We start from the raw sequence: 72,089 nt of genomic DNA on the forward strand, positions 1-72,089 counted from the left end.
AATATTTACATGGGTGTTTATTCATCTGTTATTTTCTTCTTACTTTGCCCTCCACCTATCCTGTAGTGCACGTGTACGAGTAGATCATCTCCTTTGTTTTTTTTTTTTTTTTGCTTGATTTTAAAATAAATTCTCTAGTATTTTTTTTTTTGTTTGTTTCAGAATAGATTTAGACTTGAAAACATATATTATTTTTTTATTAATTTAAAATCTGAATATTATATATTTGAATTAATCTTAATTTATCGACAAAAAAAATTATTAATCGCATAAGAGGAAACAACATAAACCTCTCTTGATGGAGTTTCGATGATGTCCCTCCTTCCGATCTATTACTTTTCTCTTCTTAGATCCTCTCACTCTTGTCTCCTATATGCATTCTACCTCTAAATTTGTATTTTCATAGACCAACACTTTGATTGTGACGATGAAGAACTATATAGGAAGAGGAATGAAAGTAACTGCATTTGTAGAAAATAGGAATGAGACAAAAGTGGAAACAAAGTATAGATTTTAGCTCATTTTGATTAAAAGGTATTTGTACTTTTTTCTCTTTTGACCATATGTATATGTATATTATTACACCCTATTTAAAACATGATCCAATGCTTAAAATTTTGAAAAAAAATTGGGACGAGACAAAAGTGGAAACAAAGTATAGATTTTAGCTTATTTTGATTGAAAGGTGTTTGTATTTTTTCTCTTTTGACTATAGGTATTTGTATATTATTACACTGTATTTGAAACATAATCCAATGCTTAAAATTTCATATTTCAAATTAATTTTTTTAATTTTAAATTTTGATTAATAAAATATCAGCTTTAACTTTTTTATTCATGAATTTTCATTGGAAAATTTTCTATTAAAATCTTGAATTAAAAGATATGGAAAAATTAAAGTTAATGTTCACATTTAGACCGTCATAGTTTCCTTTTTCGAGTATGGAGTATATGTTGTCAAAGTTATATCGAACGTTGATTTTTTTTAAGTATGGGATATATGACCATACTTTAAACGATATGGCATATGTGTGTGTATTTTTTAATTCTTTATCATATGAAATTATATAGTATTTGGAAGATAAATTATTATGGGACTAAACAATTTGACTATGGATTTTTTTTTTTTTTTACTCAAGATATAATATATAATTGAAGGGTTAATGCTTTAGAATTTTTCATGTGGGATTTCATGTGCCTAGCAGTGTGGTTTTAGAAAGTATATCGTGGGTTTATCATTTTTTCCTAGAGGGTAGGAATTCAGGAAATTCATACAAATGACCTATTTTTTGGTCTAAAATGTCAAATGATCCATTTTTTGAAAATAATGTCAATTGATCCTTTGTTGACATCATCGTCATACCAGATTACATAAATTGTCCTCACAAGTGCTTCACGCTATAAGTCTCACTCTCAGCTAGTCAAACAATCTTGCTCTCGCTTTTAAATTCCCTATTTGATGTGATTGCTCATCAATGTATGAATGATTTGATAATTTTCACGACTGAAGCCTCAAATCAATAATATCAAAACACAATGGTGATTTCTTTAAGCTCTAAACTTCATTACAACGATGATTTCGAACAGGAATTTCCAAGACAGGGCTTTTTCAGAACGAAACAGGTTTTCCAGAATGGTGTTTCATTGTTTAGGTGTATGTTTCATTATTTTTGTTATGTTATTTCTGGAAAGGTAGGAATGTAAAAGCGAGAGATCATTGGGGTTTAGAGTTTTGAGAGATTTAAATCAAAGACAGGAGCAAAAATAGAGAGAGCGAGAGATAGAACGAGAGTGAGAGAGAGCGAGAGTAAGAGAGAGCAAGAGTAAGAGAGTAAGCGAGAGTACACTTCAATTGCTTGTACAACTTAATGACAAATATTCTCCTGCTTTGTAGGATGACAGAAAAGTGTCTACTTATTCAATATGGAGGTAATTGGGATAAGAATGAAAGTTCGTATGTTGGAGGCGGGCTGACAAGAATCATTGTGCCTATTACATTGAAGTATGAAGAACTTAAATCTCACATTTACAGGGTTATAAATGTCATTTCTTCAGAGTTTGATTTTATAATGAGAGTTAAATATAAGCTTAAATACGAAGCCCATTCACAATACATAAGAAACGATGATGATGTTCACTTCCTTTTTTTTTCTAGGAAAAGCTTAGTAGACTTCAGTTATCTGTAACGCTAAAATCGAATCATGACGAAAATATTAGAGTGGGATTAAAAGAATGTGAGTTATGATGATATGACTGTGGACAGTCAATATGATACGAATGTGGACAGTCAATATGAGAAATCATATGAGTTTCGTCGGGAAAAGGATGATATTCCATTGTCTACCACCACTACACCATCAACATTATCACTAGACAACGACCACACTAATCAGTAAGATGGAATTCAATGAATGTGTTGGGTTTTATGTCCTAAAACTCGTGGTATGTAAACAATAGAGCTTATTCTGATAATTTCAATAAATGTTATTAAACAAATCTATTGCTTGAATAGAAATCTAATAAATCTAAAAGTCCCTTGACTATTGGATGAGTACTTGAACTTTATGTGGAGACATAAAGATAGATCAGGTTCGAGTAAATAGTCAAAATGATCTATAGTATATGGATAAGATTGGGTACCTTATTCTGGTAACACTATTGGATACGACCTGCTCTATAGTTGTTACAAGGAGTTGTAAAGTGCTACAAACGAAGTGATCCTAATTCGTTCATGTTGGACATGAGAAGTGGGAGTGTCCTTGTGCAAAAGAGTTTGTATAAGATCGGACCATGAAATAAACCACTCTTACTTTATAACGCTGTTTATTATTTAAGACTGACTATTTCAAAGCGATGACTTAGGTAACTTGACCTTAATCCTGAGCTAACTATGAACTCCTGTTTATCTGGGATTGCTCTCAGATTTGCATAGGTGAGAGTTGACTCAACAGCGCCGGCTTAATAAGACTGCCATTTCAGGGTAAGACTGGATAGATAGCTGGGGACATAGGGTGCAAGAGGAAATTCACTCCTACCCACTTTAGGAATAGTAGAGAGGTTGTTCCCTTAAGTGCTGATTCTGGGGCTTGAACAAGGAATCCCGCCCTCTCATTTGACATGAGAGGGACTCGTTTTGTGATTGGATCACAAAACAATTGTTCATTAGGGGATCAGTGGGGACTTAAAGAACAAAAGGTAATTTCAGGGGTAAAATAAAGATTTGACTCAGTCGTTATTACGAACAACCTGTGAAGGGTTAACTTACTAATCATAGTTATATCGAGTGAACATAATATATCTACAATGAGGGGAGTTCAACTATGGGCTTTGGTGGAGTGACCCATTAGTTAACGAATAAAGGTTAAATCGGTCTAATGAGTTTAGCCGATTAATCTCAGATCGTTAGAGCTCATGATCTGTAGGTCCACGAGGTCCCCCTACTAGCTCGAAAATGGATTAGCTCTAGAGTAGCGTGATAAGTTAATTTGAAACGTTCAAATTAGAATCAAACGAAATTAGAGAAAATATATTTAAATATATGAAGATGAATTTATGTAAAAATTAATTTAATATTGGATATTAAATTAATTAGAATTATTTAAATTGTTTAAATAATTATTTATTACTTTTATTAGAAAATTACTTAATGAAATTGATTTGTAAAATTAATAAATTTTGATTTTGGAAATAAAATATGATTTTAAAATCAAAATAGATTTTGGAAATTGAAAAATCACACAAAATTGAAAATGGGGTTTTCATGTTCATCTTCAACTAGCTTACAAGAAACTAGGGGTGTACATAGTCCAGGTTGGGCCGAGTTGGAAGATTTTTGTGGACCAACCTAAAAATTTGGGTTGGCTAATAATGAACCCTTTTAGTTCTTTTTTGGAGGGTCAACCCAACCCAAAATTTTCGGGTTAGGCCGGGTTGGGTCACCGGTTCTTTTTTTTTTTTTAATTTGATTGTTTTTTCTGTTACTTATATATATATATATTCGAGTCGGGTCAGGTCGACCTTGAAATGGGGTAACCCTTGATCCAACCCGAATGTAATATTTCTTAACATTTTTAACCCAACCTAACCCAAAATAAAATCTAATGCGGTTTAGGTTGGGTAGTTCGGGTTGGTCGGGTTACTGGGTTTTTTGAACACCTTTACAAGGAACCCACCTCTTCCTTTGGTTTACTCCAAGCATGAGCTGCATCCCATGCAACACATCTCTTTGCATGATAGTCTGCAATATATTAAGGAGATTGGAGTGAAGAAAATGATGATGAAGCGATCAAATTTTTGTTGAAAAATTCAGATGAAGAAGGTGTTCTTCAATGGGTTGGTTCAGTGAGCTTTCTCCATATTCCCTTTGATTCCAGCTTATTTTGAGTCCCACAACTCAATCTAGAACACCAAGAGGATAGTAGGGAAGATCTTGTGGTGGTCTACATAAGTATTTAGAGGATTTAGCAGCTGGAAATAGAGATTTCGATGGTTCGGCTAAGGTATGTTCTTGAAACCCATTATACTCTGTTTTAGCATGTTTCTTTTCAACCAAAATTAATGAATTAGAATGCTTATGGATCATGTTCCCTTCCGTTTGCGTGCTAGTGTTGATCCAACATTATGGTGATATAGAATTAGGCGGTATTTTAGTTATTGGTAATGAGAGATCATCTAGAGTAGATTATATAGATTATGGTCATCCAGAACAATGTTAAGGTCCTTCAATGGATGGGAATGAGCAACCAACATGATTAAATGAAATAGATTATGATCATAGAGATGTGTGTTGTTCTACGACAACTTCAGTGGTTCCACCATCTGTATTTTCAAGTCATATGGGAAAGTTAATTATGTCTGGTACCTCGTCATCTGGAATAAACATTGAAGTTGGTCAACTATTTTTAAGTAAAAATGACTTGAAAATGCGATTATCTATTTTGTCCATCAACAAATTTTTGAATTTAGAGTCAAGAAGTCAACCAAACCTTTGTTCACTATCAAATATATTGGGGAGACTTGTAAGTGGAGCCTTCATGCAGTGAAAATGAAAGGGTGCGATATATTCAAGATCACAAAGTACTCACGTTCACACACATATTCCATCAGAATTATGAATCACGACCATAGATAAGCAACTACTACGATTGTTGGTCAGTTGATTAAAGATGAGTTTACAGTCATAGGACGTATTTATAAAACTCGTCATATCGTTGAGAATATGAGGAGAGATTACGACGTGAACATACGTTATGATAAAGCGTGGCATGCAAAGGAAATCGCATATGATCTCACTAGAGGTACTACAGAATACTTATACGCCATATTACATGCTTATAGGGAAGTGTTAAAAATAGAGACACCAGGTACAGTGTTTGAGATCAAACTTGAAGATGATATGCAATTCTATGTTTATGGTATTAGGGTCTTGTAATAGAGGTTTCGCAAGCTGTCGACCTGTGATAATTGTTGATGGGTTGCATTTGAAAGGAAAGTACAAAGGGACCATGTTGGTTGCAATTTCTATGGACGGGAACAATCAATTATACCCACTCGTATATGCAATAGTGGACAATCAAACTGATCGATCATGGAAATAGTTTATGTCGAATTTGAAATGCATTATCGAAGAACCTGATAATCTGGTATTTGTGTCCAATCAGATGGTATCTATAGGCAATGCTATTCGTGCATTTTTTCCCACGACATTTCATGGATTATGCACGTGGCACATAGAATAGAATCTTATACAAACTTTAAGGATGATACGATCGTTGGGATGTTTAAAAATATAGCAAGGGCATTTCACATGATAGAGTTCTAGACAAAATGGGATAAACTTTATAGTTTTCGAGATGGTGTTGTCACGAAATATCTGGAAGACATCGACCTTCAAAGGTGGACATGGGTTTATCAAATAGAACGAAGATATGACAACATGACGTCCAACAATGCAGAGTGTTTCAATTCGTTAACTAAAGAGTATCGACTATTGCCCATAGTATGCTTGATTGAACATGTTAGAGGAATGCTCCAATCGTGGTTTTACGAATAGAGGAATTATTGGACATCTTGAACGACGTTGCACTCCGACTACTGTGAAACCCAATTGGCAAGTGAGAAAGATAAGGGCAGACGACATCGATTGAGCCTATTGATTATTATCGGGTCCATGTGTGAGATAATCGATTGGACGATATTGTGAATCTTCACATGAAAGAATGCACGTGTAAGGAATTTGGCTCACTCGGTATCCCATGTTTACTTGCAATTGTGGTCGCCAGGGAATGAAACATCCCCATCAAGAGTCTTTGCAGTCAATTTTATACAGTGGACTCTCTAATGATTGCATATGGGAAACCTGTAAATCCACTTGAGCACATATTTGAATGGAAGAGGCCTCCTGGATATGTAGAAAAGACTATTTTTCCTCCAATGTTTGTGGCACAAGTCGAGCGACGAAGAGTGAGAAGAATACCATCCAAAGGAGAATTTTGCAAACAAATAAAATGTGGTAGGTGTGGGAATTATGAGCATAACCGACAAAACTGTAGCGAACCGCTCACAACTATGCGACATACTGAAAATGGAAAAACTGACTCAAATGTTGGTTAAGGTTGATTGTCTAAATATAAACCAAATTGGCACTTTTAATTATTTCAATGTACTGATTCTGTATGTTTCGATCTCTCAAAATGTCAATCATGCTTTTGTATAGAACAGAGTATGTATACTCTTAGAATGTCATTCATGCTTATGTATAAACCCTTATGAATGCCATCAGAATGTAAGTCTCGCTCTTTAAAGATATATAGTCAGAATAAGTAATAGAACCCAACGAAGTTTTAGATACATAAAAAATACATGTTTTGCATACATAAAAATCACATAAAAAATATAGATTTTATACACATAAAAAATACAGAGTATTTGTCTACAACTAACATGCTAACTGCATTCTATATTTACTCATTCTCTCCTGAGTGATTACGGAAGGATCAGCACCAGTCACCAATTGTTCTAATAATTTTACTGCAAAGATGCCACAATCAAGTGACCTGTGCTGCAAAGATGCCATCGCTCTAAATAGTGACGTAGGCATACCCGGGAGAGGATACTTAACCTTTTGACTTTTAGACGGAAAGTGTACCCGAATTTTGTCATCTTTTGATATTTTCTTCTTTAGTAGCTGGAGGTGTATATTTATCAACACCTTTCCTCTTACGATTAGTTCTTCGAGATTTTTACATAAACATATAATAAAAAATTACTCATAAAAAATATAAAAAATATATATAATTTCAAATCACAAAATATAAACAAAAATTACCGATCAATAAATTACTCACTAATATAATTCTTTGCATGGTCGTAATTGTTGGGTTTTATGCCCTCAAACTCGTAGATAGTGAATATAATTAAATGACTATCATTAAGAAATAGTTATTAATGTTTTTCTCAATAAGTGTTATTGATATTTTATTTAATTTTGTCTTATTATCCCCAAAATCTAATAAACTAACATCCTAGGTTGTCTTATGAGTCTTGAACTGTATGTAGAGATATATAGAGATTAATGTTCAAGATACAACCTAAAAGGTCTATAGTATAGGAGTAAGGTTAGGTACCTTATCCTGGTAACACTATGGATACGACCCACTTTGTATTTGATATAAATGCAGTGATCCAATGCGTTCGTGTAGGAGACACGCGAGTGGGGGTATCTTGAGCAATGAGTTTGCACAAGACCAGACCGTGAAATAGTAACCACTAGATGTAACTCCGTCGACTAATTAGGTTTCTATTTCAATAGGATGACCTAGACACTTAGTCTTACTCTTGAGTATATTATGAACTTCTGTTCACAAGGGATTGTCCTTTGATTTGTATGGGTGAGAGTGGCTAGTTCGCCGACTCAATATACCTACCATTTTGAGGATAAGACCGAGTGGGTAGTTGGGAACATAATTATACAAGATGGATTTTACTCCTTCCAACTTCAGAGTAAGTAGAGGAGTGTTTTCTTAAGTGGTGTCTCTAGAACTTGAAGGGTCCTACCCTCTCACTGGGCCTAAAGGGGTTTCTATTTAATGGTTGAACCATAAACAAGTTGTTCATTAGAGGAGCACTGGTACTTAAGGATGTAGAGGTAACCTAGGGGTAAAATGATAATTTAACACAGCTGGTCTTACGAATACTCATGAAGGACTAACTTGTTGTTATTGGTCTATATCTGTGGACACGAAAACATATCTATAGTGAGAACAGTGCAGTTGTGGTCTTTAGTGGAGTGTACCCAAAATTAACGAATATTGATTAATTTAGTTAATGAGTTTAGCCAATTATTCTCACATCGTTGGAGCTTCTGATCTACAAGTTCATTAGGTCCCCTTCCTAGCTTGTAAAGGGTATTGATGTAATTTGCCATTAAATTGAATTTGAAATGTTCAAATTCATAATTGGAAATTTTTTAATGTATATTGATACATTTTAATGTACATTTTAGTTTTAGACTTTATTATTAATTTTGGATACGATTCAAAATTAATAAATTAGAGAATAAAATATTTGAAAGGAATTCAAATATTGAATAAGATTCATATTGAAAACTATAGGTTAAAAATAATGTGCATTGGATGTACATTAAAACTATAGGTTAAATGAGACAAATATATTTGAATATGATTCAAATGAGAAATTTCAATTAAATATGTGATATTTAATTGGAGAATTAATTAATTATTTATTTTAATTGAATTTTGAATTTATTAATTGAATTTTTGAATTTAATTAAATTGATTAAATCAAAACTATAGATTAAAATTAATGCACATTAGATGCGCATTAAAATTATTGATTATGTGAGAGTGAATCATTTAAATATGATTTAAATGGTTATTGTTTTTATTTATTTAATTTAATTTAATTAATATTTTTAGTTAATTAAATTAAATTAAATGTAACTCCCCACGTAGGGAAGTTACTAGAGATGTGGGATGAATCCCACCTCTCTTCACTTTCACCTTCTCTCTCATTCTCTCTGTATCGAAACAAAAGAAAGAGAAAAAAAAATGCAGGGAAGATCAATTGAGCGATAATCAAAACTCTTTGTGTTTTTTGTCTTTTCTATTCCTCCCAATTTCAAAAGAAAAAAAAAAAAAAAAGATAATCCCACAATTCTCATATCCTCAATTTTCCTGCAAGAATAGGGAGGACTCCAAGTGGTGGTGCCCAATCCCAATTCCCAATAGAGAAATTTTACTGTAAAAAAGTTTGCAAGGTAAGTTCTCTTCCCCTGTATAATTATGTTTTTGAATTGCATGCTTAATCTAATTTTCTATTTTATTCCAATGCGAAATTGTTCTGTTCCAAATGCCAGTTTTAAATACATTTGGCTTATGTTTTGGCTTTCACTATGCCTTAGGATTTTCATCCCTTCAGTAACAATATTAGAAGTGTTGGCCTCTGGATGTGGGATGTCAGACGTGTCGGCCTCTGGATGTGGCATGGTGGGTAAGTCAGACGTGTCACCCTCTGGATGTGGGACGTCACTGGGTAAAGAAGATGTACTCGGACTCCTTGTTTATGGAAACATGGTGGGTGAGGTAGATGTAGGATTGTATCAGCAACAACGGAAGCACAAGGATAATTAAAGCACTCTAATTCATTAATTTTGACAAAATATAAAGCATGCTCTTACAGTAAACAAATGAATTTCAAGATATACTTCTTGTAGAACTTCTTCAAAGCTTGTTCTCTAGCTGCAATATTCTCCAAATCTTGTTGCAGACCACCTTAAGATCTTCCCCATTATTCTCTGGTGCTCTAGATTGAGTTGTGGGACTCAAATCAAGCTTGAATCAAGGGATATAGGAGAATAGCTCACAACAGCAATCTTGTTGAAGAACCCTTTCTTCAACCCGAATTTTCTCTAAAATTCTCTCTTGATTGCATGCCCGAATTTCACTCCAAACTCTTCAATATGTTGCTAATCAACATGCAAAGGAGATAGTTACATGAGTTGCAGCTCATGCTTGGAGAAAGACAAGTCCTGAATACTATTTGTGTGAGCAAGTGTAAAGATGGATAATGGAAAACATGACTTTTCCATACTGTGTTTTTGTTTTTCTATTTTCCAATTTTATCAAAAATCAAAACTTGGTTTCTTAAAATATATTTTGATTTAAAAACTGAAAAATATAATGAATTTCATAAATTAATTTTTTAAATAAATCTTAATTAATTTAATAACAAATATTAAATTAATTTTTACACACATCCATCTTTTTATATTTAAATCATATTTAAATATAAATTCTCCTGTTTCATTTAATTCTCAAATTAAATATGTAATTATATCTCATATAATTACTAATTCCCTTAATTATAATTTGAACATTTCAAATTAACTTATCACGCTATTCTAGAGCTAGTCCATTACGAGCTAGTAGGGGGACCTCACGGACCTACAAATCATGGGCTCCAACGATCTGAGATTAATTGACTAAACTCATTAGTCCAGATTAATCCCCATTCATTGACTAATGGGTCACTCCACTAAAACCCATAGTTGCACTCCCCTCACAATAGATATATTATGTCCACATGATTTAACCATAATCAACAAGTCGACTAGGTTGTTCGTAATAACGGCTGGGTCAAATATATATTTTACCCTCGAGATTACGTCTTACTCCTCAAGTTCCTACTGATCCTCTAATGAACGACTGGTTTGTGATCCAATCACTAAACCAAACTCTCTCAGCCAAGTGAGAGGGTGGGGCCCCTTGTTCAAGACCTGGATTCAGTACTTGAGAGAACAATCTTTCTCCTATCCCTAAATCGAGTAGGCGTGAACTCCGTCTTGCATCTTATGTCCCTAACTATCTATTCGGTCTTACCTCTAAAATGGGAGTCGTATTGAGCCAGTGCTGTTGAGCCAACCCTCACCTATGCAAATATAAAAGCAATCCCGAATAAACAGGAGTTCATAGTTAGCTCAGGATTAAGATTGAGTTACCTAGGTCATCTAGGTGAAATAGTTAGTCTTAGACAGTAAACAATGTTATAAAGTAAGAGTGACTTATTTCCTGGTCCAATCTTATACAAACTCATTGCATAGGACGCTCTCAGTCCTCATGTCATAACATGTACGAATTAGAATCACATCATATGTAGCACTTTACAACTTTTTGTAACAATTACAGAGTAGGCCGCATCCAATGGTGTTACTAGAATAAGGTACCCAGCCTTATTCATGTACCATAGATCATTTTGACTATTTACTCGAACTGATCCACTCTTATGTCTCCACATAAAGTTCAAGTACTCATACAATAGTCATGGGTCTTAGTTTATTGGATTTAGACTTTCATACAATTTATGAAATCAATAATAAGTTTATTGATTATAGAAAATGTTTATCATTTTACAAACTGCGAGTTTTAGGATATAAAACCCAACAATACTCCCACTTGGACTAAAACTCCAGTGGATAAATATATACAAATATATACAATGTTGAGTTTACACAGAGAGAATAAAATGTAAAAATACAATAAACTAGAACATTACAATACCCATAAATTCTCCTACTTGCCCTGGTGATACAAAACTTGTAGATCTAGTCATACTAGGTGACCTTCGAACACTTTAGCCAAGAGAGCCTTTGTAAATGGATCAGCTAAATTGTCTTGGGAAGCAATTTGGGTGACAATTACATCTCCCCGGTGTACAATCTCCTTGATGAGATGGTACTTCCGTTCGATATGCTTTCCTCTTTTATGGATTCGTGGTTCCTTTAAATTTGCAACTGCTCCACTATTGTCACAATAGAGAGTGACAGGCAGGTGCATATTAGGAAGTACTTCCAGATCTGTCAGAAACTTTCTGAGCCATACTGCTTCTTTTGCTCCTTCACTTGCAACTACATACTCAGCTTCCATTGTAGAGTCAGCAATACAACTCTGCTTGATGCTTCTCCACACAACTTCTCCTCCGTTTAGAGTGAATACTGACCCCGAAGTTGATTTCCTCGAATCAATATCAGTCTAAAAGTCAGAATCAGTGTATGCAGTAAGGATCAAATCCTTAGCACCATACACGATCATATAATCTCTCGTTCTCTAAAGATACTTGAGAATGTTTTTAACAGCAGTCTAATGATCATGACCAGGATTGGATTGAAATCTGCTGACAATTTCTACAACATAGCATATATCGGGATGAGTACACAACATTGCATACATTAAACTCCCTACTGCAGATGCATATGAAATTCGATTCATTTCCTCAACCTCTTGAGGTGTCTTAGGACTCTGCTCCTTAGATAGGTGAATTCCATGTCTGAAAGGTAAAAATCATTTCTTGGAATTTTGCATTTTATACCTAAACAACATCTTGTCTATATAAGATGCTTGAGATAATGCTAATGTTCAGTTCTTGTGATTCCAAACTATTTGGATTCTAAGAACATACTGTGCTTCTCCCAAATCTTTCATTTGGAATTGCGAAGCTAGATATTCTACCTCATTCCCATGAGTAGAATATCATCAACATACAACACTAGAAAAGCGATAGTTTTGTTAACGATTTTCTTGTATACACAGGGTTCATCAGCATTTTGTTCAAAGCCATAAGATTTGATTGCAGCGTCAAATCTCATATTCCAGGATCTAGAAGCTTGTTTTAATCCATAAATGGATTGATTAAGCTTGCAAATCTTTTGCTCTTGACCTGCTATATAAACCCTTCTGATTGAGACATATATATACTCTCTTCAAGACAGTCATTTAGAAAAGCTATCTTGACATCCATTTTCCATATTTCATAATCATAAAATGTGGTTGTGGACAAGAGTATTATACTAGACTTTATCACGACAACTGGAGAGAAGGTTTCTTCAAAATCTACCCCCTCTCTTTGGGTAAACCCTTTTGCCATAAGTCTAGCTTTGTAGGTCTGTACCTTACTAGTTTGGTCTCGTTTTGTCTTATAGATCCATTTGCAACTGATGGGTTTTACCCCTTCAGGTTGATCTACAAGATCTCAAACATAATTGAAATACATAGATTCTATTTCACGATCCATGGCTTTAATCCATTGGTAATCCATATCATTCATTGCTTGGTTAAAAGACAATGGATCCTCTAAACCATCATCTAGTATGATGACTTGAGTTTTAGTTAAACTCATGTACCGGTCAGGCTGTTGCACAACCCTCCTACTACAACGAGGCATTTTCAACTCTTGAGAAGGATGTGAAGTCTCAATTTCATCAACAACTCTTGTCGATGGACCTGCTTTATCAACAACTCTTGTTGATACATTTGTCGTTTCTCTAGACATTTCTTCTATTACTAGCTTACTGCAAGGTTGATGATTTTTTACATAGTCTTCCTCTAGGAAGGTTGCATTTTTCGACACAAATACCTTATCTTCCTGAGGATCATAAAAGAAACCACTTTTTGTTTCTTTTGGGTAGCATACAAATAAGCATACTTTTGAACAGTGTTCCGACATTTTAGGATTTTTCACCAACACATGTGCTGGACAACCCCAAATCCTAAAATGACATAAATTTCCTTTACGTTCTATCCAGAGCTCGTAAGGTGTTTGATAAACACTTTTCGAGGGAACTATGTTCAAAATATATACCGCAGTCTTAACTATGTGTCCCCAAAAAGAATTTGGTAACTGAGTGTAACTCATCATGGAATGAACCATGTCCAACAAGGTTCTGTTTCTCCTTTCTGCCATACCATTTTGCTGAGGTGTGTCAGGGGCTGTGAGTTGAGACTGAATTTCATGTTCTATCAAATAGTTCTAGAATTCCAAGTCCATATACTCACCACCTCAATCCGATTGAAGTGTTTTAATCTTTTTACCTAATTAGTTTTCAACCTCAGCCTTATACTCTTTGAACTTTTCAAAAGTTTCAGACTTTTGGCCTATTAGGCATGAGGAATGCACTGCTAAATGGTTACGCGTTGAGGTTGGCTAGCGCCCAGGAGGTAGTGTGATGAGGTTAAGTATGTGCTGGTTAAGGCTATGCGATATTCCAAGCTAGGCCACAACATAAAAGGATTGGGCATTGGACAAGATGGCATGCGGCTAAGAAGGGGTAGCATGTAGTGGTGAAGAAGATAGGCCTTGCGTTAATGAGTGCCATTGACAAGAGCCTTGCGTTGGTGACTAAGGGAAGACACTCGATTGAATCATGAATTTTTATGGCCAGCTATCATAATCAGGTGAGTTAATCCCACTTAAGGGATGAGGTGGTGGATTAAGATCTAAAGAAAGCATGCAGTCTGTGGTATAAAAAGGATGTCCAGTTTCAGAAGCTTAGTTTGAGCATTTCACTTGTGCTATCAGGGTGATTTTAGAGCCATTTGAAAGCTTTACGAGTCTAGATGATCTAGGCCTGTTGGAAGGAAACTTCATAGGAATCAAACTGAAATTTGAAGGTTTTGCAAGAAGGTCGAGCTCTTAGGTAAATTTGGGCTAGTGTTGAAGATTTAAAGTTTCTGGCCAAATCATGAGAAATTCTGAGTTCAAAATTAAAGGTAAGCATGTTAAGACAATTTTAAACAAGTTTGTAGAAAGAAATTTTCTGAGAAAAAGCTTGGAAAATGAGTTATTTGAATTATACTTTGAATTTAAAAATTTTGAATAAGCAGACGGCTACTTGAATTGAACAAACAGATAGCTTAAGGGCTAGCACGCGTGCAAGTGGACAGGCCATGCGATGAGTTGTACGGGGAGTGTGTAATGCGTTGTGTAGGCAGGTGTTGAAGGCTTGGACATATAGAAGACAATGCGCGTACAAAAGCCGATTGACGCAAGGCCTTGTGCAAGTAAAGAGGTTAGGCTGTATGCGAGGGGGGCTGAAGGTGTGCGTTAGGCTAAGTGGGCATGTGCACTGCGCATTGAGCGCATTGGCTGTGAAGCATTGCAAAGGCCAGCGGTTGGATAGACGTTTGGGCTATACGTTGGCATATGGTGTGGCCGTTGGTGTTGCTTGTTGGCCACCTAGTTAAGACATAAAATTCAAAGAAATTTCTAAGTGTTGAACGCCTAAGGTCTGCGTTGGGATGAAGGAATCCTAAATAAAGATTAAATATGAGCATAATTATGCAAGTTAATCTAAAAGGGAGACCATTACTAGTAACGAAAGCATGTAGTTATATCTGAAGAGTTGACACCAATAAGAGAAGCTTACCAACCTTAAATGGAGTTGCCAAAGCCGTGAGTGACTATGATTTTTTTCTAAATGTTTTTAGAAAACCATGTTTTAAATGGAAGCCTATTCTCATGCTAGTTATTTTACAAAACTTTCCAAGCAACACATTTTTTCTATGATGTGAACGCATGCTAAATGTTAAGTAAGAAGCCTGTTTAAATTAGTAAGTTTCAGTTACTCAAAGCATGCGTTAGATGTTTGTACCTAAGTGACTTGATGCTTATAACTTAGTTTACGTTATTATGTTTAAAGCCTATACGTTTCAGTAAACTCTATGTTGATTAAGTCAAGCTCGATATTGAAGGACTTAGAGAAGGTATCTGAGCAGTAGTACCTAAGGAATGACGATACTTAGTTATTACCTCATGCACTTAGGTAGATTCGACGTTGGTTGTGTTGAGATCATTCCACACTAGCTAAGACTTGATATTGAGGGATTATGCAAAAGAGTTCTCTCTCAACTAAGGATTAGCTCAATTATGTTTTCAATTATGAAAAGCTTATAGAACATTTATGTACATGTTGTTTGGCAAGTCTCAGATTTCAGTTTTTGATTTCTAGTTTAACTTTAAGCATGAGAAATATGTTTTATTAAGTCACTCACTGGGATAGTAACTCACCATGTTTCAAATGTTTTTCTTTCCATAGGTAGCATTAACTTCCCAAGAGGTAACTTTACTGCTGCTCTGCCACTCAAAGACTTTATCTCGGAAAGAATTTTAGGTGTTGGTTCTGTATATACTTGTACACATGTCTTGTACATATAGGGACTAGTTTAGTGGATCTTGTATTGTACATATGTTGTGTTTATGGGAAGTTGTGTGAAACCCTGTTATTATTTAAGTATATGAAGTGCTAGTTGAACTATTCTATATGTTCCTTAAATACGTTTGTTTTCCAGGGTTTCTAAGCAGGTTAAGTAAGTCAGTTAGGTAGTAAGTGCTACATAAGGGTGGTAATTGTTGCAGTCACATTCCCTTATAGATTAAAAGTGTAATCTGGGAGGGGGTGTAACAAGTTAGTATCAAAGCATAAGGTTTTGTGAGAAGGAGAGAGAGTTCATGCATTAGTCTAGGTCCTTAATGTGAGTCCCTAACATGTGCACTTCATAAATAAGTAAAGATGTAGAGAAGAAGTGGTAGGCTAAGCAAGCAGACAACAGATGGGGACCTTGACCCTACCGTTAGAGATCCCGAAGTTAGAAGGAATCCAGATTCCAATAGAAAATAGAGGTAAAAATCTAATAGTTTTGGAAACGACTTTAGAGAGTGAGTTGAGTACCTCGCAGGTGGGAACAGATCCTCAGCTAGAGGATAAAGTATTTTACAGGATCGCTCAGAGGTTGATGATGAGTGTGGGGTCAGTTTAGGCAGATCCATAGAAGAAGTACGACATTGAAAGGCTAAAAGCCTTAGGTGCAACGGTGTTTGAGGGTGCTACCAATTCGGAAGATGCTGAGATCTGGTTGCATTTGATCGAGAAATGCTTTAGTGTGATGAGATGTCTGGACGACCGTAAGGTTGGGTTAGTGGTGTTTCTGTTACAAAAAGGAGCCGAGAGATGGTGGAAAGTGGTAGACGCTAGAAGAAGTGGTTCGAGTGGTGTTTCTGTTACAAAAAGGCCATGTCTTGGCTAGAGTTTAAAAAGTTTTGAAGAAAAATATTATCCTAGCTTCTTTAGGGAAGCTAAAAGCTATGAGTTCCTCAGATTAGTTCAGGGATCGTTGACGGTCACTCTCGTGCTCTTCACTTCTCTCAACAACATATGATGGATAATTGGACTGTTGAGCATTATGTCAATGTCTACAAATCGCTCAAAAACTGTTCTCTTAAACACCTCTAACTTCCGTGGGATAAGTTTCTCCTTCACAGTAATAATGTGGGCCAAGCTCGTTACTTGATCGGGAAATCAATCGACTACAGGTATTCTGAAACGTGTTGACATCTTAAATCACTCATGCATAAAATAAAGATTCAATCAACAATTCCTTCAGAAAAAAATTGTAAACACAACATTCTGTTTAAGTCTCGCTAGAACCACTATCGCTAGACATTTTCTTGCTAGTCTCGTTTTCTCTGGTACTGCTCTCGCGAGTCTTGTTCTCTATAGTGTCGCTCTCGCTGGTGTCACTCTCTTTGGTGTCGCTCTCGCGAGTCTCTCTCTATCTAGTGTCGTTCTCGCTGGTATCGCTTTCTCTAGTGTCGCTCAGGCTAGTCTTGCTCTCACTAGTATCGCTCTTGCTGGTTTCACTCTCACTTGTCTCATTCAAATTCTCTCTTTCTACTCATCTTCAACCTCAGAACACATCGAAAACAAAAAAAGATCATAGGTTCATAGTATTTCTAAACCCCAGAACGACCCACCATATCCCTATTACCGATCAGTTTAAGACACAATCGACACAGATTGAAATCACTTACCAGTTAGATTCGATTTGTCGACAGTAGTGGAAGATTTTGCAAGCCCAAATAATGGATTTCAAATGCAGTGAAACCGTTTGGACTTTGAATACTTATGAGCGATACGAAACCGTTACTTTTGAAGAGTTTTAGTTTTGGTTTTCAGTAAAAGGGTAAGAAGACAAAGAGGTGGAGGCATTTACATAATATGGTATGACGATGATGTCAGCAGAGAGTCAATTGATATTATTTTCAAAAAATGGGTCATTTAACATTTTGGATCCAAAAAATGGATCATCCATACAATTTTCCTTAAAAGTTCTGTGTACATCTAGCAGTTATGCACCGTCACCATTATATAAAAGAGAACAACACTAACTAACTTGTAGATACCTTTGTATTTGTACTTATGATATGCTTTGTTATTTCTATATATATATATATTAAATCAATTCCGATTTTCCATGTCTCTTTCTTTTTTCTTTGCCCATAAAGATATTATTCATTCTCTTTGTTATTAGAAGAATTGATATTTACTTTATTTTATTTTTTTTGTAATCTAGAAACCTAGATTTGAAATTTATATATAATATATATGAATTTGTTTAGATTATGTAATCTACAAAACGTAAATTTAATTTTTGTTTTTGTTTGATTTGATTTTTATTAGTTTTTGTTCATAAATCCCTTTTAAGATTCAAGAGAGAGGGGTATAATTGTCCATTAAAAAATATTAATTTAATATTTAATGATTTTAGACATTTTAAAATGAAAAGTAGGTTTAGATATTTTCCAAAATCATATTAAAAAATTAGACATCTATTGAGTCGATTCAATAATTTTTTAATCATTGGACTGGCGAACTTCTTTGGCCAAATAAGAATAGTGTTGGAACTCAACTTCCCAACTTCTTATGCATGAGCCGTTGAGCTGCTTCGATCTGTGACATGGGTAAGCTTCTCATTGTATTTTATTTTCCATCCAAGAGCTTTTGGTAAACAAAATTAAATGAAAAGACACTGTCGAAATAAAATAAAAATTAATTAAAAATAAGAGAACATCCCTACATACGATACAATGTAATCTATTGTGTTCAATGGGCGCGTAGCTTTGCCACTTGAAAAGGATAAGATGATATTCTTTTTGGTTTGAAGGTATCAAGTTTTGCTGATACGCAAAATCTCAAGCTCAGAGCTTCATATTCCAATTCTCATGGAAATGAGAGTCCTCCACCACCATTCCGTCTTCCGCATTCATTCCTCTCCTCTCTTCCTCAAATCAACTCCTTTCTTCCAAATTCACCCTCCTCTTCTTAAGACCTCCCTTCGTCGGCACCACCGTTTCCCCATAAACTCAGTTTCACAGAACCCATTTCAATCCAGCGAATCGATTCCTAAAACCCCAGAAAAGCCAAAGCCTAGAACTCTTTTCCCAAGTGGGTTCAAGCGCCCGGAGATTAAAGTGCCCTGTGTGGTGCTCCAATTGGATGCAGCAGAGGTTTTGAGCGGTGGTGATGCTTTGGATTTGATCGACAGGGCGGTGTCCAAGTGGGTTGGTATCGTGGTGCTCAATAGCGGCGAAGGCGGTGGCGGTAAGCTCTACGAAGCCGCTTGTAAATTGAAGTCGGTGGTCGGAGACCGCGCTTATTTGTTGATAGCTGAGCGTGTCGACATTGCGACTGCCGTTAATGCCAATGGAGTTGTCCTCTCTGATCAAGGTTGTATTAAGTAAAATTTCTCTCATTCTAAGTTTTTCGTCGCATCGAATTTTCAATTGTATCTTTTGTTAAATGAATTAACTTTAGCGAAATTCCTTTTATAAAGGCTCCTGCCTGACGGGAGGCATTTAGTCTGGATTATGATGCATATGATATATGAATTTTATAACTTTAAATCAAAGGAGAAATGAACCTAATTTTGTTTGTTGACACTGGCGTATATTTGTGCTTCGAATACATTTCTTTTTAGACACCCATTTTCTTCGCAACTGTTGCTAGAAAGCTGTTGAATGGTGAGTAATATGTTTCCCCATTTGAATCAGGTCTTCCCCCTCTTGTGGCCAGGAACACCATGCTGGATTCGATGTCAGATTCCCTGTTTCTACCTCTGGTAGCAAGGAATGTAAAATCCTCAATTTCAGCCTTAAATGCGTCTAAATCCGAAGGAGCTGATTTTCTTTTGTACGATTTTGATGAAGAGAAGCTTGATATGACAACAGATTCTGTGTTTAAGAATGTAAAGATTCCAATATTTATACTATTTTCCTCATATGGAGAGAACATAACGTTTCATGAAGCGTTAAAATGGCTGGAATTTGGTGCAAGTGGCTTAGTAATCTCTTTGCAAGCCTTGAGGCTGCTGAGCACTGATGCTGTTGGTAAATTATTTGATTCCATATTTACAGAAAATGGAAGGAAGGAGGACGATGTTGAAAGTGCCAATTTGTCTGGTTTGTTGAACATGGGCAATGGTGCTTTTGGAACAACACAAGTAGCTGGATTTGCTAATTTGGAAGATAGAGAAAAACAAGTCATAGAAACAGAGAAATTAGTATTGCGTGAGGCTATAAATGTTATTCAGAAAGCTGCTCCACTGGTGATCATTTAATTAGTCAATTTGGTAGTTGGTTTACAAACTAAATTCCAAGTATTTTCCTTTCTTGCCGTTTTAGTTATTAGATATGATCTACATTTCTCAATCTTGGATGGTTTTGAATGGCAGATGGAGGAGGTTTCGCTGCTCAATGATTCAATTTCACAAATTGATGAGCCATTTATGCTGGCTATAGTGGTAATTGTGTGCTGAACTTCAACAAACTCTGGTTGCAGGATATACATTGGTATTAGCCCTAATTTCAAATAAATTCATTTTTTTTTCATTTGAAAGACTCTAGGAGTAAATCGGCTTTTGCCATTTCTTTTCCATTTTTTTTGGGTTTGATAATCATTGACAGAATGAATGAACTTTTTCCATTCCATAAAATTTTTCTCATTCTTACATGTGTGGGGCCAAATTTGAACCCTCTGTTCCATGCTAAGGTAATCTCTGAAGCATTTTGATTTGTATGCAGTATTTTATCTTGAGGGGGTGTGCAACGCAATTTTTATTTTTCATTCTATTAATGATTCATTAGTGTCCAATTTAATATAACTTTTTTCTTCTCGCCACCTCCTTATGGGATTCACTAGATGAAGAAAGTATTACCGGCAATTTTTTATGTTTTAAAGGCATGTTTAGAAATGATTTTGAAATAGTTAAAATAATTTTTTTTAGTTTAAAAAATTCTCCAAAACATGCTTTTTACCATTCAAAATCAATTTTAATGGTATAAAAATCGTGCTTAAAAGTGTTAAATTAAATATTGAATTGAATTTGATCGATTAAAGGTATGTTTAGTAGTGATTTTGAACATGACAAAAAAAAATCCCTTAATCTACCTTCCACTTTATTCAATTGTGGTAGTAGTTTGGAAAATGTTCATTTTGTCAAGGCATTGATCATTATTTTAACAAATTCAGATTTTAGTATACGTTATCTTTTTTTCTAACCAAGGGGGAAGAAAAGTTATTTGTTTAGCAAACCATCTTTTTGTTTTCCTATGTATCATCCTTTAAACATTATTTCGAGTCTTTAGCCAACTGAGGGAGTAATGGTTTCCCATGGTAATGCTATCTTACCTCTGTTTTTCTTCAGTACACTGTCTTTTAAGATTTTATGTTTTCTGCTTGTGACCAGGGTGAATTTAACTCTGGCAAGTCAACAGTTATTAATGCACTTCTTGGAAGGAGATATCTAAAAGATGGGGTTGTTCCTACGACTAATGAGATAACTTTCTTGAGGTTCTCTGAGTTAAATTCTAATGAACAACAACGTTGTGAACGACATCCAGATGGTCAATATATATGCTATCTTCCTGCTCCCATCCTTAATGAAGTGAGTTTCTACATAATTTCCTCAACTCGAGAAGGGGTCTCCTCCACCCTTCTGGTTCTTAAAGCTTATATTATTTTTGTGATAAATGGTCTCTTTCACACACACAAAAGGGGGGGGGGGAGGGAACTGTTATTTGTCTTATTCTCTTCTTTTTCTTGTTTCCTGTTCTTTTCCAACATGGGTGTGGGATTTGACTTACCTTTTTTTGGAAGTCTCATTCTTAAATGTCCTTGTTCTTGTCAAAATTTTTCCTCTTTCATGTGTTTGAAGTACATGAACACAACCATGATGTTTGTGTATTATCACAACCAGTACCAACACGTTTTTTTATTTCTCTATTATGAATTGTTGTGGCTGTATGTGCTTTATTCAATAAAAGATGCCCAGTGAAATTGATTATTTCCTATTTGCTTTATTCCTATTTGCTTTCATGTTATGTTGACATAAGTTTCTTCTCCTTGAACTATAGTTATTCACCTTGTAGGAAGTAGTCCATTGAAATTCACAAGATATTAGGTGATGTACACTAATTGAATACTACACTCGGTGCATGAGTTTGAAAGCTGCCCATTTTCATTTCACCACATCTTATTGATTACCCTGGTGTAATGTTCTAGTTTTTTCAAAAAATGTGAAAAGTAATAATGAATTTACATTTGTTACATATTAAAATTTCACTTATTTGCAAAACCCAATTTACAAGTTTTACAGAAGATTACTCTGTGAGTTTTATTTCTAGAATTTCATATTGAAAATCCCTTCTTTCTATGGTCAGCAACAGTGTTGAGACTACTCAGAACTATGTGTTTACTAGACATTGACAAGGAACTTAGAGTGATCTGAAGTGTTACACTATCTTCATCCACTAGGATGGCCGTGTGTGTGTTGAGTAGATATATACATGCATATGTATGTGTCTATGTGTGTCTGAAGTGTTGCATCTTTGAAAACCAACATATATTATTTGGTATCTAATTATAGTTTTTCTAATTCTTTATAATGCAGATGAACATTGTCGATACACCTGGTACCAATGTCATTCTGGAGAGGCAACAACGCCTAACAGAGGAATTTGTGCCTCGTGCAGATTTGCTGCTTTTTGTCATCTCTGCTGATCGCCCGCTGACTGAGAGTGAGGTACGATTCATTGAAGTAGTGTTTTTATTCATGTGACTTGCTACTTATGCCTTGCCGGGTTAACTACAAGGACCATTTAGTTATTTCCTATCACTCGTCGTTAGGGAAAAAATTATGGAGTAGGTGTTTTGAGGAGCCTGTACTTTTATACCTTTATAAGAAAAGGTTGTGGTTGGTCCTAGATTGTGAATGGCTTCTAGACATTTGAATAAAATCACCTATGCTTTTTACTTTCAGGTTAATTTTCTTCGTTACACGCAGCAGTGGAAGAAGAAAGTGGTGTTCGTGCTGAATAAATCTGACCTTTATCAAAATAGTCACGAGGTTTGTTTAATTCTTTTTTCTTGGTGTACTTAGACTTGCATAAAGTATATAAGCGTTAGATTCATTATGAGCTTTATTTTATCTTGTAATTTTTGTGCCTTGGTTGTAGCTGGAGGAAGCCCTATCCTTCGTCAAGGAAAATGCAGCAAAATTGTTGAATACTGAACATGTATTTGTATTTCCAGTATCTGCAAGATCTGCTCTGGATGAAAAACTTTCTGCATCTCTGGAGAGTGGAGAAGTCTTATCACCCTCTAATTCTTATTGGAGAAGCAGTAGCTTCCACGAACTTGAAAATTTCTTGTACAGCTTCTTAGATGGGTCAACAAGTAATGGAATGGAAAGAATGAAGCTTAAACTCCAAACACCTGTTTCAATTGCAGAACGGCTGCTTTCTGCAGCCGAAACTCTTGTGAGACAAGACATACATTTTGCCAAACAGGATTTGGCATCATTAAATGAATTAGTTGATGGTGTAAGAAATTATGGAACAAAGATGGAAAACGAAAGTATTACTTGGAGAAGACAAGCTTCGTCACTGGTATGTATCCCAATCAAAATTTCTACTTTCCAATTATTCTTTCGACAGAAATGCAAGTTTTTTACATCTCTATTTATCGTCCCTGTGGTTTTGTGTAAAAATGCAGATTGATTCTACCCAATCACGGATTATGAAGCTTGTAGAATCCACTCTACAACTATCAAATTTTGATATCGCTGCCTATTATGTCTTGAAAGGGGAAAAGACTACCACTCTATCAGCTACCTCGAAGATTCAAAACGACATCATTTCCCCAGCACTAGCTGATGCACAAGTAACGTTTTTTAGATGTCAGCTTTTCAGTGTTTCCAATTCTTTAATCTTTTCGTTGGTAATTGGTAGTGACAGTTTTTTAACTACCAATAGGCTTGGCATCTAATTACTTAATTTTCCCAAAAATTTATAGAGTTATGCATCCATCTTAGTATCAGGGTACAGTTTGAATCTCTTGTTGTTTTGCGTGAAGATTTTCTGAAGCTTTATTGTTCCATCCATGCTGTTTTCTTGTTATATCTTGACCCTATAACTTCTCTGATCTTGTATAATTTATGTGGCATCTAGAAACTTCTCCAAGACTATGAATCTTGGCTTCAATCAGGCAATGCTCATGAAGGAATAGTATACCAGGAATCCTTGCAGAAGCTGTGGCCATCTATTGTTTTTCCGGCTACTCAGATGCATTTTGAGACCTATGAGTTGTTGAAAAAAGTAGATGATCTAAGCCTGAAAGTAATCAAGAATTTCAGTCCAAGCGCTGCTTCCAAGCTGTTTGACCAAGAAATTCGTGAAGCGGTGAGAACTTTCTAAGCCATGCTGGTCATTTTTAAGTAGGAAATTGGAAATTTACATGATCATTTATTATGCTCTTTCCTGTTCTCCAGCTGTAAAGACATGGATATGGTACAATATTTAGAGCAGATATTTGGATACTGATTTTAGATGTGCCTGCATTTTCCCGGAGTAAAAAGCAACTCCCTTGCATAAAGTTTCCACATTAAGAACCGTTTTTAATTTATCAAAAATAAAAAAATAAATATAATAAAAGGAAAATGAATGGTTGTCTTTAAGGTTTAAAGTTCTTTTTTTTTTCCCTTTCCACGAGTTCGGCAAACTTAGGAATATGTAGTTATAACTGAAAAGATTTATCATCAAACCACATGGCATTTGATCTTTAATATATCGCTCTTTCCAATTTCAGTTTTTAGGAACTTTTGGTGGACTCGGGGCAGCGGGCTTATCCGCTTCGCTTCTAACTTCAGTACTTCCCACCACAACAGAAGATCTTCTTGCTCTTGGCCTTTGTTCTGCTGGCGGGTAATGTGCATCTTCCTTTGATGTATCTTCTGCCACTTCTTTGACTTTAAGTATGCGATTGTTGGAGCAATAACATAATTTTAATGAGAATTTCTGAACTAATGAAATTCTGACGAGGCATTTATTATCTTTGATAGATTTTTGGCAATTTCCAACTTTCCAAGTCGTAGGCAACAATTGGTAAGTAAGGTAAAAAGAACAGCAGATGGATTTGCCCGAGAGCTTGAAGCTGCTATGCAAGAGGACCTCAATGAAGCAGTTCGAAATTTGGAAACTTTTGTGAGTGTCATAAGCAAGCCGTATCGAGATGAAGCGCAAAATAGGTTAGACAAACTATTGGAGATTCAAGATGAATTGTCCAATGTTGGGAAAAAACTACAAAAACTACAAAATGAAATCCAAAATCTTCATGTATCGTGACTAAACAAGCCATGTTTTTGTTAGAATTTTACCATATTTAAAGGGTTTCCTCAGTCACATATGTTAAATGGAATGATGTCACAGTATAATGTTCATCTCCCTGTTCCATCTTTTCTGGATTCCTTGTTGGGCAATGTCTATAGCTCAAAGAGAGCTGAATATTTCTTTAATAACTTCCCTTTCACAGTTTATTTCAAATCTATAGTCGACAGTGTGGGATATTTCTCAATAAGACATCAGAACTTGAGCAAGGCTGGAGAGTTAGCCAAATTCGAAATGGAGGTTTCATTGCAGATTCATCAACTACTTTTCTACAAGGGTGCTTGGTATTTGGTGATAAGCCTTATCTTAATGGAATTTTTGAAGCACAACTTTTACAATTCATCATAGTGAAAAAAGAAAAAAAAAAAACCATAATGCAAGCAGGAATGCAATGAAATGATCTGTTGTGGATTTTCTATACAGAACCGTGTCTTATCTTTGCTGAACACCATCCAAGTAAAGTCTGGTAGGAACAAACGTCTACTTCTATGTGTTGGAATATTATTTACTTATTTTTGTTTGATTCAAAATTTATAGGAGAAAAGTGGAGGGACCAACATGGTCAAAAGGTTATGGACATGAATTTGATTCCTTCACCATTTTGGTTTGATTCCTTTACCTTTCTGGTTTAAGATCCGTTGAAAAATCTTTGGTAAATAAATATAGAGTTAATATAAGACAAATAATCATAGGCTTTAATGTTTCTTCGTCCGTTTTATCATTTGGGGGGCAAAGCTAGACAAAGATGTCTGAAAGTTACCCTTCATGTGTCTGGAGGGATTTTTTATTGAGTGAGGCTGGTCAATTTAAAATAAAACCAAACAAGTTGGACGGTCCTGATGATTTGGGGGCCAGATGCTCTTGCCTTTTGGAGAGACTCTTTCTTCCAATGGAAAGTTAGGATTTATAACACAAACATGACGGGATGGATATTCAGGATTTGCAAAGCACATTCACAAGCATCTGTCTTCGAAAAATCTGGAAAGTTAGTTGAAGGAGATCATCATTTAGTATGAAACATACTTATAGAAATGCAAAGCACAGTACACTTGTTCAGTTGTTCTTCTTCCATTGGCTAACTGTGATGATGGATGGCTTCATAATTAAGCCTAAAAGATGCAATTAGTGAAAAGAAAGAGTGGTAAGTCCCTGGTAGAGAATGGTTTCTTCTTTGGAAAAGCCTTTTCAGTCAACAACTCTAATGTTAAGAAAGGTTAGTTTCTTTCCTCTCATTTTTCCTGATAGGATAACGATCCTTCAATTATCTATTGTTCACTTTGAGCATATATTTTCACGGTTTTGCTTCTGGTTTCACCCCATAAGGCCTCCTCTCGTACCAATGGAGATAGTTGTCCTTACTTATATATCCAACTTATCTAATCAATGTGGGACTTTGGTCGCATTCCCAATATTTCCATCATGACGAATGCTTTGCATGTTTTTGTGAAAGTGAAACAACTCAAATGGCCTTCCTTACTCCATAGTCGTATAAATGATACGTGTAAGATCCAAAATGGCCTCTCCTTCACCCTCAAGTTCTACTCCTAAACTTAAATCAAATGTCTACAGATGAACTGTTGGTTAAGTGTTTTCTGGGGAGAAAATATCATCTTCCATAGAATTTAACTGTGGTCCTAGGAGTTCAAACACTACCCATGTTAAACGTTTAAAAACTGTCAGAAAGTGATACTGTAAGCTGTTGTTGCTTTCTTTAATAATATAATGGTGGGGCTTTAGGAGTACAATTGAGATGAAAAAGAAGAATTTTGAGGACAGGCCACGTATTCCAACTGGTTAATTTAAAGGTTATGTATTTTGCTGATGGCCGCTCAACTTTCCTATTTGGTCGGTTGAAATTGTTCAGTTCATCATAGGCCGAGAGACTGAGAGGGATGGCCATTGAAAGCAAAGTCGTTGATTTAGAAACTTTAGTTTAGATAACTCAATGATGAAGTTACTTTGGAGTGCGTGGAGGATGGTGATTTTCCAGGGGTTCACACTTCAAAAACTAGTAAAAAGGAAAGAAAGAAAATGAAGTCTCAAATTGATCTAACAAGAACTGTAAAGCCTGTTGAGGGTTTTGCAGAATTAATTAACCTCATAAGTCATAAATATAATTCTTTTTCTTTCTTGTCTTCAGCTTAATTAGATTATAGGCAGTACTCTCACTGATATTTTGAGATAATTACTATTTGAGCTAACAGTTTAACCTGACAAGTCAACCCAAGATAGTCAAAACAACAAAATATTACTTTTACATTTTCTAAAGGTGGTATCTAAACATTAATGAACAGTATATTTGAATGCATGGACAGATTTGAAAGAGGAGAATGGAGACAAAGGTTAGGAAGTCTAGAAATCTTATTTATCTGAGAGTCCATGATAGGGAAGAAAAAAGAATTGTATTGCTTTTGTTTTGATAGATAGGTTTGGTTTTCCTTTTAGAAGGAACAACTTTTGGTCTTCATTTTGTTTTTGTTTTGGGTAACTATAAAGATCCCCTCCCCTAAGAAGAGATTAACTGGGACTGATAAGGGAGGGAGCTGATTATCTTAGCTGATATATATGCTCTGTGGGCACCAAACTTCAGTTACATTGTGGGTTTAATTTCATATACACACGTTTGTCCCATTATTTCTTCAAAGATTGAGACTTGTACATTTCTAGTGGGCATAAAGTTGTCTCTCAGCTTTTCTAGAGTACTTGACCCTACACAGCTCCTCCACTTAGGGTTCTTCACAACTATAAATTTCATTCATTCCCTTGTCTTTCTACTCCACCCTTGCATGCTTCCTCATTTCTTTGTAATCTCTTCCCTCTCTAACAACCCCATCTCAAGTTTTCAACCAAACTTGAGTTGGGATTTCTCAAAAACATTATTATTTTTTACCAGATTTCTCAACTTTGGCTCACCCAAACATCACCCAACTTCAAGTTTCCATCTCTTTTATTGACTTGATACTTCCCTGTTTTGGTGTTTGCTACATAGTGAGATCTTGTTTAAGGATAAAACGAAATGATTTCCAGTGTGTGTCAAGACCTGCAGTCCCATGTTGAATCTCATGTTTTAAGTTTCCAGTTGTTTCCTCAGGAACCAAGTTACCCCACCAGCAAATTCTCCAACAGAAAATGTGAAGAAGAAGTAGAAGCAAATTCAAAACATGGTGAAAATGGTGAAGGGTGGAGTTTCCTTGAATCTCTCTCCAATGGACATCAAGAAAACAAGGTGTATGTCCATCACTCATCCACAAAGCTAAGCAAGAAAAGCTTAGAAATGTGCACTGAAAGCTTAGGCAGCGAAAGTGGGAGTGACATGGGTGAGAACGACATCTCTTTATTGACATTGGAAGTGGACGATTCTCGTCGATATTCGACATTATTGACTCAAAAGAAAGCCATTAGAAAGTACATCACATTTCCACCTCCATTAACATCAATAAGTGGCTCCACGGGCGTCCGAGTCAAGTCCTACAGAGAAGATGGGCGGCTGGTGTTGAAAGCCATGGTATGTTCTACTTCTCCCAGCAGCTACTTCCAAGCAGAACGTAGCCATGGGAGGCTTAAACTTCAGCTGGTGAAACACATTGAAAAGAGAGTTAAAGAAGAAGATGGAGAAGAAGTTGAAGAGGAACTGAACTTTGTTGATGATGATGGGGAAGAAATGGGAATGGAAAATTTTGGAAGGCTACGCAATTGCAGCAATGGCAGGTGCAAACAAGGCAGGCACAAGAGCAAAGAGTTGCTCAATTGGGAGCCGCTCTGGGTTTCTACCTAATTATTAATCAATATATTAAGACCTCTAATTATGATTTTTAAGTAAAATTATTTATTACCCCATTTCTCTTTCTAAAATCTCCCTTTCCCATTTTCCATTGTATCTTGAATCTTATTGACAATGTGAACTGGATTTTGAGGTTATTAATGCTAATTGTTCAACCTGCAGGCAGCAGCTTATGCAGTTAGTTATTATCGTTGTTCAACCCTTTCTCTCTCTCCAACAAAGATATTTTTTCTACTTTTTAATGATTAACCTATAATACTTAAATTTTTTTTAAACAACTTTCTTACCAAAAAATTATTAGATTTAAAGTGAATTTGGATCGATTTTCTAAATACTTAAAACCATTTTTTCACTTATAAACTATTTTTTAAGTCAATTCAAATAGGCTTAGTTAATACAAGTTGCATCTTATAAAATATTACTTATAAAATATGTTAGAATTAGAATGAACACAAAGTTAACTTTAATTTTTCTCCATATTTTTAGTCAAGGGTGTGATTTATTATAGTTTACCGAAATACTATCAATTCTACAAAAAAAAAAATAAAAAATAAAAAAAATCTACTGTTTCTTTATCACTTTATTACCACAGTGATTATGATTCCAAAACGTCTTTATATTGTCAAGATAAAAACGCGTTATTTTTCTTAGAAATCAAATTATATAATAAAATTTACACACATGAATTTGATACTCTTAAAAGGAGTCCATCTCCAATCCGATGGACTCGATGTGTGGTAGATTATGGAATCTGAAAGTATACAAATCATATAGACCTCTAAAGAATTATCATATAATAAATTATTTGATTTCAATCCAAAAGAAACCAACTTTTAGAGCCAGACGAAAGCCTTCTAGGATTGCCATGACTTTAGGAGTTGGATGAGAAGAATTGACATCCAGAAGAATTACTTTAGCAACTTTCGGAAGACCCAACGAAACGAGATAAATGACACTAATATCGATTGAGAAAAAGTTAGGGATACTAACAAGATCAAAATTGATTCTCAATTATTAATGATAGTATATATTTTTTTGAGTGAATTTAAAAGTAACACGAACTATTTAACTATTTCAAAATTCACTTTGAATTGTATCTTGATTATTTTATATGATGAGAATAAAGTTGTTAATAATTATTTTAAAAACTAACCACAGATGAAATCATAAATAAGAAGGATAAAGTTGAGAGTGGTCCATAAAATAAAAATTAAAAAAAAAAAATATATATATATAGAAAGTAATTTTAAAGTGGATCCAGGAGTAGACAGGAGTACGACTGGGCGGTTCTTATCAAAGGTGGGCCCAGCCCAAGAGACCAACATGGGACTGACATCATCATCATCATCATCCATGGATACCTCCATGTGCATTGCTTTTTCCCTTCTAGCCCTAACCGAAACTTCCTAGATGCTTCCTTCCTTTTTTTTTTTTTTTTTTTCAATATATATATATATATATATATATATATCAATCTACACTTATAAACTTTGAATTGTATCAATCTAGACTTTACATTTTTATAAATATATTAATTTACATCATCTATTACATTTTATTTGGATAAACATTATGTGAGACAATCACACTCTTAAACTTTCATAAGAGAATCAATTGAGACTCTTAATTAAGATTTCCTTAAAAAAAATTTCATCCATCAATTTTAATTGACCATTTTATTAATCCGATATTTGAAGAAGTCTGTACACTTAAAAAGAAATTGAATGCATGGACAATTTTCATATACAATCTTAATAAAAAAAAAAAAAAAGTCTAAATTGATTCACTTATAATACTTTAGAAGTTTAATTTGAAACAATTATATGTTTTGTATGATATTCTTTTACCAAGTATGAATGAGTTTGTAAATTTATATACTTGCAAAAGTTCAGTGTTTAAATTCATATGACAATTATTAGCGCAAGATTTAAATCGATATAATACCCAAAGTTTAGCGGAATAAATTGTATTTTTTGGAGATCAATATTAAAAAATTAAAGTAAATCTAACACATAAAACACAATATTATATCATGACTACTAACAAAGGAGTAACTCATTTATCTTATAAGAAATGTGATATTCTTTAAATTTTCTAGTGTGGGATCCTCAACCAGTAGAAATCTACTAATCAGGTACTAAATTTCAATAATATTCAATGCCTCTACATCTATGTGTAGTATTATTATCAAAATTGACTTCAACTATGAAGTTAATTAGGGTGTGATAGTAGCTATGAGTGGTGAGGTTGGAAGAATTTTTGCATGAGAATATTGAAAGGTGATACCTTAAATGACCATGTAGAAGAATAGTATTTAAAAAGACTATATATGTTAGGGATGATATCCCACAGATAGGCAATACCAAATATCATATATAGTATTGATATCATAAAGGTAAATTAGCATACACATATTGTCTTGTTTATAAATTATTTGAATCAAGTTATTGGTGAGAGAAGTAGAGACGTGTGTTTGGTCTAATTTATTGGATATATAGTTTAGTAGATTATAGATATCGAATATGGACGTGAATATAATATAATAGTCATTGGCATTATTATATTAGTGCTATTAACTTCTTTTCTTTTATATTAGATGGCGAGAAAGAGAAGATATACTATGATGGCTAAATGTAGTTATATTTTGATCATAGGGATAATGTATGATAAGTGAGAGAGAAGGAAAATATATGAAGCAAGAAACTAGAGAGGGTAGTATAAGAAAGTATTTATGCACATTCCACTCTAATCACAAAATAATAGCAATAATAATTATTATTATTCAATAAATAAGAGTAATCAAATAAAAAAATATTATCAAAATATCTTGAATCTATTGTTTGATGTTTTGAATGACCAAGTACGGGGTCTCGTTGGTAGGGACTTAGGGGCAACGACCCCAATATCTAATTTGTATTAGTTTATGTATTATTTACAATTTTAGGCGTAGGATTTAGAGAGATTATATATAAATCCTTCAACTTTATTGGTACCATAGAAATATTCTGCGTATTATCTAGTATTTCTCTCTAATAATAAAAACTGTTCTCTTCTTATGTTTGTAGACGTAGATAATATATTATTAGTAAACCACGTAAATTTCTGTGTCGATTGTTTTCTGGTTTTTTTTTATTTTCGATTTCATAACAAATATTTTTCTTTATAAAAAAATTAAAATAATTTGTCTGATGGTAAACTATGATTGAACAATTGAAAAAGATGTATAAAGATATATAAATGTAATCGGACGGCGATGTATGTATTTTTATTCGCATGAAAGAAGAGGAGAAAAATGTTGAATCGTGGAGTTGAGAAACCCATAAGTTAGAGTGGGGTAAGGCTTAGATTTAAAGGGAAGATGGAAAGGGAAAGGATTGTCAACAAGCACAACGTAGCACATGGAATTGGATTGAGTGTCCCAAACCCCAAGGATACATAATATGCATGGTCATGTGCTTCCCTTTCATAAAAGGAGAAAAAAAACTTATTCGGATATTTTTCTTGAAAATAATTCATTTTGGAAAAATGTGGGGTATTTGACTATCACTTAAAATAATTTTTGAAACACTTTCAAAATGTATTTCAAATCATTTTTATCAAAAAAAAAAAAAAATTAAATAAAAATGACTTTATTAAAAAACATTTTTTCCACCCCTCAATTCAAACCAATCTTTAATTTACTCATATTATCTAGGCTTTAACTTTCCAATATCCTATTATATTGTATTCACTTTGCCCCATGTGTGTAGCCTAATTCTTCAATATTTCTTACCCTCACGTCCATTCCAATTGCATGCAAACGCCTCTCTCCATTATCATGCAAATTGCAACCCAAAATTCGGTAGTTGTGTCCACTTGTACGTGTATATATCATATCTTTAATTACCTAACAGTAACAACATAGGTCCGTATGTACCTAAAATGTCTCTTATCAATAGGAATATTGTATTTTTCATTTATATATTTCTTGAAAATGTCTTAAATCTGCTGTGTCGGCTAGCTCCAAATACCCAAGAAAGAGGGTCTATATAGAGATTATCATTCAATTTTTTTAGCTTTATTTTAGGTCTATTTTATTTTGAATTTAAGAGAGATATCATATACAAATGCTCTAAACCTCATTTGCATATCTCTTTTTATTTTGTATTATATTGCTCATCAAGCAATTTCAAATTCTATAAAAAGAACGTGCAATTGAATTTAAGAAGGGTATTATGTTTCTCTCTACTCGCAGATATAATTAACATATTGCTAATGAACCACTTAAATTTGTTTGATTATTCATGTCATAATAATATCATGATTTTTTCCTTATTTAGCCTATATTAGACTTGTATTTTCAACAATATCCTCTATGAACGTGCTTTACTCATGTTTCAAAATCACTATATAACCCTCCATTTGACCATTTGCATGCCATACATATGTTACTTAGGCCATCAACAACAGTAATGAATCAAGATTGGGCCGCTTGTAATTTTGACGAGGGTGCCACAATGTGGATCCATCGTTTTACATAGTTGGATGTATTAGTCATGGAGGAATATTTTAAATTTATATTTAGAGAAATATTTTTTTATGGTAAATGTAGAATTTTTTTAATCCACATCCAATCGTTACAATCATTAAATAATGCTTTCAAATAAACCATTATTCGCTGTATTTTTTATTCTTAATGGTGCTTATGATGATGAATGTAAATGACGATGGGTGATTATAATGAATGAAGATGAATGACGGATTGATCTATCTCTTGGTATGAAAATAATGTAATGTGTTGGTGATAAATTTGATTCGTGCACACCTTGTTAGTGCATATAAGTTCTCTTAAGCTAGACCCAAGTATAAATCTAAACTAAGTTTTTTGGTAAGTCCATGGTCGAACCTATGGATTCTAGAGTGTACCAATGCGGGGTTTTTAATGCTTGCTTTGACCAACTTGGGGGAGAAGTTGAAGAAAATATCTCTCTCAAGCTTCTCTTCGGCAACACCTCTTTATCAACGGTGGAAAAATGGTGGTAGTCCCCCCTACTCCTTGCTTGTTAATGGTAGAGGTGAAAAGTTGTAACTATTGGCTATCTGTGTTCCAAATTCTAACTGCCTAACTCTTCATCTATAGCACTAGGTAGATTCTTCTAATTCTTACATTAAGGCGCGTTAGTGAAGCAACTTTTACTTAAAAGGATACTTTTGTACGAGTTTATCATATATGTAGAATTTCATACGTTTTCCTTTGCAATGAATGCGTTTACATTACTAAAAATCTTAATTATTCCAACTTTGAGAGAACAATAACTTGTATTTCTACAAGTTATCACCCCCCTTCTCCCCCCTCCCCCCAAAAAAAAGGAAAAATTTTGAACAATGTTTGTCTTTGAACATTCCTAAAATAATTCCTCAACATACTCTTGTGACACTAGCTCTACCCTCATCATATCTTTTAACCTACAATTATCTGAGATTGGCATTTAAAATATAGGTTTGTTCCCTTCCTATAGAAATATATAATTGATCTCTCATGCGACAAGCACGTTCTTAAAAAATTCTTTTGCTTTCGAGAACATTTCCATTTTTCAAATCCAGTAATTTAGGACTATCCATGCGCCGATTCGGGTAACTCACCTTCGTTTTGGCTTGCCCCCATGGGTGTCATGCAGACATCCAACTACGAGCAAGTGTCATTCACGACTAAACTCTTATCTAAGCGTTTAAGCATTTTATTTTTCTTCCTTAGGCTTAGATAGCGGAGTTTAAGATGCATTGGTCTTGGTTACTTACCTTCGTTTTGGTTTACCCCCATCGGTGTCATGCAGGCATACAACTACGAGTAAGTTGCCATTTCCAATCTTAACTCATATCATGTTGGGTTTTTTCCCTTTGTGTTGATAGTGGAGTTTTCTATTATGTCCGAACTATTTATTTATTTATTATTTTTTCTTTTTTTTTTTTAGTTAAATGAAATTATGAAGATTTTTATAAACTGGAAAACGTATCAACTCAATCTTCCCCACCCCCAAAATTTGGAGGTCAAAAAGGTCTTCATTGCTGAAAAAGAACTATAAAAATGCCTTAGAAATTTCAAAAGGAGGTTTGAGGTGAGGCTTGCATGCATGGGAAATAAAAAATTTGTTTCATTTGGTGAAATTTTTTTACTTAGATTTCTAACGCCTATCTTAAACATGTAAATTGTCAGATATTAGTATTATCATCGAGGTGTCAAAGCTTTGACGCAAGACAAAAATAATAAAGGAAAGACAAAAGGAATATTGAAGACAAACGCAAAGATCAAAATGATATAAATTTCATTTACTAGAAAAGATGTATACATGGAACTCAAAATGTACAAACGCATACAAAAGTTAGAAATAAATATGAAATCAAAAAGGCCAACACCCCCAAATTTATCTACGAAGCTGATGCATCGTTCCTGCGTTTAAGTGCGGGGTTTTCATCCATGAATCTATGGGGATTTATCAAGTGTTGTGGCAGGGGAGGAAGGGCAAATATTCCCATCAAGACTTGGTTTATGTACTGTGTCGTGAAGTTGAACTGGTATTGACTCCTCTACGTTTACTGATGTAGGTAATCCTTTATAACGACATTTTGGCATTTCAGAGTCACCAATTACAAGTGTAGCACTTCCATGGATGTGACCAAAGGTCTGATTTGTGCTTGGATGAACTGTTTGAGTTTATCCATGTTGGCTTGTGAGATAGGAGGTATAAGTGCATTTGGTTGGAGTGGCTGGGGAGTTGTCAGTGGTGTGAGCGTTGCTTGGTCCCAACTCAGTTGGCTCATAGTGTTAGGTTGTATGTCCTAAAACTCGCAGTTTGTAGAGTTAAACATTTTCTATTATCAATAAAGATGTTATTCAACATTTCTTCAATAAAGTTGTTATTGAATTTGCAAATTGCACTTGTAAAGACTAAATCTAATAAACTAATATCTATGGTTATTATATGAATACTTGAACTTTATGTGGAGACATAAAAGTGGATCAGATTCGAGTAAATAGTCAAAATGATCTATAGTATATGAATAAGATTGGGTGCCTTATTATGGTAACATTATCGGATGCGACCCACTATGTAGTTGTTACAATTTGTTGTAAGGTACTATAAACGAAGTGATCCTGATTCGGTCATGTATTGACATGAATGGAGGCATCCTATGCAATGAGTTTGCGTAAGATCGGACAAAAAAATAAGTCATTCTTACTTTATAATGTTGTTTACTATTTAAGACTGACTATTTCACTTAGATGATCTAGGTAACTCAATCTTAATCATAAACTAACTATGAACTCCTATTTATTCGAGATTATCCTTAGATTTGCATAGGTGAGGGTTGGCTAAAAAATGTCGACTCAATAAGCCTCCCATTTCAGGGGTAAGATCGGGTAGATAGCTAGTGACATAGGGTGCAAGATAGAATTCACGCCTACTGGATTTAAGGATAAGAGGAAGATTGCTTTCTTAAGTGCTGAATCTAGGTCTTGAACAAGGGGCCTCACCCTCTCATTGGCTCGAGAGGGATCCGGTTTAGTGATTGAATCACAAACCAATTGTTCATTAGAGGATCAGTGGAACTTAAAGAGCAAGACGTAATTTCGGGGGTAAAACAACATTTGACCCAACCGTTATTACGAACAACCTGTGAAGGATTGACTTACTGATTATGGTTAAATCAAGTGGACACAAATATATCTACAGTGAGGAGAGTGCAACTATCGAGCTATAGTGGTGTGACTCGATAGTTAATAAATATTGATTAATTCGGTCTAAAGAGTTTTAGCCAATTAATCTCAAATCGTTGGAGCACATGATCTGTAAGTCCATAAGGTCCCTCTACTAGCTCGTAAAACATGAATATCTTGAATTAGTAAATTGAGTGAATTTGGAATGATGTCAATTTGAAGTATTCAAATTTAATTTCAATTTGAAATGTTCAAACTGAATTTAGGATTTGAATTTGAATAATTCAAATTCAAATTAAGGTTTGTATAATTACATTTGATATAATTAATTAACATTTAATTTATCGAAATTAAATGAAATTGGAGAGTTTATATTGATTTAAATATTAATTACATGAATATGATTCATGTTTAAAGTTAGATGTTTGATTAATTTAATATTTGATATTAAATTATAATTTAATTAATTAAATTTATTTAATTAATTAAATTTGTTTAATTAATTAAATAAAATTAATTTTCATTTTTTATTCAATTTTAGAAATTGAATATTGTTTTTTAGTTTAATTAATTTTGAATTAATTAAATTGAAGATTGGAAATTAATTTAATTTAATTTTGGAATTAAATTGAGATAGTGGAAAGATCCATAATTTTGCTTATTTTGGTGGATTGATCTGAATGAAACACCTAATCCCACTTTTTGAGTGCTTCTTGAAGTGTCATATTGCTGAAAAGTTTAGTAGATGCATATAATGGTTACATAAAACTCTTCAATTTTACACAAAATGAAGGTGAACTAGAAAAAGATTTCTACTAGGTTCTTCTCCTTCACCTGAAAACTCATCCCTTTCCCTTCACAAATTCAACTCAATTGTGAGTTTCACCACTCAAATTCAAGGCTGAGAATAGTAGAGAAGATCTCTTAGTAGTTCATTGAAGATTTGGAGCTGAGAATACGTGAGGAGCAGCTTGGATCAGAGAGGAATTCTTCAAAGGTATGTGTTTCTTGAAACCATCTCATTAGCTTATGAACATGCTTATTTTAATTTTAAAATTAAGGATTTAGAATGCTTAATGATCATGTTTTCTACTGCTGCTTGTTTTTGTATTCCAACACATAGATGGTTGTTAGAGGATCAAAGGTGGGAGGTAAGGGTAAGCTGAGAGGGGAGCGTTGCAGGCTTTCTGTTTCGCCAACCTGATCCCTATGCATTTCATCTTGGTGTATTGGGTCAGATGGTTCATTAATAGGAGATATTAATCTTAATGGAGGGAGAGGTAAGTTGAGGTCCATAATGTTGGTGTCCTCATATTCTAACGCCAGCTCAACTTTAGATTATTTTTCTTCTAGTGAAGCTTCATTGATGGGTTCTTCTTCAGAAGCCTCAACATGTCTCTTCTTTGTTGTGCGCTTTGAAGGTTGAGGTCTCGAAGTCTTAGGCTTGGGAGGTAGGTTGGGCTAATTAGGTGAGCCTTGAATCAGACGCCTAACAAGCTTGATATCCATTAACCCATAAACCTCTTCAAAGTCATCCTCCAAAGGGATGTCGACGCATTCTCATAATGCATAAATGAGCCACGAGAAGTACAGTTGCCCGCGTAGCTTCCCCTTGCCAGCTTTGATTTGTTCTATTATGGTTTTTCTTATGTTAAGAGGGATGTTGCATTATGCAGTAGATAGCCAAGATCCTTTCCCTTGATACGGTTTCATCATGCGTTGTGGGCATGATACGGTTATTGATCAAATACAGCCAGAGGTTGGTGTCAGGGAGAAGGTTTCTGGGAGCCATTGTCATGATGCCCATTCTGAAAATGTTCCATGAACTCCCAGGCTTGTCTACTACTTGTACCACATTTTCTTATTGGTTTGGAGTTGGTTGTTCAATGATGCAGTTACTCTCTACATCTGGGTCATCTTGTGCGTCGAGCACTTTGTTGATAATCTTGGAGGAGAAGTGAACAATATTACCTTCCACCAACGTCGCGTCCCTTTCTTCATCAAGGTCACTACTGTAAAATGTGTGGATGGGGTGGGGCTAGATCCTTGTTGGGCCTACGTTGAGTTGACGCCAACACATTATGTCGATGTTGTTGGTAATATATTCTGACAAGGGACTGCATTCTAGAAATAAGCCCTTCTCCACAAGGATGATGTTGAATTTTCACTTCCTTACCCTTGTTTATTTGGGTGACACGGCTGCCACCCTTTTTCCTTTCTTTTCACCCTTCTTCTATCTTTCAGCCACGCAGTCTAATGCCCTTACTTCCTTCTCCAACTTTCTTTAGAGGGTTCTTTTTCTTTGTCCTTGTCATGCAGGTCTGTATTCCTCCAACCTACGTTCAAGCTCACATGAATAAGATGAGCTATCATCTTGCATTGCAACCATAGGACTGGTTGCAACTTCATTTTCTTCCTCTTCTTCTTCTTTTTCAACTATAAACCTTCTTTTCCTCCATAAAGGTTGTACTGAGGGACCTTCATTCGCATCTGATAGGCATGACAATGATGCGTTAGGGTTGACTCCTTGCATTCTTTTTTCATTCTCTTATTCAACCATTTCCTTTTCTAACATTATGGCATAACGATCAGCCTTGTTCATCTTTTCTTCTACTGGCCCTGAGGCATTTTGCACTCTTTCTCCTTTAGGCTTGTTTTCAGCCAATGCTTTAGAAGTTTTTTGATGTATTATTTGATCCATTTCCACGAATTTCCTTTGATCAAGGCTGGCTAAAATTGGTTCAAAGACCTTTTACTCATCTTTTCGAGCCAACTCATTGAGGTCAGGTTCAGTGGGTTGTGGAATTGGTTCCAATGTAGAGTTGTTGGAACTTGGAGGATCACTGGATGGTGATGGTGGTGTAACAAGTGGAGCGTTGAAAGGTGTATGCGACAAACTAGGTGAGGATGGGGGGGGAATGAGGAGCCACCTCAATGGAGAAAATCGTGGCTAAGGGTTTGACAGCTAGGGGAATTATCGGATGCACGATAGGCCATGGAGCGATTCTAAGGTGTTTAAGAATGGAGTCATGCGTCGGTATGTTAGGTGTAATGGTTGGGATGGTTGGTGGAGGGGCTGGCTTTTTGTAGGGTTTCGTGATAGCTGTTTTGACAGGGTCTTTCTACGCAGGTTGACCCTCTTCATCGCCTATGGGAGAAGACTGGGTAAAAGAAGCTTTTAGCCCTTGCTTATCCAGTGCTATTTCTCGGTCATCCAATGGTCGTTAGTCGTTATTAAGAGAAAAAAACCCCAACCCACCTTGTTTGTGTACTGGAATCCTATCTTACTAATAATAAGAAAGAGGGGCGGGCAAGTCTTGGGTTTTGGGCGGAGAAGAGCCGACATGGGGACTCGGGTCAGGGCGCAGCGTAACTAAGAGAGCCATTCCATTTAGGGCGAGCCCGTGTGGTTATGGGGGCGGGCACAAGCGGTCTGGTGTCCGAGCAGAGAGGGAGTACCTATGCCTCTGAATCGATAGGATGACCATTCTAAGCAGTCGTAGGCGAAGGAGACAAGGGCGAGGCCCTACTTGGACCATATTCGCAATTTATTTACATACGCGAACAACTAAAAATTTTGAAGGTGTAAATTCTGCAATTGTGGCCTCTATGGGTTTTCTTATAATTTAGATATGCTATTTTAGGGTCAATCTATTAGGGATAGGGCTACATAGTTATGGTTCATTTACATTAACATCTAATTGAATGAATTCAAGAAAGGGCCTGACGAACACAAACATGGGAGAGTATAGATAAGAAAACTGTGTGTAAGATATCGAGAACCCTTTGAATCACTACATTACCTGATTCAAACGGTTCTCACAAATGCCAAATGTATGAGGAAGTCCAATTCATTTCCGCATTAGTTTGGAAGGAGTTAAGAACTTGGGGTTTTTGGCGTTTTGGGAGATGGACGATCGTTGGTTTGGTTTCGCTGACATTGGTTGGGCCGGTGGTTTAGATTGATCGATGGTTTTCTAGGAGGAAGATGAAACGAGTGTGTGTTTAATTGGGGCAGTAGGCTTCAATGGTGGGGATGGGGATGATGGTGGTGAAGGGGAAATAGATAAAGAAGAAAAGAAGCTTATCGGGCTGTCTCTGACGAAACTCAATGACTCATTCTGACTATCTGAAGTGTCTGACATTGTTCTTCATGTTGGGAATGTCCTAGAACTCGCAGTTCTGTTAAACATTCTATTTTATCAATAACAATTCTGTTAAACATCTTTTCTTACAGTTTGTACGAATGCTTGTGTTGTATAATACATGATATTTACTTCACATCTTGTTTTTTGCTCAATTGCATATTTTATTTGCTTTACCACAAACCAATAAACATAAAATCCCTGGTTATCTGTATGTAACTTAAGCTTGTATGTGGTGACATACAAGTGCATCATGTCTTGAGTGATAACCAAAATAGTCTGTAGTATATGGATATAGGAGGGAAACCTTATCCTGGTAACGCTACGGATGCGGCCCACTTTGTGAAATGGTCACAAGTGTTGTGACTTGTCACAAATTTTCTGATCCTAATCATTTGTGTATGGGATATGCGAGCGAGGGCGTCCTATACAAAGAGTTTGTATAAGACCTGACCATGAAGTGTGAACGTCTCGTTATATAACACCGTTCATGATAGAGACTTCACTTCACTAGGATGACCATAGGTAACATGACATCAATCCTTCTCCAACCTCTACCAAATTCATGAAAGACCACACTTTGGGTTCTCACTTCGAGAATACCAAGGGCTCCATTTTGGTGGATTCATCCCCGCTGCGTTCACTTGTTCGTAATTGTTTGTGTTGCTGCCGTTCAAACGATCGTGCTGCTGCAGCGACTTGTTTGTTGGGCGATAGAGTTCGCGTAGAGGTCTTCCGCTGCGTCTGAGTTCCAAAGCTTGAAGAGGGTCTTCAACTGGTATGAGAACTCTTTCCTTGTAATTTTATTGTTCAAAGCATGCCTTTAATTAGTGTAATTGTGCATAACTATTTGTTAGAATGTGTGTGTTGTATTTTGGTCACGATGAAATCCGACAGATCCAAATGCGCTCATGGATGCTCTTCGTTAAAAGCTCCTTCGATTGGTATCAGAGCCAAGTTCTGATATTTCAATTTCATTGTTGCAATGAATTACATATACATTCTTGGAGGGAGCATGCCTATTTTGTTTAATTGTTAAATTGTTGTGGATGTGCGGATTAATGGATGTTTTTGTGGATGTTAGCCTCGGTTTGATTTAATTCTTTTACATTTGCGGTTGTTTGTAATGGCCCTTACGTTTTTGGGCATTAATAATCATTATCGAGTATGTAATTCAAAGTTTGTTTGAGTCTTGAATCGTTCGTGAAGAAGATCAGAGCAAGCGTTGTAGATCTTGGAGGAAGGAGACGATCAAGGGTTGATCGCATCGTATAAACGATGGGTAAGCGATCGTTAAGTATCGGGTCGTGTAGACGATAGGATGCCCACGAATTGTTTAACGCGCACGTGCATTAGATGATCGTTTAGGTCAACAAGCTTCATCGCTTAGTAACTGACTAAACGATCGCCTAGTATCGCAAGGTAAATCGTTTACCTGTCGTCGCGTTAACCGATCGCCTAGACGATCAGGCTTCGTAGCCTCGTAGTCGTCTATGCGATCGTTTAGTTTTTGCGTCTATCGTCTAGTGCGCGCTGGGTGATCGTCTACCTTCGGTGTTTACTACACGATGGGGTTCTTCTGGTGATTCAAGACCCAGTTCGCCTGTGAACTGGTTCACTCGATGAAAAATGTAATAGATAGGGTTATTTCATTCCAGTTTTTTGTAAAGGCTCATCCCGGTCCATTAATCCTTAATTTATTACATGCGATGTATGGTTTTTATATCTCATATGGTATGAACATATAGTAAATACTTAGGTTATGCATTGATCATGCATCATCTCTTTATTGTAAATTTTATAATTTAGAGATGCATGATTTAATTATGTAAGAGCATGCTCATGCATCATATAATATAAGAGTTATATTTATACATGTATAAAAAGCATTGACATGAATCATCTTTATATTATAATTGTTATAGTATAAGGGTGAATGATAGCATGTTTGCTTGGTTATTCGCGTTATATAAAAGATATGTACAGTAATGACCGGACATTGCATGAAGCATGACACATAGGTTTCTTTATAAGTGTTATAAACACCTCGTTGTGTGCAATGGTTTTTTAGTTATTTCTTTTAGGGTTGTATATGGGTTGGGTTGGGTTGAGGGTATTTTTTGGGCCAACCCGAAAATTTGGATTGGTTGGTTTGGCAACCCGAAGAACCCAAATGAAGCTCTAACCCAACCCAACCCAACCCTTCAAATTCGAGTGGGTCGGGTTGGGTTGTCGGGTTATAATTTGTTTTTTTTTTAATTAAAAATATGTAAATTTATATACAACATATAACTAATAACTAAAATCTCATAAAATTCAAATGCTAAATACCAATTATATCTAAGATATTTATTGCAAACTTCAAATAAATACAAATATCATAACAATTTTAAAATAAAAATATTTAAAATTCACAAATTAATCAATAGAAAGTAATCAAATTTTAAACAAAGAGAAATATATATATAGTATATTTTATTTATATAGAAAATTCGGGTTGGGTTGGGTCAAACAAAATTTTTTTTAGTCAACCATGACCCAACCCAACCCAACCCAACAAAAATAGAAAAAGTTTAACCCAACCCAACCCAAAAACAAAACTAACCCAACCCAACCCTTATATTTTGGGTTGGGTATTCCAGGTTGTTCAGGTTGTCAGGTTATTTGAACACATCTAGTTTCTTTTTAAAAGTTAAAGAGAAATTAGAACTAAAAGAAATAAGAAAGACATGCATACTCACTTAGATTCATGGTTTTAAAGTGTTTAAAACTTGGATCATTTAGACCTAAGATCACGGTTCTAATATGATTAGAAACCATAAGACTTTAATCTTTTTAATCAGTTTAATAGGATTAAATTGGCTAATAAAAGGTTAAAGTATAGAAAATCTATCTATAAGGGACCTTTTGTCTAAGGTAGGTTCTGTCTAGACTGGGGTATTTAAGTTGATGGAAACGTAACACCCCTACCTGGGAACTTACCTGGAAAAGTGAATTAGATAGATTTGATGCATGCTTGCAAGTTAAGGATAGTCCATTAATGTGTTTAAATGTGACTACTTGAACTTGTTCATGTTTTATACACAAGTGTTGTTTATGAGCAGGAATTAAAAAGACGACTTAGACTAAAATCAATAGCCAGATTTTCTAGGTTAATGAACCCTAGGTAGAACATTCAGTGGGAGGTACTTGGGGCATAAGATGCTTCACTTAAACCTTTTATGTTTCTCCTAAATAGTCCACACCGTGAGATCTACCCTCGGCCTTGAGGCACCTTTGGCGTGTCCCCCTAATAAATGGTATTTGGGTAGGTCAATATCAAGGTGGATGGAGAGAGGGTTCATAGTAAGTGGGAGCGGGAAGTGCGACAGTATATCCCTCGGTCTCCCTCATAGGGTTGAATAAAGTTACTGTGTATCGCCTCAAGGCACCTTTGGAGTGTCCCTCTAATGGATGGCAGTTTTACGCATTTCTTTATTTGATTTCCTGGAAGAGGATAAGGTAACTTAGTCTCTTGTCCTAATCTGCTTCTTCCCTAAGGTGGGCTCATTAGGGTGGGACTCTGGCACTGAAAGCGAGGGGTCACACTTACGCAGAATTGTTAAAAGTTAACAGTTATGGACCGAAAAATGGTGGTTGTTAGGTTCAGTTCGAAGAGTTGGTTCTGCCTAATGGTTAAAAATGTCTCATCCCAGCGAAGAGGCATCTGATCACCCCACCGATGACATTTGTTCTGCCTCAATTGGGCATCATTGCAAAATAGAAGTCTATGACTTAGTGTACTTGAAAGTGTTTTGCAAAACTGATTGGTTTAAAAGTGGTTTAGAAAAATCTAATAAAGTTTTGTTCATATTTTTAGCAACAACTCTTTTTCAAAATGGCAATAGCCACATTGGCTTTGTTAAGCGCCAAAAAATTAACTGCCGACAATTTCACAACATGGAAACACATGATCACGACAATCCTAAACATCAAGGATCTTATGTTCGCTCTCACGGAGGCCTGTCCTTCTATTCCAGCTTCAAATGTCGCTCGAAATATTCATGAGGCATACGAGCGATGGACAAGGGAAAATGAGAAGGCCCGAGCCTATATCTTGGCAAGTCTTTCTGAAGTCTTGGCCAAGAAACATGAGCCTATGTTCTCAGCGCGTGAGATCATAGAGTTCCTACAAGGGATGATTGGACAACTGTCTGAACAGCTTATGCATGAGGCTCTTAAATATATATATTCAACTCCAAAATGAAAGAAGGCACCTCTGTTCGTGAACATGTGCTTAACATGATGGTCCACTTCAATGTGGCAGAATTGAATGGGTCTACCATCGATGAAGGCAGCAAGGTTAGCATAATCCTGCATTCATTGCCCGAGAGCTTCCTGCACTTTGTTAGCAATGTGATTCTTAACAAAGTGAAATATAACCTTACAACTCTCCTCAACGAGTTGCAGACCTACCAATCTTTACTGAAAAGTAAGGAGAGAAAGAAGGGTGAGACAAATGTTGCTTCATCCTTCAGGACATTCCATAGAGGTTCGACCTCAGGAACGAAGTCTACACCTTCTACTTCTAACTCTGCAAATGGGAAGAAGAAGAAGGGTGGTAAGTGAAAAGGGAAGGCGCCTGCAACCCTTCGTCTGTCGCCCCAAGGAGGCATCCACCGGTTGAAAAGGGAAAGTGTTTCCACTGCAACCAAGATGGACACTGGAAGAGGAACTGTCTTCGCTATCTGAAAGAGAAGAAAGCGGCCAAGGCTAAGGCCAAGGTCGATAAAGCTAAATATGATTTATTTGTACTTGAAACCAGTTTAGTGGAGAATGGTGATTCAACTTAGATAATTGATTCGGGCGCCACTAACCATGTTTGTTCTTCTTTTCATGGGATTAGACCTTGGCGACAGTTGGAGGCTGGTGAGATGATGATGCGAGTAGGCACCGAGCACGTCGTCTCAACTGTGGCAGTGGGAGGGCTCCAGTTAGCTTTACAGAATAGGTTTCTTGTTTTGAATGATGTATATATTGTTCCCGAACTTAAGAGGAACCTAATTTCTGTAAAGTATTTATTTCAATGTAAATATACTATCTATTTTAATGTGGATAAAGCATTTATTCATAAAGATGGTGTTTTTATTTGTACTGCAAATCTGGAATCTAATTTATATGTGCTAAGGCCGTTAGCCATTAATTCCCTCCAAAACACAGAATTGTTTAAAACTGTCATAACTCAGTCAAAACGTCGACATATTTCTCCAAAAGAAAATGCCTATCTTTGGCATCTACGTTTAGGGCACATCAATCTCAATAGGATTGAGAGATTGGTGAAGAATGGACTTCTAAGTGAGTTAGAAGAAAATTCTTTACCAGTGTGCGAGTCTTGCCTTGAGGGTAAGATGACTAAATGAGCTTTTACTGGAAAAGGTTATAGAGCCAAGGAGCCTCTTGAGTTAGTACATTCTGGCTTTTGTGGTCCTATGAATGTTCGAGCCCGAGGTGGCTATGAGTATTTTATCAGTTTTACTGATGATTACTCCAGGTATGGGTATGTTTATCTTATGCAACAGAAGTCTGAATCCTTTGAAAAGTTCAAAGAGTTCAAGGCTGAAGTTGAAAACGCATTGGATAGATGGATTAAAACACTTCGATTGGATTGAGGTGGAGAGTTTTTGGACTTGACATTCTAGGACTATTTGATAGAACATGGAATCGTTTCCCAACTCTCAGCATCGAGCACCTCAAAAAAATGGTGTAGCGGAGAGGAGAAATAGGACCTTGTTGGACATGGTTCGATCGATGATGAGTTACGCTTCCTTACCGGACTCGTTTTAGGGTTTTGCAGTGGAGACTGCGGTATATGTACTCAACTGTGTTCCCTCCAAGAGTTTTATGAGAACACCTCTGGAGTTGTGGAACGGGCGTAAAGCTAGTTTACATCACTTCCGCATTTAGGGTTGCCTTGCACATGTGCTTGAGGCTAATCCCAAGAAGTTGGAACCACGGTCGAGGTTATGCCTCTTTGTAGGCTACCCCAAAGGTATACGAGGGGGTTATTTTTATGATTCGACGGAAAATAGGGTGTTTGTTTCAACGAACACTACTTTCCTGGAGGAGAATCATATAAGGGAGCACAGTCCACGAAGTAAAGTCATGTTGCATGAGTTTTCCAATGAAACTACTGAAACTTCAACAAGAGATATTGAAGAGCCTGCAACAACAGCAAGAGTTGTTGATGGGAGTTCATCTAGTAGGTCGGTTCCACCTCAAGAGTTGAGGGAACCTCGACGTAGTGGGAGGGTTGTGAACCCACCCGTTCGCTATTTGGGTTTCACGAAAATCCTTGCTATGATAGCAGATGGTAACGTTAAGGATCTGTTGTCTTATCAGAAGGCAATGGAGGATGTTAACGGGGATGAATAGGTCAAAGCCATGGATCTTGAGATGGAGTCGATGTACTTCAACTCAGTATGGGATCTTGTAGATCATCCTGATGGGGTAAGACCTATAGGTTGCAAATGGATCTACAAGCGCAAACGGGGTGCTGATGGGAAGGTATAGACCTTCAAGGCTCGACTTGTGGCAAAAGGTTATACCCAGGTAGAGGGAGTCGACTATAAGGAGACTTTCTCGTCTGTTGTCATGTTAAAGTTGATCCGCACCTCCTGTCCATTGTAGCTTATTATAATTATGAGATCTGGCAAATGGACGCCAAGACGACCTTTCTAAATGGCAATCTTGAGGAGACCATTTACATGGTGCAACCCGAGGGATTCATAGCCCAAGGTCAAGAGCAAAAAGTTTGCAAATTGAATCTATCCATTTATGGGTTGAAACAGGTGTCTCGATCTTAGAACATACGGTTTGATACTGTGATCAAGTCGAATAGCTTTGACCAAAACGTTGATGAACCTTATGTCTACAAAAAGATCATCAACGCTTCAGTAGTCTTCTTAGTGTTGTACGTAGACGATATACTACTCATTGGGAATGATGTAGGTCTATTGACTGTAGTTAAGAACTGGCTAGCGACCCAATTCCAAATGAAAGATTTGGGAGCGGCTCAGTTTATTCTAGGAATACAGATCTTTCGGTAGCGTAAGAATAAAGTGCTAGCACTGTCTCAGGCATCGTACATTGACAAGATGTTGCTCAAGTACTCGATGCAGGACTCCGAGAGGGGCCTACTGCCGTTCAGACATGGAGTCACTTTGTCTAAGGATATGTGTCCTAAGACGGCTTAAGAGGTTGAGGAGATGAGACGGGTCCCATATGCGTCTACCGTTGGCAGTTTGATGTATGCGATGCTCTGTACTCGTCCAGACATCTGCTACGCTGTAGGCATTGTCAGTAGGTATCAATCTAACCCAGGCCAGGGTCACTGGACCGCAGTGAAGAACATCCTCAAGTATCTTCGGAGAACGAGTGACTACATGCTCGTGTATGGTTCTAGGGATTTGATCCTTACTAAATACACAGATTCTGAATTTCAGACTTATAAGGACTCTCGCAAGTCCACATCAGGGTCAGTCTTTACTCTTAACGGAGGAGCTGTAGTGTGGTGAAGCACTAAGCAGGGGTGTATTGTCGACTCCACTATGGAGGTGGAGTACATATCGGCTTGTGGATCTGCTAAAGAGGTCGTCTGACTCAGGAAGTTCTTGACAGAACTGGAAGTTGTTCCAGATATGTCTAGGCTCATTACCCTATATTGTGATAATAGTGGGGCAGTGGCAAACTCCAAGGAGTCGTGGAGTCACCGGCACGACAAACACATAAAGTGGAAGTATCATCTGATCTACGAGATAGTGCATCAAGGGGACATGATCGTCACGAAGATCGCCTTGGAGCACAATGTTGCTGACCTGTTTACAAAGGCTCTCACGGCTACGGTGTTTAAGGGTCAACTACGGAGCATGGGTCTACAGGATCGCCCGCAACTAGACTAGGGTAAGTGGGAGATTTTCTTGTACTGGGCTTTTATGCCCTAGTTTATTGTTTTGAACTAGTTTTATGTACACCACATTTCGCTTTAGGACAAGTGGGAGATTGTTGAGGTTGATGCCCAAAAGTCTCGTGTTCTGTAGTTTGTAAACAGTTTGTACGAATGCTTGTGTTGTATAATATATGATATTTACTTCACATCTTGTTTTTTGCTCAGTTGTATGTTTATTTGCTTTACCACAAACCAATAAACATAAAATCCCTGGTTATCTGTATGTAACTTAAACATGTATGTTGGTCTTTAGTGGAATGCCTGACAGTTAACGAATGGTGGATCTCGTGGCTAAAGAGTTTAGTCAGCTATTCACGGACTATTGAAGCTTCGAGCCACAGATCCATTAGGTCCCCTGGGTAGCTTGGATAAAGTCGAGAATCAGTATTTGGATCAGTTTGAAATATTCAAATTGACAAGAGGGAGTTCGATTATATATGATATAATTGAACTAGTTGATTATATATGATATAATTGACTAAATGTATGAGATACATTATTTTGGAGAAAATTAGATATAAATATGATTTATATCATGTAGAGGAGAAATTACTATAGTAGATATGTGAGATCAAACTATAGAATAAGAATATAATATGATTATATTCATTAATTATTAAATTGGTTAATTATATGATAATTGGCCTAAAATTTCTCTCGGGTGTGCGTTAGTGAGAGTAGCCGCATTTGATTAGGGTAACCGATGAATAAAATTAAAATTTGTTTCATTTTGCAAAAGATAAAAAAAATTGGCATCAGTGTGAAAATATTACAATTGCATAGTTTGAGAGCCTATAAAATAGTCGCTCATCGTCTAAACGATCGCACACTAGTCCCTAAACGATCGCTTAGCTTTCCTAAACGATTGCATAGTGTGCCGATTTTTTCTAAACAATCGTCTAACTTTTACTAAATGATCGCTTAGTAAAACCTACATGATCATGTAGCTTCTTCTAAACGATAAGCACTTGGCTATACGATATCTCTTCTTCTCTCTTACTTGCTTATTGTCTGCATGATTTATTCCTTCTCCAACCTCTACCAAATTGACCAAAGACCACACTTTGGGTTCTCACTCCGAGAATATCAAGGGTTCCATTTTGGTGGTGTCGTCCCCGCTGCGTTCACTTGTTCGTGATTGTTCGTGTTGCTGCCGTTCGTGTAGACGATCATGCTGCTATAGCCAAGTTGTTTGTTGGGCAATAAAGTTTGCGTAGAGGTCTTCCGCTGCGTCTGAGTTTCAAAGCTTGAAGAGGGTCTTCAACTGGTATTAGAACTCTTTCCTTGTAATTTTATTGTTCAAAGTATGCCTTTAATTAGTGTGATTGTTCATAACTGTTTGTTAGAATGTGTGTTTTGTATTTTGGTCATGATGAAATCGGAAAGATCCAAATGCGCTCATGGATGCCCTTCATTAAGAGCTCCTTCACATGCTTCGAAACATCATCACGAACGACTCAACAAACTCAAACACTTTGAATTACAAACTCGATTGCTTATTAATTATGCCTAAAAACGCAGGGGCCCTTACAAATTAACACTTTGTAAACTTTTAAGAAATATTTAAACAGAGGCAATCATCCCGTAAATATTCATCAACACATCCAAAAATGCATTTAACACTTAAACACAATGCAGAAACATTAAAACCCACCACAATTGTAAAAGAAGTTCAAAATAGAAGTGACATTTGGAATATCAAGCAAACTTGTCTCTGATACCAATTGAAGGAAATCAAACACAAGGATTTCCATGAGCAGTGGAAGGGATCGTTCCAAATTCCATTCCAATCGAACACTAATAATTACAGTCTAACCGGAAACTAACAGGTTGTGCAAAACTAGAAATTACAGCATGCTTTAAGATGATACAAGGGATAGAGGATGCATACCTTTGAAGAACCATTCTTCACGAATCTCTCAATCAATTTCCAAGCGTCCAAGAATAGCACACTCGAACGCAATGACTGGTACACAACACGAACACAACAAACGACCAACATCTCCTTGAACCCAATCGAGTCTAACTTGATCCACAAACTGAGTGAATACACTGATGACATGCAGAAATGCATGTCATCTTAGGCCTTTTATTTAAAATTATGAGGGCTGCTAAGCAGAATATGCGACAATTATGTTAGGAATTTATGAGAAAATGAGCTTGCATCGTTCAGCATGATGAATCTCGACTAACCTATTATTATGCTTTATTATGCATTCAATGTTCTATTTTTGTAGCTAACGCAGAAAGTGGACACAAACGTAGAAGTCGGACCACCGCATAGACGACCACATGTGGAGAAACTCTCCATCGAAAAGGAGAATGCGTTCGATCAACGCATGGGTGTTGCGGTAATCAGCCGCAAGCATCCAGCGCATGGGAGTTGCACTCATCAAAGCGATTGCGATCATCGTGTAGAGTTGCAGTATTAAACGAATGCGGTCACTGCATGATTGTGGCTACACGATAACGCATACTAATGGGATCAACGCAAGGTTGGGGAATGAATGCATCAATATAGATCTCGAGAAAAGCAAAAGATGATGTTGACATTTCACTTACCACGCCGTTAGCAACAGAGATTCAGAAAGGACTAAATGCGTCGGATTTCAGAATCAGAGCAGTCCATTAATGCTGTCGATGATCCAGGCTTTATATAAAGAAGCCGATGAGCAGAATTTCAAATCATCCAAAGTTTTCGCCTGAGGTTCGCCTAGGGCGGGTCCTTGTGATCCAAACAAATGCGTGAGAAGAAGCCTGAGAGTTCTTCACCTCCTTTATCCATTCCGAGTGACGACCGGAACCTTCGACCGTAGCTAGATCTCGAGAGAGTTAGCTCCTTCGCCCATCCATAGCACCACCGGCAGCCTTGACACACATCCACTGGAAGAAAGTCATTACTTCCAGTTGGTCATTTCATTTTCTCTTCTTTTCTCATATTGTATCACACTACATTTTGGGATTAAGGAATTAATACATTTTGTGTTCAATACATTTCTATGTGTCCTTCGATTCCATTTCATCTTCTTTGCTTAACATCTTTAACTTTCATGGCATCACTTAGTGAGATTGCTAGAGTATCGCATACTTAGTCATATGGATTAGAGATATGAAGCATGTAGCAAACCACCGAGAGGTGTGCGTTGCGTGATTGTGTGAGAAAACCTTATTTTCTTAGTGTGAAGCTGTAACAACACCCGTCTATAGGCCGATGCAACGCTTGTCTATGAGTAAAATCAGTAACAACTAACTGTTCGAGAGGGTAAGTGGTTGCTCGCATTAAGCAATGTGAGTTATTGTTTAATAGAGATAGGAACAATCTTATACCTAAAGTGCTTATAATCCGGGTCTTCATTAACACATACCTTAAAGTCTCAAACGCCTACTGGCAATCTTCATCGAATACATAAGGCATGTTCACTTCTAATAATGTGCTCCGTAGACGTGTGATTTGGGTAAGTCCTTTTACAAACCTTCTATAAAAGCCTGCATGGCCTAAAAAGCTCTTCAGGTCCTTAACGTTCGCGGGTGCGAGCAATTTTGCAATTAGATCAATCTTGGCTTCATCCACTTCCAACCTTGCTTTGGAAGCCTTATGCCTAAGAACAATTCTTTCTGTCATCATAAAGTGACATTTTTTTCAATTAAGTACCAAGTTAATTTCCTCGCATCTAGCATCGAGAATCAAATACTATGGGATCGTTTACCCTCGAGCGTTTATGTAATCATGTGGCCAACGCAACACGATCGAGTGAACTCTTTACACGATCGTGTAGCATTAGCTATGCGATTGTTTAGCAAATGCTACACGATTGAGTAGAACATTTCTACATAAACACATAACCAAATCTAAACGATCGTCTAGCTTGAGCTACTTGATACGACCATCGTTTCTTCTTCTCCATCGAAGCGAACAACAACTCTTTGTGTCTGAAGCTTCTTCACGAATGACTCAAAAAACACAAATGAATACAAACTCGATTGCAAGTTATTATGCCCAAAAATGCAGGGGCCCTTACAAATTGACTTTTGTAAAAGTAAATGAAAGCATTAAACAAAGACAATTATCCCAAAACATCTACAAACACTTAACACTTAAAGCATTGCAGAAAGTTAAAACCCACCAAAATTGTAAACGAAATTCAATACAACAATGGAATTTGGAAATCAGAACACAACCTGGCTCTGATATCAATTGAAAGAACTCTAATTATAGAGGACCTTTGAGTGGAAGTGGATCGTCCAAACTTCATTGTTAATGAACTTATACATTTACAATCATACAGAATAGATTATGCACAAATCTTAAATTACAGCATGCTTTCGAAATGAAAAATAAAGGATAAGATATTAACCTTTGAAGAATCGTTCTTCAAGATAATCCCTCGATCATTCACCAACACGTCAAACAAGACGATCTCCCTCGATTAGCAACAAGTAGCAACTCAATCCTCGAACTAACCAGACACAACCATTTAGATACCTTAGTATTCTCAGTGTGAAAATCCAGGAGCGGTGGGCTCTTGCTTATTTTGGTTAGAGGGGAAGATTGAAGTTTAGGAGGAAGATGAATGTATAGGCAACAACACTATCGTGTAGAAAAAACCAGTCTATCGCATAGACTTCCTACTCGATCGTTTAGGCTTTCAAGTGATTGTATAGTAAGACTCTCTTACTCGATTGCTTATCACATAAGTTGTATATTGGATTTTGAAATAAAAAATCATTTTTATTCCAAATTTGCCATAAAACTAAATAACTACCCACTAAGAGTGGTTATTGAGAAAATGAATTTAATTATCAAATAATTAATAAATATAAATAAATATGATAACTAACTCATCAATTATATTTATAACCTATAGTTTTAATATTGTATCATATACAATGTATAAACCATAGTTCTTTTTCTCTATTTTATTGCATTTAATATAAGTCATATTTATATTAAATTTAATGACTATAAATCTTATTCATAGAAAATATATTTGAATCATATTCAAATATTAGTTTCTTCAATCAAACAATAATGTATCAAATACATTATATCAATTAAATCATATATAATTTAATTAATTTAATTATAACATATATAATCAAATTCCCTCTTATTAACTTGAACATTTCAAATTAACCCAAAAATTGATTCTCAACTTAAATCCATTGAGCTACCAAAGGGATCTTATGGACCTGTAGCTTGAAGCTCCAATGGTACATGAATAATGATTAAACTCTTTAATCACATTATCCACCATCCATTAACTGTCGAGCACTTCACTAAAGACCGACAGCTGCATTCTTCGCACTACTGATATATTTCTGTGTCCATTGGATATAACCAATCAACAGTACAATGACCCTTCACAAATCTCTCGTAAGTACAGCTGGGACAATTTACCGTTTTGCCCCTGTAGTTACATCTAACTCCTTAAGTACCATTGATTCTTCTAATGAATAATAGATCATAGTCCCACTATGACTAAACCCCTCTCGGGCCAAAAGAGGGTATGGCACCACATTGTTCAAGACTCGAGATCAACCCTTAAGGGAGTAATTTATCTATTTACCCCTGCATTGGGGAATGAGTGAATTCCATCCTGTGTAGCTGAGTTTCTAATTCCCCAATCAGATGGATCCCCAAAATGATAGGCTTGTTGAGTCAGTGATCTGGCCACTCACCCATGCAAATCAAAGGACCACCCTCATAGGCAGGAATTCACAACTCACTCAGGATTAAAATCATGTTATCTATGGTCATCCTAGTGAAATGAAGGTCTCAATTATGAACGGCGTTATATAACGAGAATAAAAATTTTGTGGTCCGGTCTTATACAAACTCCTTTGTATAGAATATCCCGCTCGCATGTCTAATACATGAATGATCAGGATCAGATCATTTGTAGCACCTTACAACATTTGTAACACCTACAAAGCGGGCCATACTTGTAGTGTCACCATGGATAAGGCAACCTTATCCATATACTACAGACCATTTAGGTTATCACTTAAAGCACGATCTACTTGTATGTCTTCACATACATGTTTAAGCGGGCCATACTTATAGTGTCACCAGGATAAGGTATCACAACGATACCATAGATCTTAGTTTATTGATTTGTGGTTAATGCAACTAAAACATAAAATATTTTATAAACAATGTGAAAATATCATTTATAATAAATCACGGAATGTTTGTTCATACAAGTGTTTACAAACTACAGGACCTTACAAGATTTAGGGCATCAACCCCAATACTATGTTGTGTGCTTATTTGCTTTGTTTGCTCGTTTGCTATGTTATTATCATGATAGTTTATGATGCACTCTTCTTGTGATGAAATTTGCATGAAAGAACTTTAGGAAAACATGATCATGATTTTAGCCCAAATTTAAAAAAAAAAACTTATCTCTCATGCATCCTTAAGTCATTTATTTTGCAAAATTAAAAGTCTTGATGCTTAGAATTGGGTTATCTAGTTTGTACTTCTGTTATCACCCCAAAAGGTCCACCTTTGACTTAGGAGTAACCATGCTTGTAGAGCAAAACTAGACAAAGTGGATAAAATAGGGCCTACTGTGAATAAGAAAAAATGCAGAATAAAAAAAAGAGGCATTAGTCGATGTGCCTATAAAAAAAATAGTTAGGGCCCCACGAGAAAAGAGTGGATAGATTCTTGGTTGTTGGGTGTGAAAGCTAACTCTCTAGGTAAAATAAATGTCCTTTATGTATTGTATGTATGTGTTTAGGCATCCTTGTCTAAGCGTTGCCCTCTTTTTGCAAGTGTGGTATGTTCGAGGTTGACAACCGAACCAAAGTAGGGGAAAAACGGGATGAGGACCTTTCAAAACTTTATTGGGTTGTGCAAACTTAATTAGCAAAACTCTAGGCTCACTCATGCATGAATAGAGTAAGAACCATTCTTAAATTTGTGCTTCTTCGATTGATCATAATTGATTTTTGTTCTTGATTAATTACAAATTTCATTCCTTTTTACTATCGAGGTTGGAGTAACAACTTTGCATCTAGAGTTAACATATCTTTGATTATCTTATGTTTTTTTATTGTGTGTTTCTGCCTTGCTCGGGGCGAGCAAGAATTAAGTTGAGGGTGTTTGATAGCTCTATAAAAGAGCTATTATTCCTAGCTTAATTCGAGCACGTTATTGGATTTTATGTGTTTATTTTTCTATTTTTGTAGGTACCGAGCAATCGAGAGGTAGAATTGACGATTTTGAGTTGAACGAGGTTAATTTGAAGCAATTTGGAGGTGATTTGAGCATCCAGACTTCAAAGGAATAAAAAAAGACCAAAATGCCCCTGCTTCAACGTCGCGACACTCGTGATTTGCATTAGCCTGATGATCGCCTAACATTGTAAGATAGAATGGGTAGCATTGCAATGCTACGATGTTGAAGGTGGAGAAACCATCACGCGCACACAAGTGAGTATCAGCCTAGCGTTGGACTTCTGTGCCTGACGCTCGAGACCAGTTGCAACAACGTTGCAACGCTTCACACAGCATCGCGACACTGTCCCTTTTTCTATAAATGCAATTCTTATGATTTAGGTTAGAGAGAGAGCCAAAAATTGATGGGGATAGGCTGAATTTCGATGGAGGCTGAAGAGAGGCTCTGTTTTCTTCCTTTCTCTCTTTATTTTCAGTATCATTAGGATAGTTTTTAGTTTGGTTTTGGATTAAGAACATGTATTGGATCGTATCTCGTTGGTTTGTCTATGAATCGATGAGGTAATCTTTCTATCTAGGTATTGGATTGAGCATTAATGTAAATTATTGAGTTTTCTGCCTAATTTTATGTTTTAATTCATAATTGTGTTTTCTTTGAATCTTGATTTCGAATTGCATTTGTGTGTTGGATTGATGCCTCTATCAAGATTGCAATTTTTACCGCTAGTTAATCTCGAGCTCACACGTATCCTAGTAGATCGTCCATGCTTTGAGTTTACCCTGGTAGCATTGATTAAATGTGTATGCTTAGGTTTATAGGCTGACCTTGGATCTTTGCATTGCGTGTTTAATTTGGATTTGAAGAATATTTTGTTAATTAAACATGGCTTTTCCTAACAGTTAATCGACATAGTTGAATCCTAAAGCTTAATGCATGTGTTTCTAGTTCTTTATGGCTGCAAAGAACCCAACTGAATCTAGGAACATGTAGGTTAGTTAGGCATGGTCTTTCTAGTCTTAATTATTAATTAGGACACTTGATTGATTTCAAATTAATTGATTGTCAGCCTTTTTAGAGATTAGTTAATTCACATCAATTAGGTAGTTATGTATGCATAATTTGATGACATGATTAATTGGCAGAAATCGATGATTTAAATTACATTGAATGGTTACTTGATCCGAGAACTAGATGAGCCAATTACTATTACATTTATCCCTTGCAATTTATCTTTCTTGCATTTTTCAAACGTCAACTAAAAACCAAAATCCCCTTTTTACTGTTTTTCCAAAGTCAATTTTAATTTAAAGGAAATTAATTCTTTGTTTCTCTATGGTTTGATCCTGTACTTACCACTATTGTTACATTTTAATAGTAATAGGAATAGTTCGGTATATACAAATTTTTTTTTGAACAAATTTGAGACTTATTAACGATGTAAGTCTAAGGCCTGTAAAAAATGGCATCGTTTCCGGGTAATCACGCCAATTAATATCTTTTAGGTGTTGGTTATTTACTCTAAGCTAATGGCATGTATGCAAGAGGAATATGAGTTCTAAGAAGTAAAAAGGTATCCGTGGATGAATGGCTTTAAGTGTAAATAGTATGCTTTGATTTCCTAGTAGGAAAATAAGCCTATATGAGCACAATAATAATGGAATGGAGATGGTACAGATGTTTGTTTACTATGCAAGTGTATTTGCTATGCATTGGAAATCTGTTCTTTAGTTCATGTTATCTTCAACATCTCTTGATGCGAATGCCATACATAATCCTATCTTTAGGGTGCATGTGTTAGTTACAAAGAACAGACAACATAAATGAACAATTCTATCTCTAAAATTACTTTATGCCCTGACTTGATACGTTCAGCAGTTAAACTACTATCTTAAGTGACTTAACCGCTATTTTACTTCAATCTACTGAAGATTCAAGCAACAAATTACATGCATTCAACAAGCTAAAAAGTTCACAAACACAAACAACTTTGAAAGTAAACAGATGGAAAAGTGAATAATGGTCGAAAATAAGATTGAATTAAAGATAATAAGTGTTAATACAAACAATCTTAGTTAAATTGAATGAAATAGTGGATGGAAATGCAAAGTAAAAAGGAAGAAGTCAAGCCGCAAAGTTCAATCTCTTGTCCTCTTTGGCTTTTTTTAATGCTTACTATGACCAACTTGGTAGAGGAGTTGAAGAAGATATCTCTCTCAAGCTTCTCTTCGACAACACCTCTTTATCAACGATGGAAAAATGGTGATCGTCCCCCTTGCTCCTTGCTTGCTATCGATAGAGATGAAAAGTTCTAACTATTGGCTGTCTATGTTCTAAATTATAACTGTCTAACTCTCCTTCTTGTAGGTGACTTCTCCTTATATAAACAATCTCTCAACTACTTGATGATGTGATTGCATTAAATTCCATACCCTGAGATAGCCACTTGCCACTCTGATTCAATCAGACACTGTCAGTCAGATGCCCATACCTATAAGTTGTGATTTGACATAAAATGCACACGCCAAATGAATCTATCATGCGTCGAGTAGTCTCGGATGCATACCCATTGCGTTAACTTCGTCTGCAACACTTGACATATTTTTCTAATTCCTGCATTAAGGTGCGTTAGTGAAGCAACTTTTACTTAAAAGGATACTTTGTACGAGTTTATCACATATGTAGAATTTCATATGTTTTCCTTTGCAATGAATGCGTTTACTATTGGGGTCGATGCCCTAAATCTCGTAGAGTCATATAGTTTGTAATTTTATTGTACAAACATTTTATTTATTTAATAAAATATGAGATTTTTTATTTGAAATTTAGTAGCATTAAACCCACAACCAATAAACTAATATCCAAGGTTATCTTTTGTAGCTTAAACATGCATATAGAGACATACAGATGAATCATGTTTAAGTGATAACCTAAATGGTCTGTAGTAGATGGATAAGGTTGGATATCTTATCCTGGTGACACTACGAATATTGCTCGCTTTATAGATGTTACAATGTTGTAAAGTACCATAAATGGTATGATCCTAATCATTCATATGGAGATATGTGAGCGGGGTTATTCTATAAAAAGGAGTTTGTAAGACAGGACCACAAAATGATAATCTTATTATATATGACAATCATAATTGAGACTTACGTTTCACCAGGATGACCATAGGTGACATGATCTGAATCCTGAATGAGTTTTGAACTGTTGCCTATGAAGGCGGTATTTTGATTTATATGGATGAGAGTGGTCAGATTGCCGACTTAACAAGCCTACCATTTTGGGGATTTTTCTGATTGGGGAGTTGGGAACACAACTACACAAGACGGAATTCACTCCTTCCTCGAGGTCAGGGTAAGTAGATAAATTGCTCTCATTAAGGCTGATTTTGGAGCTTAAACAATGTGGTGTCATACCCTCTCCTGGCCTGAGAGGGGTTTGGTCATAGTTGGATTATGACTTATTGTTCATTAGAAGGATCAGTGGTACTTAAGGAGTTAGATGTAACTACAAGGGCAAAAAGGTAATTTTGGCTTAGTTGTACTTACGAGAAATTTGTGAAGGGTCATTGCACTATTGACTGGTTATATCCAATGGACATAGAAATATATCTGTAGTGCGAAAAGTGCAGCTGTCGGTCTTTAATGTAGTGCCCAACAGTTAATGGATGTTGAATAATTTAATTAAATGAGTTTAATTAATTATTCAATTACCATTGAAACTTCACGCTATAGATCCATGGGATCCCCTCTATAGTTCAACAGGGATTAAATGAGAATCAAGTTTGGATTAATTTGAATTGTTCAAATTAACTGAGAGAATAATTATATGTGATATTATTAATTTAATTTAATTATATATGATATAATTACTATAATGTATTTGCTACATTATAATATAAAGTTTATTTGAGAGGAAATAAATATTTGAATATGATTCAAATATTAATTATGTGAATTGGATTCATATAATTAAATTTAATATAAATGAGATTTATATTAAATAACATTGATGAGAGAAGTAAAACTATATGTTATATGTTTAATGTCATATATATATATATATATATATATATATATATATATAATAGTTTTATTTAAATTTAAATTAATTTATTTTATTTTAATTTTTATTTGAATTAATGGAGGCCTCCTTTATTTTCTCTCAACTCACTACATGACTGATGGTAGTAGTTATGGGTTGTACTTTTCTTCACAAAATACAGAGATTGAGACCTTATAGAATACCTCTCTGCAAAAATTTGGTTTTCTAGAAAAGAACTCTCATCCTCTCCAATTCTCCTATCAAATTTCCCTCTCTTCAAAAAACCTAAGAGCCTACAAAACTCCTTGGATATTCTCTTTTCCTACCGAGAATACAAGAGGTTCTTATTGGTGGTAGCCAATTAGGGTTTCGAGTACTTGACTTTTTGGAGAAGAGGAATCATATGTGAAGATTGGATCTTCAAGGTTTAGAAATTCTTCTTATCTATTTTCTTAAATGATAATTAGCATGTTGTAATTTTAATTAAATGCATAATTTTTTGTAAAATTTGGGATTTTGGATCAATCTCCGCTTCCGCTCAGGACCTTCACCGGTTCTTTCATTTACATCACTAAAAATCCTACTTATTCCAATTTTGAGAGAACAATAACTTGTATTTCTACAAGTTATCATCTCTCGTCTCTAATTATTTACTAACCATAAATCTTTTGGTCTCGACCTAGATTTGTTGCTTCCCTTCGATTTGGTAATCATATATACATTATAACACACACAATTAGGTTTTATTTTATTTTCTATATGGACTTGCGACCGTCAATAATAGTCATAGATTAGTGACATTGAAAAAATGTCGTAAATTTTTTAAAATATGAAAAATCTCCATTTTTAAAAACTTTTATGACATTTTTTTTCTCTTATTTCTTCTAACTTGATTATACACTCTTGTGTCATCAATTTTGTTGTAGCCATCGGAACAAGATAAGGATTGAGGATTTGAGGAAGAATATATATGTGTATACATGAAGCGTGGTAGGATTGGTTTTATGGTACAACCTTATTGTCCACTTCTCTCCAAGTAGTACTCCACATACCTACATGAAATCATCATAACTACTACTTATTCCCATTACCTGCTATCTCTCTACACACCCACACACTTTGGTCCACATTCCATCTCACCAATCTAATCTTATTCCTCCTCCCTTTATATATCACTTGTCAACTAGTTATCGCCCTTTATTCTATTTTGCAGGTTGACTTACTTAAACATGGTTTGTCTGACCTTGAGTTCTCGATCTTTAGACTTTAACGCTCAATGTATAGATTAAATAATGTACTTTGGTGAGAGGTTATTTATTAAATAATTTTTCACTTTTATATTTATTAAAAGTTGAGTTTTGTATACAAAAGCAATAGTTGAGATTTTATTTTGTGCATATACATGTGAAAGAGAAATATTGTTGTAATTTGTGAGGAGTGTTCATAGTTGAACATATGGATTTTTAGTGAATATATTGAGTTGATATATCTTAAATGTATAATGTTTATTTATTTGATGTAATTGTATTGTTGGAATACAAGGCAGAAAATGAGAATATCGATTGGGGTATTTAATTTAAAAACAAAAAGACATATACTTGATACATAAAAAACGTCACACTATACTTGACACTCGAATAAATTTGACATACCACCAATGTCAAGTGTATTATCTTTCTTGACACGAAAATTGTATCAAGAAACATATTACTTGACGTTTTTTCGGAGTCAAATTATCACACTATACTTGACACGAATAGTTTATATCCTTTACTTGACGTTGACATTGGAAAAACGTCAAGTAATCTAATTTCTGTCACTTAAGTTTATAGATATTGTTAAAAAAAAAACATTCTAATTAATTTGAAAAATTACTATTCATCAAAGTTTGTTCTATTTAATAAAAATAATATCGCATAATTTAATTAGAAATTTTGGATATGATGTGTTGTATAAATAATAATGGTTGAGATAAGTTCTGAGCTAGCAATAGGGTAAGGTGGTCATGTGTGAAGTTTTGAAAATGGCTACAAAAGGTAGACATGAAAACATTATTATTATATTCTCCAACTCACTCACAGCAAAAGTATGATATATATGGATGTATGAGTAATATATAGTTTGTGTTGTTGGTGTTTTGGGAATTAATGTCACAGAGCCCATATATTGTGTCATGGAGGGAGGAGGCCAATCAAGTGCTCTCATATTTATAATTTACAAAGTGTTGGAGAGACTGAGTTAGTTATTTTAGTAAAATTTGTTATTATAGTCAATAAATTACAATTATTAATATTTAAAAGGTAAACTATTTTAATTTGGATTATAATAATCTATGTATGAGATATAAACTATTTTTGTTTGGGTATAAAATAATAAATAGAAGAGAGAACGAGTGAGAAATAATAAATACTATAATAAATAAGATTTTAAATCATATTTACTATATTTAATTGTAGATTATAAATAGTTGTACGCATCACTACTATCAAATATGGAGTGAGTTACCGTCCAACTTGTAGTTGGTGATCCAAAGGGTTCTAAAAGGATCTTAGCTTTATAACACAATCCCAACATTCAACACAACACTTGAATCATTTTTGGGTTTTAATTTATTTTAATTTAATTATATATAATACTAAATAATTTGAAGAATATATTGATAATGTTTGAAAATATTTAAGCATCTCAGTGCCAGCCTATCACTTCACCATCAGTATCTTTAATTCTGTGTAAAAAATCTGACATGCACGAGGATTTTCAGCTTTTTCGAGATTTTATGAGACGCCATATTTTATAAATTTGAAATTAAAAATCACATAAGAAAGGTACGTATAATTGACTCTCAAGTTTTCTTTTGAAAGAAGCGAGTCCTAATTAAAAATAATGATTCAAAGATCCAGAAAATCTGAGGAGGATAGCCCACTATATCTGTATGCATATATATTTGTAATATAGCTTAATTACCATTTAATTAATTCGAAAAAATTTCAATAAATGATCCAAAATCCAAAAACTTTTATATCAATGACTTCTTCCTAAAAACTTTTCTATCACCGATAATTTGCTCATGCGAAATTCTAAAATTATCCCAAGTTTTTAAAACTCCTCAAACTATACCACATTTCTTCTTCCTTCAACGATTTCTTCCACCCTTCATTCAATGTGCATTCAATACAACACCAACATTCCACAAAAATATTTATTCCCAACTAATATTCTACCAATAACATTGAATAACATTGTTATGAAGAGAATGGAAGATCACTCTCACTATTCACTTTCTGTTGTACTTCCCACGAAATTCTCTCATTATTCTCTCGTAGTTTTCTCTCAGAGTTTCAGTCCAACATCTTCGTTGATTGCTTTCATCATTAGATTCAGAAACGAATAGAATATAAGTAATATTTTACGATTTCTTGTCCCATATCGCTTTCATAATAAGTGTCGTTTAGCATTAAATGAACAATCGTATAGTAATATATACACAATCATTCATTACAATATAAACGATCGTTCATAAATTACTAGACGATCGTTCGTTACAATATAGACGATCCTTCATAAATTACAATACGAGCATGTAGTAATTTATACACGATCATTTAGTAAATTATAAACGATCGCATAGTAATTTATCAACAATCGTATAGTAATTTATAAACAATCGTATAAACATTTATAAACGATCACATATTAATGTATAAATGATCGTTCACTTATTAATAATTTGCTTATCAACAATACCATATCTTCACTTGATGATCATATTGAGTCATGTAACTTGGGGGATGACCGAAGTGAAACTTGGTTTGGTAAGAACAGTGAACCTAGATGTACCTCACAATTTGATACTGAACATGGATATGGACAATCTTTAGGACTACAAACTTCTCCAACACCTAACTGTTGGGATTGGTGTCCTAATCTCCTGGTAGTCTCGTAATTTGTAAACATTAAACATATTGTTATTAATAAAATAAGTGTTATTTTATAAGCTTTTACTCAATCCAATAAACTAAGATCCGAGGTTATTTTATGTAACTTAAGCATGTATGTAGAGACATACAAATGGATCATGCCTTAAGTAATAACCTAAATGGTCTATAGTATAAGGATAAAAGAGGGATATCTTATCATTGTGACACTACGGATATGACCAGCTTTGTAGATGTTACAAGTGTTGTAAAGTGCTACAAATGATTTGATCTTGACCATTCTTGTGGAGACATATGAGTAGGGTTATCCTATACAAAAAGTTTGTATAGACCGAAGCACGAAATGATTAGTCTCTTTATATAATGCCATTCATACTTGAGACTTACATTTCACTAGGATAACCATAGGTGACATGACCTTAATCCTGAGTGAGTTGGGAACTCTTGCTCATGAGGGCGGTCCTTTGATTTGTATGGGTGAGAGTGGTCAAAATGCCAACTCAACAAGCCTACCATTTTGGGGATTCGTCTGATTGGGGAGCTGGGAACTCAACTATACAAGACGAAATTCACTCTTTCCCCGAACAGGGGTTAGTAGATACATTGCTCCCTTAATGGCTGATTTCGGGTCTTGAACATAGTGACCACACCCTCTCTTGGGAAGAGAGGACTCAATTATAGTAGGACTTTGCAATTGAGATGTGATGATCTGATATAATCACTAAATTGGGAACGTCTCCTATTGAAGCCTTCAAATGAGTCATGAACCAGTCCATGATGCATCGTTCTCACCATCTATAATTCTGAAAGCGCATGTTGTTATTGCCATCGTACCTGGATTTACAAGCTTAAGTGCCTCGCCATATGCCCTAACAACATTGCGTGTCAGAATGATTGCATGATTGATTGAAATGAGTTGATCGGTTGAATTGCAATGCTGGTACATATTGTCTGTGTGTACTCCATGACTTTTGTAAGGTGTAACTGATACAAATAACGACATCCGAGATGCATCACTATCTTCTAAAAAAAGCTAAGATCTTTCATCATTGATTATATCAATTGGGGGAGCTGGGTCTAATAAATTGTAGTAACATTTGATGTGTATATCAAACATATCCGGATCGATATTCAGTCGTTGGTGCATCATACTCACTAATTCACTGACTGTTATATCATTTCTGACTTTCAGACCTTTCATATGACCATCAACCTAATTTCTTCCGGACTCATCCCAATCCCCACCAAATTGTACAAAGATGCGAAGTAGCGTCATTGATCTACAATGAGATAAGTAAATCATTAATAAGTGAACGACCGTTTATACATTACTAAGCGATCGTTTATAAATGTTTACACGATCGTTTATAAATTACTATACGATTTTTGATAAATTACTACACGATTGTTTATAATTTACTAAATGATGGTGTATAACCTAATATACGATTATATTGTAATTTATGAACGATCGTCTATATTGTAACGAACGATTGTCTAGTAATTTATGAACGATTGTTTATACGATTGTGTATATATTACTATAGATCGTTCATTGAATGCTAAACGGCACTTATTATGAAAGCGATTTGGAACAAGAAATCGTAGAATATCACTTGCATTCTATTCGTTTCTGAATTTGACGATGAAAGCGATCAACAAAGATGTTGGACTGAACTCTAAAAGAAAGCTACGAGAGAACAATGAGAGAATTTCGTGGGGAGTTCGAAAGAAAGTGAATACTGAGAGTGACCTTCCATTCTCTTCATACCAATGTTATTAAATGCTATTGGTAGAATATTAGTTTGGAATAAATGTTTTGGTGGAATGTTGGTGTTGTATTGAATGCAGCGGAAGAAATCATTGAAAGAAGAGGAAATATGGTGCGGTTTGAGAAATTTTAGAAATTGGGGGTAATTTTGGTATTTCGCATGGGTAAAAGGTCCGTGGTAGAAATATTTTTAGAAATAGGTGATTGATGGAAAAGGTTTTGGGTTTTTGGTGATTTTGTGAAATTTTCCTTTCATCTCCCTTTTTTATCTGCGCCTTCACCATCATTTTGCTTTTCTTCTCCGGCGAGACCACACGACCAGCTTCGGCGAGAACCACACGTCCAGCTTTGGCGAGACCCACACGGCCATCTCCGGCTGACTGCACGCCTCCCGAACTAAGCCTCGCACTCAGTTGGCGCAATTCCAAAATCCCGCCATGGAAACAACGCCTCACTGCACTCGTCTTCTACGTCCCGCTCCGTTCCCTACTATACCTTCAAAGTTTCTAGGTAAGCCTCCTGAATTTCGTTTCACGGGAAGACTATATTATATAGGAAGAAGTACAAATGGTTAAATTATATTGTTATCCTCTGCGTGTTTGTTTCCCTGTTGAAGTAGCTTGTAGGTGAAATTACTAGCATAATTATCTTTCATGTAGCAATGAAGTATGGGGCTTGTACTTGAACCACTTTTCTTCGTTGTTAATCTTTAATTGTTTTTACTCCATGGAGTCCTTAACAGTAAGTTGGGAATGAGTTGGAATCTCATCAATCTCATGTAGTAGTAGGCTAGAAGAGCTAGATTCAGGCGTCTTGCTGGTGTTGGGGTTTTCAGTGGTTATTGTGAGAAGAATATGAGAAATGATGAGGGTGTTTGCCTGTGATGTTATGGTACCAAGTCAATGAATGCTAAACAGTGTTAAGAAATAGTTCTCAGCTCAATGGAGGGTGGCTACTTGGGATATTATTTATAGTGTAGTAGATTTACAGAGGAGTCCTGGGATAGACAATCTGTGGCCTGCTACTCTTGGCTGAAGGAATAAATAGTTTTACTAACAATTACAAATGATTGGAAAATAATGATTTCTAAAGATAGCACAACTGTTATAAGAGAGAAGAAAACTGTAATGAAGAAAAGCCGAATCCAAGCAGATGACATGACATTATGTTTGAAAATTTTCTGATAATATTAGACAAAATATATTACTTTTTGACTTATTAGGTACCTGGTTTAACAGAAATGTCTCTTGTCTAATTTTTTCTCTCTCAGTTGAGTGGCTGTGTAAATGTGATTAATCGAGTGTGAGAAACCAGCTTGTCTGAGTTCATCTATGTCTCTTTTCATAATGTTCAGATATCTTAGGTTTGAATGGGAAAATCTATTTCATGTTTTCCTTTTTATATAAGAAATGCTTCCAGATGCTAACAGTATACTTTGATGAGGTGACCAACCATCAATTTACTATTTGGTTGTGCGCCTAGGATAGTAGGATGATTTCTCACCTCACCACCATGGATTTGTTTGATATTTTCTTCTTCGGGTTAGGATCAACTGAAAACTTATTTCCATTATTGAACACAGGCAGACATTCATTTTTCTCCCAGGATTAAAATTGCTCTACTAATATATAATTTATGTCTAATTGATTCTTCTGCTGACTGTAGGAGTTTGCTTTGCTACAAAATAATATTTTGCATAAAACACGTGTAATATGGCCTCACTTGGCTGCTTTCATTCATACAGTTGCTGCATCTTATGACGTCCAATTCTGTCATTTCAAGTTTGGTAGATCTGCCACTGTGATTAATTTCAACCCTCTGAAATTCAAGGGAAGAAATAATGTGTTACTGAATAGGCCTTTGGTCTCTAAAGTGAACCAAAAGTCATCTGATTGTTTGTCAAATCAGTGCCAAAGCAGCCGCATGAATGTCAAGGCAACATCTGAGCAGTGTCTAGACCTTCAAACTTTTTCACAGGAATCGAATGATGGGGATGCTTTTCTCACTTCTCCCAATGCCACTAACTTTGATATCTGGAAACCTAAATCTAAAATGTTCAGAAATAGATTCTTGAATCTTGTACGCCTTCGTTCTGTTCTCAACAATGCTGCTGAATCATTTTTTAAAAGTGAAATACGACGAAGGTTGTTTGTAACAGCAGTGCTAATTGTAATAAGTCGTGTTGGATACTTCATTCCTCTTCCTGGGTTTGATAGGAGGTTGATACCACAAGATTACCTTAGCTTTGTTTCTGGATCTGTTGGTGAGTTCATAAAATTCTATACATGCATGAGTTATCTACGTTATATATTCCTTTTGTTGCAGAATTTAATTTCAGACTTTATACTTAGGCGATGTTGACCATCTTTTTCTCATATTAATGTTTGTGGCAGATGAACTTGGTGATTTTACTACGGAGATGAAAATGTCTTTTTTCCAGCTAGGTATCAGTCCTCAGATTATAGCATCAATCATCATGCAGGTTTAACATTTTTCTTCATATCTATCTTCAATGTCTTGATATAGATGTAGAGAACATACTCAAAGTAGAAGGCATTTAAGAATATTGAAGGGCTTGTTCCCTTTAGAGAAACTTGGCTGCGAAATATTCAGAAACTTGCAGTAATGAGAAAGTTCTAATTCACGTCTACTCATTGAAGACAATATTGAAGGTTAAAATTTTTAAGGAGTAAAGAACCCTAAACTATGTTTGAATAACTATTATTTTTGTTTCCTTTTTATTCTTTTGTTTTAGTGTGCTCTAACCGGTGGCTTATTTATTTTTTTTAGAATTACAAACGCTTCTTTATATGAGCCATGAGACTGTGAACATTAACTTCTTGTATAAGATGACTTCAATCTTTAGACATTAGTTAGCCACTATTCTTAATAACAATGTGATTAAATTACAAATTTAGTCCCTTAATTTTGAGCTTGGTGTCTATTTGGTCTTTACACTTCAAAATTACAAGCGTAGTTCTAGAACTTTTATATATATATATATATATATTTTAAATTCATGGATCTACTCAACAAATCAAAGTTTAGGTTTCCTTGGACATAAAATTCAAATTTATATTAGATAAATTTTTTTTTTTTAAATTTTGATTTTTTTGGGGACTGAAGACACGAAATTAAAAGTTTGGGGATCTAATAGATATAAAATTGAAAGTCTAGAGACCTATTAGACATTTTTAAGAATTAAGGGATCAAATAAACAATTAGACACAAATCTCATAGTTTAGGGACTAACGTTCTAAAAAAGAATGAGAATGCTGTCTGTGTGTGACTATTACAAATTGTGTAAAACACTCCAAGAAGAGGTATGTGCTCAGATATAAAAAGGTGTTTGCACTGGCAGTAAGCAAACTAACATAGGTACAAGAGAATAGGCCAAATAAATAGACAATGGGAAGCCCTAGGGTACAAGAAATTACGAAACAGTCCCTAGGTTAATATGCTATTTTCGACAATTGTAAATATTTTTAGCAGTTTTGTCACTTAAAATAATTTTCCTAATAAAAATCTGAAAATTAGGTAAAGAAAAAGTTAACGATACATTTTCAATAGAATGTTGTTGAGATTTGAGTGTGAAAATTTATGTTGAAAAAAATATCTATAATAATTTTTTTTTGCTGATTTTTTCTTTTAAATTTTTGCTGAGGTACTGGCTAGAAAATTTAAGTTAAGGGTCTTTTTTTTTTTAAGAAAACCCAAAGAAGCCTTTTTAAATATAAAAAAATATTTAAAAATATTTATACTTTATAGCAAAAAGTTCTAAAAGTACAAAATATTTAATTTCTGCAGCATCAACATGTGTCCCCTTTACCGCCAGACCACATTCTGGTTTCAGGAAGAAAGTTGGTTTTTTTTTTTAAATATATATTATTAAATATTACTTAAATTTTATATTAAAAAACAAAATATGATAAGTTGAGGGGGGACACATATCCCCCCGGTGACTACGTTCAATGCTTAACTTTTCGAAAGTTGATACACAGGTACTTTGTCACATTTTACCCTCTTTAGTAAAGCTGAGAAAAGAAGGCTTGGATGGTCATGAGAAGATCAAGAGTTATATGTATGTCTGATACTTCATTCCAACCATTGATCTGCATTTTTTAAATTTATTTTGTAATTGACTTATGCTCATTTCTTCCTTTGTTTTGGATGGAATTCATACAAACATCACCATGTAACATCAGATGGTGGATGTCACTTGGTTTTGCGATATTGGAGGCTTTAATACTATCTTGTTACTCACTTCCATACTCTATCTATGCAGCTAATCACAGGTAAATTTTAGCTAGAAGAATATCAGTTTGAATATTATTTTGGGATTCTGAGCAGTATATAGGATTAGAATTAGTCTCAATTTAGACATTGAAGGAAAAGTTCCTTTTCCGTAGTAATAATCTGCATTATCTATACATCGGTGCATGTTGCATATTCATTTCTCCTTCCAACTTCAAATCTGGTTTTTGCTTTCATGTAATACTTAAGATTCTCATGTTTATTTTTATGATAATTGTTGGTTCAGATACTTTTATTCAGAAAAATGAGGTTGCATCTTAAAAAGAGAGAGGTTAAATCTTAAAGGGGTAGAGAGTGAAGGTTGCATGGTACATAAAGGGGTTTATTCTTCTTCTTCTTCTTCTTCTTCTTATTTTATTATTTTTTTTGTAGAGTTAAGCATGTGATGGTAACTTCTTTCTTATTGGTTTGTGGTGCCATGACAATGACATGGATTTGTGATACAATCTCAGAGTCTGGATTTGGTAGGCCACTCCTTCTTTCTCTCACTTAATTTCAATCACTTGACTCATTGTTTTGTGCTTTTCTTCATTATTTATGGTTCAAGATGAAGATACTTGAGAGATTCCCATAAAAAGGAGAGAGATATTTGAAAGATTCAACCCATTTAAATGAATTCAAATGTTGGGTTTTACATTTTTTTTTATGTCAGTTGGGTGGTGCATCAGTATTCAACTATTTTAGGCTTAATTTAGGATTGTTGTGGTGGTTAAAATAATTGTTATCGACTAAGTTTTTAGAAAATTTAGTTGGAAGTGGACAATGCAATAAATTTGTGTTTGGTGAACTTCAATTTGTGTAGAAAGGGGAAACTAATTGAGGAGACCGCTGATTTGAGACAGCCATATATCGAGCATCTGACAAATGAACCTTACCAGATGATACATAGGATACAAAGTGAATAAGCTAAAGAAGATAGCAATAAAAGACAAGTAATAATGTTGGGTAGATTAATACTAGATTGTTATGATTTAGCTATGATGACTAAAATGACCATACAGTTAAAATTATTTAAAATCTTATATGCATTCAATTTAATTTTTTTTTAGCAAGAGGTTCCTAGTTTTTGAGGGAGCTAATTTTTAAAGTTACTAACTAGACAAAGCTTGCAAATCAAATGTATTTTAAATGAATTAATTTGGACTAAGTATTATTAAACACTAAAAGCAGTTAAAATTCTCTTACAACTCTTTAACTATTGAGTGCTCTCAAAGTCGATGGGGATTTAATTTGTTTTAATAGTCTAGCTATATGATTGTTTATTTCTTGATTACATTATGATTTAATAGATATATACATAATACACGTGAGATTTAAATGGTGTCCCAACCTTCGATAAATTTATTGAAACATGTGACGCTTTATGACTTGTATGTGGATTGTGCTGGTGCTCACTGAGTTTCAGGGAGTATTGTTCGGACTTTTTCTTTGTTTTGTTTTTGAAAGCAAATCTTCGTTTAAGAAATAAAAAAGTACATGGGAAGGTAAGATGATTTTCTATCACATTGTGGGTTCAATGAGACAAGTTTTGTTTTGTTGTCAAATATAATAATTTCTTCCTACAGTCTACTTGATTGCTTCTAAACTGTGCATAAGTGTTACATGCCTTCCCTGAGGGAGAATCGTTGAAACTAATGTTCACAAAATTTGTAATGTCTTACTTCTGTATACAGCTTTCTCTCTGTTTAACTAATAATGCATGTTGCAGGTCAAGGTTCTTCTCTAATTATATGCGTTGGAATACTGACGGGCTATACAGAGACGTTGTACAAAATGTTGTCTCAGCTGTCAGGTGTGCAATTAAACTTGATGGTTTCACAGTTATCTACCCACTGGAGTTGATTAATTCTAATTTTAGCCATTAAATCCCACGCTAGTCAATA

General features: G+C 35.2%; 3 protein-coding genes across 6 annotated transcripts in view; all 3 read left to right on the forward strand.

The window, feature by feature from the left end:
• The first annotated feature begins 18,471 nt into the window (after positions 1-18,471).
• FZL (FZO-like protein) lies at positions 18,472-25,416 on the forward strand. 2 transcript variants are annotated; one of them, XM_039031697.2, is made up of 12 exons: positions 18,472-18,588; positions 18,792-19,354; positions 19,678-20,231; positions 20,358-20,426; positions 21,372-21,569; positions 22,575-22,706; positions 22,944-23,030; positions 23,140-23,571; positions 23,678-23,845; positions 24,133-24,363; positions 24,770-24,885; positions 25,023-25,416. In XM_039031697.2, the coding sequence occupies exons 2-12, from the start codon at positions 18,850-18,852 to the stop codon at positions 25,303-25,305; spliced, it is 2,775 nt and encodes a 924-aa protein (XP_038887625.1). In that variant the 5' UTR covers positions 18,472-18,588; positions 18,792-18,849; the 3' UTR covers positions 25,306-25,416. The 2 variants fall into 2 exon arrangements, with proteins under 2 accessions (XP_038887625.1, XP_038887624.1); XM_039031696.2 differs by lacking the exon at positions 18,472-18,588 and having other exon boundaries at positions 18,719-19,354.
• Positions 25,417-26,188: 772 nt separating this feature from the next.
• Positions 26,189-29,313, forward strand: LOC120077727 (protein FANTASTIC FOUR 4-like). Of its 2 annotated transcripts, none has more exons than XM_039031698.2 (2): positions 26,189-26,560; positions 28,427-29,313. In XM_039031698.2, the coding sequence occupies exons 1-2, from the start codon at positions 26,507-26,509 to the stop codon at positions 29,120-29,122; spliced, it is 750 nt and encodes a 249-aa protein (XP_038887626.1). In that variant the 5' UTR covers positions 26,189-26,506; the 3' UTR covers positions 29,123-29,313. The 2 variants fall into 2 exon arrangements, with proteins under 2 accessions (XP_038887626.1, XP_038887627.1); XM_039031699.2 differs by having other exon boundaries at positions 26,305-26,560; positions 28,439-29,313.
• A 36,782-nt stretch (positions 29,314-66,095) lies between these two features.
• Positions 66,096-72,089, forward strand: part of SCY2 (SecY protein transport family protein) — an 8,662-nt gene continuing 2,668 nt past the window's right edge. Inside the window, exons 1-7 of one of the 2 annotated variants that reach the window (XM_039032266.2) lie at positions 66,096-66,402; positions 67,637-68,155; positions 68,286-68,374; positions 69,894-69,973; positions 70,098-70,187; positions 70,579-70,670; positions 71,915-71,998. In XM_039032266.2, the coding sequence (XP_038888194.1) occupies positions 66,330-66,402; positions 67,637-68,155; positions 68,286-68,374; positions 69,894-69,973; positions 70,098-70,187; positions 70,579-70,670; positions 71,915-71,998 (1,027 nt within the window). In that variant the 5' untranslated portion in view covers positions 66,096-66,329. The remainder of the gene's footprint in view (positions 66,403-67,636; positions 68,156-68,285; positions 68,375-69,893; positions 69,974-70,097; positions 70,188-70,578; positions 70,671-71,914; positions 71,999-72,089) is intronic. The other variant, XM_039032267.2, reaches the window with a different exon arrangement.

The sequence above is a fragment of the Benincasa hispida genome, chromosome 5 (assembly GCF_027475165.1).
Source record: "Benincasa hispida cultivar pf3 chromosome 5, pf3_genome.v1.1, whole genome shotgun sequence".
NCBI classification, from domain to species: Eukaryota; Viridiplantae; Streptophyta; class Magnoliopsida; order Cucurbitales; family Cucurbitaceae; genus Benincasa; species Benincasa hispida.

Bases quoted from the DNA above. Each gene is read 5' to 3' on its own strand.
- FZL (XM_039031697.2), top strand. From the start codon at position 18,850: ATGGAAATGAGAGTCCTCCACCACCATTCCGTCTTCCGCATTCATTCC. The intron at 19,355-19,677 runs GTTGTATTAAGT...CATTTGAATCAG, and splicing joins AGTTGTCCTCTCTGATCAAG to GTCTTCCCCCTCTTGTGGCC. The intron at 20,232-20,357 runs GTGATCATTTAA...TTTGAATGGCAG, and splicing joins TTCAGAAAGCTGCTCCACTG to ATGGAGGAGGTTTCGCTGCT.
- LOC120077727 (XM_039031698.2), top strand. From the start codon at position 26,507: ATGGTTTCTTCTTTGGAAAAGCCTTTTCAGTCAACAACTCTAATGTTA. The intron at 26,561-28,426 runs GTTAGTTTCTTT...TTAAGTTTCCAG, and splicing joins CAACTCTAATGTTAAGAAAG to TTGTTTCCTCAGGAACCAAG.